This window comes from Raphanus sativus, chromosome 4 (assembly GCF_000801105.2).
Source record: "Raphanus sativus cultivar WK10039 chromosome 4, ASM80110v3, whole genome shotgun sequence".
Classification (NCBI taxonomy): Eukaryota; Viridiplantae; Streptophyta; class Magnoliopsida; order Brassicales; family Brassicaceae; genus Raphanus; species Raphanus sativus.
The window spans coordinates 12635778-12700821 of record NC_079514.1 but is presented as its reverse complement, the minus strand read 5'-3'; the positions used below and the strand labels follow the sequence as shown (position 1 = coordinate 12700821).

The 65044-nt window shown below is 37.1% G+C and overlaps 14 protein-coding genes, 1 long non-coding RNA gene, 3 other non-coding genes and 1 pseudogene across 24 annotated transcripts; 10 read left to right on the top strand and 9 right to left on the bottom strand.

Annotated features, from left to right (window-relative positions):
• Nucleotides 1-8484: 8484 nt before the first annotated feature.
• On the top strand, nt 8485-9912 carry LOC108850323 (AAA-ATPase At3g28510-like; annotated as a pseudogene).
• Nucleotides 9913-10877: 965 nt separating this feature from the next.
• On the top strand, nt 10878-12920 carry LOC108853555 (RNA pseudouridine synthase 1-like). 3 transcript variants are annotated; one of them, XM_018626966.2, is made up of 3 exons: nt 10878-11256; nt 11337-11924; nt 12608-12920. In XM_018626966.2, the coding sequence occupies exons 1-3, from the start codon at nt 10926-10928 to the stop codon at nt 12814-12816; spliced, it is 1128 nt and encodes a 375-aa protein (XP_018482468.2). In that variant the 5' UTR covers nt 10878-10925; the 3' UTR covers nt 12817-12920. The 3 variants fall into 3 exon arrangements, 2 of the variants coding, with proteins under 2 accessions (XP_018482468.2, XP_056866032.1); XR_008945531.1 differs by having other exon boundaries at nt 10881-11256; nt 11337-12027; XM_057010052.1 differs by lacking the exon at nt 12608-12920 and having other exon boundaries at nt 10881-11256; nt 11337-12345.
• LOC130512005 (uncharacterized) lies at nt 12878-14143 on the bottom strand. Of its 2 annotated transcripts, none has more exons than XR_008945532.1 (4): nt 14007-14143; nt 13537-13920; nt 13386-13451; nt 12878-13182 (listed from the first exon to the last, which is right to left on the bottom strand). It is a non-coding gene; the product is annotated as an uncharacterized LOC130512005 (long non-coding RNA). The 2 variants fall into 2 exon arrangements; XR_008945533.1 differs by having other exon boundaries at nt 13386-13433.
• Nucleotides 14144-16606: 2463 nt separating this feature from the next.
• Nucleotides 16607-18089, bottom strand: LOC108850318 (AAA-ATPase At3g28540-like). The gene is given in 2 exon segments (XM_018623874.2): nt 16607-17154; nt 17157-18089. Coding segments are annotated over 2 exon segments (1458 nt in total). The 5' UTR covers nt 18067-18089.
• A 1772-nt stretch (nt 18090-19861) lies between these two features.
• On the top strand, nt 19862-21526 carry LOC108855400 (AAA-ATPase At3g28570, mitochondrial). The gene has a single exon (XM_018629209.2). It carries the CDS (start codon nt 19968-19970, stop codon nt 21474-21476), a length of 1509 nt encoding a protein of 502 aa, XP_018484711.2. The 5' UTR covers nt 19862-19967; the 3' UTR covers nt 21477-21526.
• Nucleotides 21527-24377: 2851 nt separating this feature from the next.
• LOC130512102 (small nucleolar RNA R71) lies at nt 24378-24484 on the bottom strand. The gene has a single exon (XR_008945663.1). It is a non-coding gene; the product is annotated as a small nucleolar RNA R71 (small nucleolar RNA).
• A 5680-nt stretch (nt 24485-30164) lies between these two features.
• LOC108853547 (AAA-ATPase At3g28580-like) lies at nt 30165-31887 on the top strand. The gene has a single exon (XM_018626958.2). The coding sequence runs from the start codon at nt 30288-30290 to the stop codon at nt 31812-31814; it is 1527 nt and encodes a 508-aa protein (XP_018482460.1). The 5' UTR covers nt 30165-30287; the 3' UTR covers nt 31815-31887.
• Nucleotides 31888-32023: 136 nt separating this feature from the next.
• Nucleotides 32024-34803, bottom strand: LOC108853548 (putative pentatricopeptide repeat-containing protein At3g28640). Of its 3 annotated transcripts, none has more exons than XM_057008894.1 (3): nt 32861-34788; nt 32486-32779; nt 32024-32333 (listed from the first exon to the last, which is right to left on the bottom strand). In XM_057008894.1, the coding sequence occupies exon 1, from the start codon at nt 34786-34788 to the stop codon at nt 33268-33270; it is 1521 nt and encodes a 506-aa protein (XP_056864874.1). In that variant the 3' UTR covers nt 32024-32333; nt 32486-32779; nt 32861-33267. The 3 variants fall into 3 exon arrangements, with proteins under 3 accessions (XP_056864874.1, XP_056864875.1, XP_018482461.1); XM_057008895.1 differs by having other exon boundaries at nt 32486-32768; XM_018626959.2 differs by having other exon boundaries at nt 32486-34803.
• Nucleotides 32470-33143, bottom strand: LOC108850316 (uncharacterized). The gene is given in 5 exon segments (XM_018623871.2): nt 32470-32523; nt 32526-32575; nt 32578-32694; nt 32875-33026; nt 33127-33143. Coding segments are annotated over 5 exon segments (390 nt in total).
• A 517-nt stretch (nt 34804-35320) lies between the features above and the next one.
• LOC108853549 (uncharacterized) lies at nt 35321-37976 on the top strand. The gene is made up of 11 exons (XM_018626960.2): nt 35321-35424; nt 35514-35726; nt 35810-35905; nt 36034-36122; nt 36205-36333; nt 36443-36563; nt 36692-36776; nt 36884-36993; nt 37114-37259; nt 37346-37442; nt 37527-37976. Exons 1-11 carry the CDS (start codon nt 35344-35346, stop codon nt 37827-37829), a joined length of 1470 nt encoding a protein of 489 aa, XP_018482462.1. The 5' UTR covers nt 35321-35343; the 3' UTR covers nt 37830-37976.
• A 167-nt stretch (nt 37977-38143) lies between these two features.
• TRNAA-AGC (transfer RNA alanine (anticodon AGC)) lies at nt 38144-38216 on the top strand. Its single transcript has one exon. It is a non-coding gene; the product is annotated as a tRNA-Ala (tRNA).
• Nucleotides 38217-39612: 1396 nt separating this feature from the next.
• TRNAA-AGC (transfer RNA alanine (anticodon AGC)) lies at nt 39613-39685 on the bottom strand. The gene has a single exon. It is a non-coding gene; the product is annotated as a tRNA-Ala (tRNA).
• Nucleotides 39686-39751: 66 nt separating this feature from the next.
• Nucleotides 39752-42175, top strand: LOC108853550 (uncharacterized). The gene is made up of 10 exons (XM_018626961.2): nt 39752-40025; nt 40122-40183; nt 40286-40429; nt 40502-40612; nt 40701-40893; nt 40992-41050; nt 41168-41220; nt 41299-41521; nt 41599-41707; nt 41806-42175. The coding sequence occupies exons 1-10, from the start codon at nt 39806-39808 to the stop codon at nt 42066-42068; spliced, it is 1437 nt and encodes a 478-aa protein (XP_018482463.2). The 5' UTR covers nt 39752-39805; the 3' UTR covers nt 42069-42175.
• A 286-nt stretch (nt 42176-42461) lies between these two features.
• Nucleotides 42462-44816, top strand: LOC108853553 (V-type proton ATPase subunit d1). Its single transcript, XM_018626963.2, has 10 exons — nt 42462-42764; nt 42882-43002; nt 43098-43205; nt 43308-43410; nt 43534-43614; nt 43709-43794; nt 43873-43932; nt 44041-44089; nt 44171-44305; nt 44402-44816. Exons 1-10 carry the CDS (start codon nt 42584-42586, stop codon nt 44531-44533), a joined length of 1056 nt encoding a protein of 351 aa, XP_018482465.1. The 5' UTR covers nt 42462-42583; the 3' UTR covers nt 44534-44816.
• A 349-nt stretch (nt 44817-45165) lies between these two features.
• LOC108853546 (uncharacterized) lies at nt 45166-47472 on the top strand. Its single transcript, XM_018626957.2, is given in 2 exon segments — nt 45166-45693; nt 45696-47472. Coding segments are annotated over 2 exon segments (2043 nt in total). The 5' UTR covers nt 45166-45257; the 3' UTR covers nt 47303-47472.
• A 674-nt stretch (nt 47473-48146) lies between these two features.
• LOC108855535 (FACT complex subunit SSRP1) lies at nt 48147-51868 on the top strand. The gene is made up of 15 exons (XM_057009160.1): nt 48147-48297; nt 48594-48885; nt 48961-49097; nt 49187-49270; nt 49356-49450; nt 49536-49644; nt 49781-49867; nt 49963-50055; nt 50149-50346; nt 50435-50580; nt 50667-50808; nt 50900-51007; nt 51102-51278; nt 51445-51523; nt 51620-51868. Exons 1-15 carry the CDS (start codon nt 48244-48246, stop codon nt 51745-51747), a joined length of 1929 nt encoding a protein of 642 aa, XP_056865140.1. The 5' UTR covers nt 48147-48243; the 3' UTR covers nt 51748-51868.
• A 13-nt stretch (nt 51869-51881) lies between these two features.
• Nucleotides 51882-55567, bottom strand: LOC108855536 (cytochrome P450 81D11). Its single transcript, XM_018629383.2, has 3 exons — nt 55047-55567; nt 52696-53079; nt 51882-52604 (listed from the first exon to the last, which is right to left on the bottom strand). The coding sequence occupies exons 1-3, from the start codon at nt 55536-55538 to the stop codon at nt 51984-51986; spliced, it is 1497 nt and encodes a 498-aa protein (XP_018484885.1). The 5' UTR covers nt 55539-55567; the 3' UTR covers nt 51882-51983.
• Nucleotides 55568-59334: 3767 nt separating this feature from the next.
• On the bottom strand, nt 59335-61632 carry LOC108851502 (uncharacterized). Of its 2 annotated transcripts, none has more exons than XM_018624939.2 (10): nt 61472-61632; nt 61034-61300; nt 60786-60952; nt 60603-60701; nt 60451-60519; nt 60231-60383; nt 60047-60136; nt 59799-59966; nt 59633-59714; nt 59335-59556 (listed from the first exon to the last, which is right to left on the bottom strand). In XM_018624939.2, the coding sequence occupies exons 1-10, from the start codon at nt 61545-61547 to the stop codon at nt 59429-59431; spliced, it is 1299 nt and encodes a 432-aa protein (XP_018480441.1). In that variant the 5' UTR covers nt 61548-61632; the 3' UTR covers nt 59335-59428. The 2 variants fall into 2 exon arrangements, with proteins under 2 accessions (XP_018480441.1, XP_018480442.1); XM_018624940.2 differs by having other exon boundaries at nt 60243-60383.
• A 629-nt stretch (nt 61633-62261) lies between these two features.
• Nucleotides 62262-63140, bottom strand: LOC108850315 (uncharacterized). The gene has a single exon (XM_018623870.2). The coding sequence runs from the start codon at nt 63138-63140 to the stop codon at nt 62262-62264; it is 879 nt and encodes a 292-aa protein (XP_018479372.2).
• Between the last annotated feature and the right edge of the window lie 1904 nt (nt 63141-65044).

Genomic DNA, 65044 nt, shown 5'->3' with positions numbered 1-65044 from the left:
CTTTTTATATATTTTAGGATATACTTGTCACCATGACAATTTTATATCTCCGATTATGGCAAATCCGGACTCGCACATATAATAACAATTTTTAAACTATTAATGTCCATATATATATTGTAGCAGAAGCAAATCAGGTTGTAAAGAGTAAAAGACTATACGGCACCAATAATAATAAATATTTTTTAAAGTTAAAATTAACAAATCTTTTTTTTTATCTAAAGGCAAAGATTAACAACTCGAAACTAAAATATATACTTGTCACCATGACAATTTTAGCACATTATTAGATTTTGTCCATTTTTCTTCATAATAAAATTACACAATGTGCCATGGTTTGTTATATGCTCTGTAGCATCAAAGGATGATGCAAAATAAACGATAAATAAAAAATCCTTTTATCTAACTTAACATAATTTATTGAATTTAAGATTTTAGGTATGTTTACTATCATATCTCATTGTCGATGTTATCTGTAAAAATTATATACAACATAATATATATATATATATATATATATATATATAAGTTAATTATTTACATTTTTATTGTATGATAAAGTCCAAATTTATAAAGTAAGACTATATCATAATAAAGATAATAATTCCATTCAAATAATAAATAATTCAACTATTAAACTTAAAAAAACATTATTTTACTATTGAAAAATACCAAACAGAAAACTAAAAAATTTCTATGCTACAAATGTAATAAAATTAAATTCCAAAATAAAATAATAATAATACAATTCCATGCACAGAAGATTCATCTAAGGCTTCAAAATATCAAATAAATAAAATAATCAGACTAAGATTTCTCTTTTAGTGCATATATGAAACACAGTTAGTTATTGAGTATCTAATCTATTAAAACTGAAGTACACTTAGAAATTAGCCCTAAGTTTTTCTTAATATTTACATTCTTATGCCACTACCCTTAAAACACAGTAGTTTCATTTAAAACTCTTCCTTAAAATTAAAAACCTGCAACTTAACCCAAACAATACAAGCCCATTTAATTATAGAACAATACTTGGGTTCACCCCTAGGGTGAACTTATGAATTCACCTATTTTCTTATTGCAATCATATTACCATAAATATTAATATCACATAAATAAATAAATCATACAAAAGAAGTAAATTTTAAATCATAAATTCTAAATTCGAATCCTAAACCCAAATTTTAGATCTTAAATTTTAAACAAAACCCTAAACCTATACCCTAAACCCAAACTTATACCCTAAACCAAACTATATACCATAAATCCTAAACCCTAAACTCAAACCATAAATCCTAAACCTAAACTCTAAACCCTAAACCCAAACTCTAAACCTTAAATCCTAAACCTTAAACCCAAACTGTATATCATAAACCCATAATTTTCAAATACCTTTGGGTTAATGATCATCAAATATATTTTCAAATACATTTTAGGATATAGAGTTCGGGTTTATGGTTTACAGTTTGGGTTTAAGGTTTAGGATTTAGGGTTTATAGTTTGGGTTTAGGGTTTAGAGTTTGGGTTTTTTTTTTTTTGTCATCAACAAACACAGACTCATATAGACTCTGCGAACCAAACTGGGAACTCTGCATCCATGTGAACGACGAAAGACGATTGCTGTCTGGCACTGCGTGCCAAACGATCCGCCTTTGAATTCTCCGTTCTTGGTACATGGATAATCTGTGAGCTCGAGAAACTATCTTGCAAACTTCTTATTCCTCCAGATAACTTGCGAAGGCTGGCCACTCCTCTGGTTCCGAAACCATCTTCACCAACTGAGAAAAATCCGTTGCAAAAGTAACCTGGTATTGTCGTAAATTCTTCATACACTCCATTGCCCAAATTAAAGCCTCCACTTCTGAATGAAGTGGCGATAGACTGGCCCTAACATTTCGCGCTCCCATTAAACCCGTAAAGCCTTCTAGTGTACTGAACCATCCTTGTCCCGAAAAAAGGTCCTTATCTTTCCATGAGGCATCCGTAAAACACCATCTCCCCGGAATTGTGGGAAGTTGGTGTACTTGTGGGAGTAAAGTGCTCCGTGCATTCGTTTCTTGTGCCGCAGCCCACATATTAGATTCGGTCTCTGCCAGCGTTAGTGTATCTCTTGCATCAATATCCAAATTACTAAATACCTTAATGTTCCGTGCTTTCCAAATATACCATAAAATCCAAGCAAATCGATGATCCGTCATTTGTGGTAAAACTCTCCAGAATAAATGATCAATATTAGTAAACAATGATTCCGACGGGAAAATCGCTGGGTTAGTCGGAATCGTTGAGAGCGCCCAAACTTGCCTTGCTGGTGGACAGTCAAAGAAAACATGATTCAGTGATTCCTCAGCATGCCCACATCTATCACAACCAATATCCCCTTTCAAACCTCTTGCTTTTAGATTCTTTTTGACCGCAATACAACCTGATATAATCTGCCATAAAAAATGTTTTATCTTCGGTGGACATTTCACTTGCCAACAATAAGCTTTTAATGCATCTACTGTTGGTCCAAAAAATGCCGCTTCTTTTCCATTATCTGGGTATACCCGTTCTACCTCGTATCCTGATTTTACTGAATATTTTCCATTTTTAGTAAAATGCCAACCTTCCTGATCTGACATGATCGTGCGACTCAGGGGAATACTTTCAATTATTTTCGCATCCAAGGGATCTACCAAATTCCGAATTGCCTGCGAATTCCATGTCCTGGTACCTGGAATAATAAGCGAGTCAACCGTAAGGTCCGGAAACAAGTTGTGATGATTTTTGTTTGCTGGTCTCGGGCGAGTGGTTGGGAGCCAGGGATCATTCCATACTGAGATAGATGACCCTGTTCCCACCCTTTTAATTAGTCCTTTGCTAACCAGAGATCTAGCAGATACGATACTCCTCCAGCCATATGATGGGGAGTATGAGCGGATCGGTTCCAGGGGTGACGCGTTCCTGAAATACCGTCCTTTAAAAACTCTAGAAAATAGAGTTTGGGTTTATGGTTTAGGATTTAGGGTATATAGTTTGGGTTTAGGGTATAGGTTTGGGTTTAGGGTTTAGGGTTTAGATTAAAATTTAAGATCTAAGATTTGGATTTAGGGTTTGAATTTAAAGTTTATTATTTAAAGTTTACTTTTTGTAATTTATAATTTATTTATTTATGTGACATTAATATTTATGGTAATTTGATTGAAATAAGGAAAGAGGTGAATTCATAAGTTCACCCTAGGAGTGAGCCTAAGTATTGTTCTTAATTATAATATTTAACCTATTCAAATATCGTTGAGCAAAAATTATGAAACACATGCTTTTTGGTCAATTTACTAAGTAGTTTAATTTTTTTTCTTGACTGAGTAGTTTAAATATCTAAACATGATAAAAAAATTTGGAAGTAAATTTAGAAATCGTAGTATAAGACAAAAGAATAGATATCATAAAATGAGAAACTCTGGAAAAAAAAATCCTATAGTGAAAAACTCTAATGTGTCATCTCTATAATATTATTTGAGAAGTCGGTTTCCTATGTGTCGCGCTCACGTTAACTCTCACGATGGTTGATTACGCTGATACCCTTAATGAATTAAAAAATTTACATTTAAAAACTATTATTGAAATTTTTATTTAGTTTCCTTTTAAAATTTTCCAAATAACATATATAATAAAAAAAAACATCAATAAAGTTTTTTTAAAATACTAAAAACGAAAATATATGTTTATATAATATGATTTCATTAAAAAAAGGAAATTTCACAAAATAGAAATATTCCATTTAAGACTATTTTAAATAACATAAAATATACTTTTGAAGTAATAAAATATTTATTTATATCTATATTTTCTTAGATGAAAATATATATTTTATAATGTGATTTCTTAATCTATAAATTACATTTTACTTATATAATATGATTTCTAAAATACAATCACAAAAAAATAAAATGTTTATTTTAAATAGATATTAAAAATAAAGTCAAATTAACTTTTGATCAAATAATTAAAATATTTTAAATTAACATAACACTATATAATTTAACAAGGTAGATATATTATATATGACCATTATTAAAAATGTTTTTAATATTAAATTTTATGTTTGTCAAAGTTAATATAACCATAATCAAAATACCAACGCAAATCTGAATTCTCATTTTAGGATTATTTACATAAATTTCAGTTTACCATTTAATATATATAAGACATAAAATTATTTAGAATTTATAAATATTTTAGTTATTGTAAATATTGATATGTGTTCATGGGCTTCCAAAAAGTATTAGTTACTTATGTAAGTAACTTCTAATTGATTATCGTTTTACTTTCTAATATTTTATTTTAAAAATCAACATATAATTTAATTTTTGTAATTTGGAATCAAATATTTAGTTTATTTTTACTTCATTCTAAGCACAATATATCTTAAGTTATACATAATCTTCCTCAAATATATTTACATATCTAAGATAACAACCAAAGTAAAAGCAAATAATCATAATTTCATATATTTAAAATAAAAAATATTAGTTGAATTTAGAGAAATTGATTGATGCAATATATCCAAATGATAACTTATTTAAAATCATATGTCTGATTAAAATAATATAATATTATTAGTATAAATTATGCATACAAATTATAAATTAATTCAAAATTAAAATTAAATAACAATCAACTATTGTAACATATTTAATTTATAAATATTTGTATCCGTGCATGAGCACGGAAAAATCACCTAGTTGGTCAATAAACATAAAAATTTTGTTTTGAAGTTAACAAAAGGAAGACATGCCAGAAAAGATTTGATTGTAAAACTAATATTCGATATCTATAAAAAATAAAAATAAAATATCATCCGTACGGGTGTGCGGATCAAACACTAGTATGTATTTAATATTGAAGTAAGAGTCCACGTGAAAACTATATGTTCTGCCAATGGTATACGCAAAATATGCATCATATCGCATGTTAGATCACTCATCATGTTTTGTAAAAACAATGTATTGCCAACTTAAGTAAACCAAATGTGCTTTCATATTTTCCGATCCATTATAATGCATTCCTCTTGATGATATTGAAGTATTATAGTTCACCTTTACATATTCGATTATAATATGTTTGATAATTTGTGCTTGGTTTGGGCTCCATTAGAAGTTTTGTTTAACAAAACAAATCCACATTCTAATTTTGAAATGTTGACTGTAAAATAAATGAGATGAAGCTGTTGACTATTCATCAGTATCTTTAAAAAAAATATATAAAACATCTAAACTATTAAGACTGAAGTACACTTAATTATATCCCCTTAAAATTGCTCAAATATTACAAATGACTGCCACTGCATTTAAAACAAATAATTAATCTAAATTACTATTATTATCTAACCAGATTTGGCTGGATGATTTACTTACCAAACTTTTTTTTCTGACATCACTTACCAAAAACTTAAAATATACGTTTAATATCCTGTGCATTGTAGTTTTATATCTTATATATTATACACATGACATTAAAAAAACACCTGTCAAATGTTAGTGAGTCACCGCATTTGTATTTTTAATTTTAATAATAGCATTTACATTACAAAATATTTTATATATACAATGTAATACTTGCACAAATAGATTAACATTTGGGTTGATATATAGATACAAAATTGTCATCAATAACGATCCACTTAATCATTTATAAAACACAGTAATTACTAATGGTTTAGAAATTTATAATGATTTTATAAATTAAAAACAATGAAAACAATCAATAACCATTATTAAAAAATGTTTTCAATATATATAGGAAAAATTCAACAAAAAGATTAATTTCATATACTAACTTAAATTATAGTTTTTATATTTGACATTAAACTTGATGGACCAATACAATTAATTATATGATGACATATATAGGATACATAATAGTGACTAGGGCTGGGCGTTCAAATATCCATTTCGTTAGTGGTCAAAGATTTCAACCCCGTTCATATATTTCTAAATTTCAGTTCGAATTATCACTAGGGTTGGGCGTTCAGATATCCATTCGGGTTCGTTTCAGATCTGTGTTTTGGATTTCTGGAATCAAAAATTTCAGTCCCATTCATATATTTTTAAATTTCAGTTTGAATTACATTCGGATCTTTGCGGATTCAGTTCGGGTTCAGATAATCCATTTAAATTATTTTTTAAAATTCACTATATATTTTGAATTTCTTAAAATCTATAAATAAAACAATATATTGTATATAAATTTGAATAACATATGTCAGAATACCTAAACTTAACATATAAATTGGTTTAGTTTAAATTTTGGATCAAAAATCAAAAATTATTTTAAATATTTTTGCTGTTTTGAGTGTACTTCCACTATGTTAGATATTTATATTTGACTATTTTTATATATTTTCAAGTATGTAAACCAACCTAAAAATATCATATATATTTTGGATATTTTTATATACATTAAAACTAAAAATAATTAATATATATATATATATATAAGTATATAAATCTTTTTCGGATACAGAACAAATATCCAAAATACTTTGGTCCGAATTGGTTATGGTTTCGGTTGTCTAAATATTAAAATTTTGATAGTTTAGATATTAATCAATTTTGGTTAGGGTTTGGTATTATTTTTTTGGATCGTGATCGGTTCGATTTTTCAGATTTGAATTTTTTATCGAGTTTTGATATTGACATGAAAAATAAATAGCAATATATTTCTGAAATATACACCCGCACGGGTGTGCGGGTCAAAATCTAGTATCTAATTATTACAAAAAGTCTTTCAAATGTAACATATTTCATACAAAAAGTAAAAACAAAATACTCTTATGTAATTTAGCAAATTAACATGTATATATTTAGACTTCAATTTCTTTTGCAATCATCTTAAAATCAATTATGCTGACAGGAAAATCAAATTAATATACCTTCATATCTTTGATAAACTAGGTGTTTTCCTGCACCATGTGCAGTAAAAGAATTTTAAAATATTTTTTAAAAGATAAATATAAATTATATTTATTTTTTATTAATATTATAAATTTTCTTTTTCTTATCAATATTTTAATATAAATTTGATTTAACTGAACATTAAAATTAAGATAAAACCAATTTTGTTTATTTTGAATTATATTTAAGAATGTGCATGTATATATTTAAAATTATAATCTTAGGTAGATTTTTCTATCTATTTATTTAAATTAAGTATATTAAATAAATATGTAAAATTTCAGAATTGTCAAAAATTAAAATTAAACTATATTTATAAAATCTGTAAATGTATATAAGAAACTAATGATTTTAAGATTTAATTTGATTTTATGATTTAATTTTATAATTTTCTAAAAATATGTATATATTTTTGAAATATTTTTAATTTAAATGATATTTCAAAATTTGAAATACTATAATTGAATATATTTATTTTAATGATGATTTATGCGTTATTGCCGTATTTTTAAAAAGTCCAAAAATATAAATCGATAATAAATATAATATATGAGTTATTACCATATTTTAAAATTTTTATCAAAAAATATAAATTAACATTAAATATAATTGTTCATGTCATATTAATCTATAAGACATATCATCAATTTTAGTAGCTATGTCACAATTATTAATCTAGGTGTTTTCATGCACCATGTGTAGTGATGAATTTTTTAAAAGTTAAATTTTATATTTTAAAATGTGATTTATTAATATTATATATTTTATTATTTTGACTAATAATTAATATAAATATCATTAATTAAGCATAAAATTAAGAGAAAATATATTTTTTTATTTTAAATTATATTTAAGAATATATATGTATATATAAAGTTAAAATCTTAGATAAAAAAATTATTTATTTCATTTGGTTAAATTATTAAATCAACTTGTACAAAATTACTAAAAATCATATAAAATTGTATAGTTATCAAAATTTAAAACTAAATAATATTTATATAATTTGTAGATATCTAAAAGAAACTAATGATATTACGATTTATTTTTTTATTAATTTAGAAAATTTAGAAAATTTTAGATAATAAAATTTTATTATTATAAAAGTAAAATTATATAATATTTCGAAATTCAAAATATCATATTTGAATATATTTATTTTAGTGATGATTTATGAGTTATTACCATATTCTACAAAGTTTACCAAAAATATAAATCAATATTAAATGTAATATATGAGTTATTGCCATATTCTAAAAAGATTTCCAAAAATATATAATAGCATTAAATGTATTTGTCCATGTCATATTTAACCATATGACATGTCATCAATCTTAATAGCCACGTCACAATCATTTTGTGAAAACGATTGTAGAGAAGACATGTGGCAAATCACTTCTCAAATATAGACTAGGGGATAGTGTATTGTCTACGATATCATGAATAAAATTTTCTAAATTTATAAAACACATATAATGAATATCAAAATAAATATATAATATTAAAAAATCCGGCGCGTAGCGCCGGCAAACCCCTAATTTTTACATATGCATTAGTTTTCGGTAAAATTAATCAGATATTTCGTGGCATCTTCCTCGACAATATTATAAATAGAGTCAAATGGAGCAATGAAACCAAACCAGAGCAAACTTGCAAATTCAAGAGAGTTAATAAAAAAAAGAGTAGACTCACAAATCTCTCTCTCTCTTGCGATACAAGCAACTGGTATTAAGACGCAAGAAACCAAAAGAAAAACATGCTTGATACCACAGCAATATGGGGAATAACCGGCACGACAGTGACGAGCTTCATGTTCATATGGGCGATATACTCACAGTACGTCCCTCCCCATCTCCGGATCTACATAGAGAAATACGCATACAAGATAATCGGATGGGTCTCTCAGTACGTCCACATCAAGTTCGCCGAGTACACAGACGAAGGTCTTAAAAGAAGCGACAACTACGAAGCGATACGCAACTACCTTTACTCTCACTTTCCATAGAAGACACAGAGGGATGATCATCGAGAGTTATATAACTAAGGTTTTGAGAGAAGGGAGAGAGATTGGGTTGAGGAAAGAGAGAGGAAGCTTTTCACTAATAACTCCAGCTCTGAGTAGTACGCTTGGAGGCCAGGGAAGTGGAGTAACGTTCCTTTTCATCATCCCGCTACGTTCGAGACTTTAGCTATGGATCCAGAGAAGAAAGAGAGGATCAAGAAGGATCTGATAAAGTTTAGTAAAGGGAAAGATTATTACAAGAAGGTTGGGAAGCCGTGGAAGAGAGGCTTGTAGTGACGAGAAGATTATTATATTCAAGAAAATGGAAGGTGAGAAACAGAGTAAAGTTACTCTCTCAGGGCTACTAAACTCCATCGATGGGTTATGGTCGGCTTGTAGCGACGAGAAGATTATTATATTCACAACCAACTTTGTGGACAAGCTTGATCCTGCGTTGATAAGGAGAGGGAGGATGGATAACCACATTGAGATGTCTTACTGTAGGTTTGAAGCGTTTAAGATTTTGGCTAAGAACTACTTGGAGATTGAGACGCATGAGCTGTATGGAGAGATCGAGAGGCTGCTTGAGGAGACCGACGTGTCGCCTGCTGATGTTGCGGAGACTTTGATGCCCAAGTCTGATGAGGACGTTGCGGATGTTCGTATCAAGCGTTTGGTGAAGACTTTGGAGGAGGAGAAGGAGAAGGCAAAGAAGGTGGCTGAGGAAGAAGAGAAGAGTAAAGCGGAGAGGGAAGAGAGAAGGAGAAAGAAGAAAGAGGAAGCAGAGGAGAAGAAGAAGAAAGAGGAAGAAGAGAAGAAGAAGAAAGAGGAAGAAGAGAAGAAGAAGAAAACAGAGGAAGAAGAGAAGAAGGAGAAAGATAAGAGCTGAGAAGTAAACGGCGACCTTGATGAGAGTAATGGTACCAACTAAGAAGATAGGAGGAAAATAAGTGAGGGATAATGTATTTTTTTTTTTGATCAAATGTGTATTTTGTTTATTCGTGTATTTACAAGATTAATGTTCTATATTTAGTTAATGTGCTAGTATTCTACAACTAAAACATATATTTAAATGCATATTTGATTGAAAAACAACAAAAAACTTAAACTAATTATAGGTAAAATAAAAATTAATAGACAACAGTAAATATTTAATTTAAAATATGTATGAACAATTTTATTTTGATCAGATGTATAAACAATTTAAAACATCATTTTCAAGTATGGAAAGAGTACAATACTAGACACTTGATGACAAAAAAAAAAAAACTAGACCCTTGGTGTGCCCAAGCCTATGTAAGATCTACCTCTCTAAACATAACCACTTAAATACTAAAAACATCATGAATGACATAATACAGGAAACAAATACCCTTGTTGCAAAGTGTGAAGTATACAAGTAGTGAAAACAGATCATACTTTGATGACACTTGAATTTACCACCAAACGAAAGAAATAAAAAAAAAGAGAGTTAAGAATCAATGAAAACTGCATGTGAACAAAATATGTTGAATACGGACCCAAATTTCTACTCTCCCCCAATATTACAAGAAGTTTCATTATAGTATGTAGTGGCCTTTCGAACACAGTGTAAAATTTAATTTTTTCTAAAACTTGTAATCGTCTCTCTTGATGACTTGAATGGACAGCGCAATTGCTTCTGCAGCATGGCTCTTCCAATCACTCTCGTTTTCGATGTCTAAAATCGGCCATTGATTAGCGCAGCTATGATTCGTTCCACCGTAAGTCCGTCACAAGTTGTCGAAGCAACAAGCACAGCTTCTGTGCTCAATGGAAACGGTGCCGTTCCGCAACCAAAGTTCCCAAGCCGAACAGAATCATACTTGAACCGATATTTAACCAACTGAAGTTTACTACAATTTTGATATTTAGAAACCACACCGAACAAAACCGAGTTTTAACCAAAAATTGGAAACAGAATACACACAAAAAAAAAAACCTAAAGAAACCAACAAGATACACATTCGATGTCTACTGCTTCTCCTCCTCTTCTCGTTCGAAACCTCCTCTCAGCTAAACAAAACACCCTATTTCGCCAACTCCACATCAAAGCCATGGAAGCTCCCCACGATCTCCCCATAACGGATCTGGATTACCCTAAACCTATCTCCGCTCCGCCCCCTCCCATCTCCAAAGACATCGAACTCAAAAGAGCCATCGAAGCTTCCTCAAAATCCACTCTTTTCAATCTCACAACAGACCATGTGTTATACCAAGACGAATGGCTCATGGCCGTAAACAAGCCCAAAGGTGTCTACTGCGAATCTGTTCTTTCCTCTGCTCCTAACATCATCCTTGGTGAGTACATCTTGTGGAAAAATTATCTGAATCAATCTCTATTCCATAATTGATCTGTTTTTTTTTTTTAATTTTGTCAGATTCTTCATTGAATGAGTTTCATCTTGCGAATAGATTAGACCGTGACACTAGCGGCGTTATGCTCATTACTAAGTCCCATAAAGTAGCCGCTAAACTCGTTAAAGCCTTCACAGAACATAAGATTCGCAAATCCTACATTGCTCTCTCCATCGCACCATCCCCAAACTGGAGCAAGATCACGATTAAGTCTGGCCATGGACGCTCCAAACACGGAGCTTGGCGCGTTTACGCTGCCTTGGACGTTGGTAAGGTCTTACCTGGAGGATCATTTGTTAGAGATATGGAGACAACATTTGAAGTTGTATCGATAAACGGTGAAAACCCCCAACCTTCTGAATCAGAAAGTATAATTGTTGTCGAGGGGGGCGAACCAGAATTGAGTTGTGTCGGAGACGGAGACGATGTTGTTGTGGTGAGGGCGTTCCCACAAAGTGGTAGGACGCATCAGATTAGGTTACATTGTCAGTATCTTGGGATTCCGATTAGAGGAGATGTTAAGTATCATGGGATGTATAAGTGGAGAGGGAGAACATTCGAGGGTCATGAGCTTCATGCTGAGAGTTTGTCTTTGGATCATCCTATTACAGGTGATCCTCTTGTTATACATGCTCCTCTTCCGTGTTGGGCTGCTGGAATTTGAATGGTTACTGTCAAGATTTTGACAGTCATTTCTCTGGCAATGATTGCTCGGTGAGCAACAACTCATAATCCTCTTCCAAAATCCTGAATCTTTTTCAAGTAGATTTATGTTCCTATGCTTGATGATTTCAGTTCTTATCTTTTTGTCAACTTCATGAATTTATATTTAAAGGAACTAGATCTTGACCGCCCAACTATACACGTGTTATTTTTTTATTTTTACTTGCATATACATTTACTTCAAGAATGGTTATATTTTAATCACATACTAGATTCTGTACAACTGTACATGTGTTAATTTAATTTTTATGTTTGTATTCTTTTGTAATTGCATATGTAATTAATATTAATTTAATATAATTTTGGTAATTATATTAAATATGTCAAGTTGTATAATTATACATTAATATTCATGGCAATAAAACACCACATTCAGTGGAGAGACACTTCAAAAGGTTCTAGCTGATGAACATGTAAGTTTTAAATTAAGATATAGAAGATGTTACAGTTTTTTTTTTTTTCAGAAACTGATTTTAGAGGTGTTTTATCACTATTTTAAAAATTCTTATTTTTAATCTGTCACTTATAGACTTATATTTTTATCTAAACTTCATGTGTAATTGTTTTGCAGGAAATATTGATGCAGAAGGTGAATTGGAATTTGATTGTAGTTCTCTAGATACTAATGATTCAGATAACGAATCAGATGATGTTGATCTTAACACTTCTGAACATGATCGAAGTGTTAAAAAAACATCTAAAGCAGCTACAAAAGGACAAAACAAAGATGGTATTGTCTTTTTAAAAGACACTTTCAACTCAAGTACGCTTTTTTATTAGTATGTGTCTAATATTTGTTTTGACTTTGTAAATGCAGAGAATGGTCTGTTTTTAAAAAAAATAAGCAAACAGTTTCATTTGTTTTATTACTTCAAAGGTTTTTATTTTGATGTTTTAGTTGGCACAACACAATCATCCAAATAGACTACCATTATGAATCGTCATATCAACCTTTTGTGGAGAAAAAAGTAACTATAACAATTGACCGAAGCAAGAACAATATTAGTTGTTCTACATTAATCTCATGATCATTCTATTAGCTAATGTGTTAGCTCAACTTCAGCAGCAATTTACTAACCTTGTGGGGTTTGAAATGATCTGTTGGCAGCTTCAAAGTGCAGAATCGAAAACCTAGAGCTGTATTAACTGCACACCATATACAGAGTTTAAGTTAACAGAAAATGTTGAACACAATTAAAACCCAAGCCTCTTTCCGGAAAAGAAAAGTGTTATCAGATTTTACTTTTCCATACTACAAACAATTATGTAAATGGTTTTCACTTCAAAAATTCAATCAAGTAGTGGTAACAGAGCAATTCAAGTAGTGATAATAGAGAAATAAAACTCACAAGGAAAGGCAATAGTCGAACTTCCTAACACGCTCTTCCTTTTGATTACTAAAAACAGTTCCAGAACTGGTAAATTAAAATATTTACTAAATAGTGTAAGTCAAAATTAATATCAAACTCTCTTTATACTGAACTCTATCAGCCATCTTACCTCCTTTACAGTTTCATATCAAACATTTGAAAAATTTCATCCTCTGCTCCATTACAGTTACATGTCGGCTTCTTCTCCTTTGATCGTTATTGATCTGCTCTCATCTCTCTATCGATCACAGTTAAAACCAAAGCCTCTTTCCAGAAAGATCACCATAGTAGCATAAGACGTTTCTTCAGTTGATGTATTGAATGTCTACTTTTTATTCTTCTATGTCTCCATTTCTTACATATGCAATCAAACCATTAGGCTGCGTTTCAGCCCCATTGGTATCGAACTTTGTGTCTGTGGTTCTGACTTGCGGACAAAGCGGAGGAGAAGTACCAAAGGACCCACAGGCGGAAGAACAGAGGATAGATGTGTAGCATAAGACGTTTCATTAACCTGTCTAGCATAAGATGTTTTGTTAATTTCAAACAGAGGATAGATTGAGACAATTTTACAAGTTTCAGATACAAAGCAATTGGTACCTTGATTGTGTCGATTAATCCATTGACTACACCTTCTCGATCCAAAATAACATTGAAATCGTATGAACTCTCCATGGAACTTGCCGGATACATCCTTTCAAACCCTAGACTCTTTTCCGTTTGATTGTCGATGTATTTTTTTGTCATCGTGTAACTGTTTTTTCCTGCGTAAAGTAGTTAAACATCTAATTGGGCCATTGTTATTCTTATTTTAGTGTTTAAACCAATAAGTTAAAAGCCCATTCATTAATAATATGTAATGCTCTAACTATAAACAATCTGTTTAGATAAATAAAACATTACCATATTTAAAATAAAAAATTAAATCAAGTTTTCTCATATTCATATAATCTGTCCAACTATATTTGATCTATAACTAAATAATGTTAATAATTTAACATAAACTTTTAAATATACATAAAAATTGATCCATACAAATGAATGAATATAAATATATATAAAATATTTGTTCTTATTGATTACTCCCTCCATTTCTAAATAACTGTCACTTTGACATTTTTCACACATATTAAGAAAGTGATAGAAATATATGTAAATTGTTATTATGATCACCTTTTTGGCCAATAGTATTTGAGATAAATAAAATTATTTATAAAATTAATATAGTTTGCAATTAATTTTCAGCTGAAAATTAGTATAATTTGCATAGGAATTGTAAAAGAACACTTTTTGTGTAACAAAAAAAGTTAGAATGACACTTATTATAAAACATAAAGAATATATAATTTACAAACTACCACGGACAAACTATATAACTTAATAAACATCAGTTTCAACAATTTAGATATAAATAACTGATGTAATTCATGATTTAAACTTTTTATATCACCATTTAATATCTTTTTAATATCACAGTTACATAACTTTCAATAGAAATCATAAAATTGCAAACCGAAAATGAATACCCGCGCGGGCGCGCGGATCAAAGTCTAGTTTATTCTTAAAATTAACAACATGTTATATTTTTTTAGTAGTTATCTATCACAATTAGTCATGAATATTTGTACTCAAAAAACTCGACTCTGAATCGACCTGAAAATCAAAATCTCATATTCACTGTTTTGAAACCAGACCCAGGCCGTGGTTGAACCGATAAACCCAAAATAAATCCGGTTTGTGTTTTGAGAAAAACTAATATTTAAAAATCCAATAAAACCTGCAAAAAAATCATTAAAACCGAAAACCCAGTTACCGGTTGAAATACTGGTTAAACCAATAAATAACTTTTATTTTTCTTAAATTATAATTTTTTTTGTCATCAACTAAAAATTAGAAATTAAAATGTACTGTATTTGCATAAATATACAAATCATATCTAGTACTAGACACTGGTGTGCCCAAGCCCATGTAAAGACTAAAAACATCGTGAATGACATAATATAGAAAACAAATACCCTTGTTGCAAAGTGTGAAGTATACAAATAGTGAAAACAGATAATACTTTGATGACACTTGATTTTACCACCAAAAGAAAAAAAAGATTTATGAATCAATGCATAGACCTCAGCGTGAGGTAATGCTAACTAATACCTTGATGGTTGATATAGAAAAATCTTTTTGTATATAAGAAATTTTAGGAATGCTCAGCACAAAAGCTTTTTCTCTTTTTTTTTTTTGAATAACTCGTGTATCTTGGCATCCACCGAGGTGGATCTAGATTAACGGCGAGTGTCCGTGACAGTCTACGTTATCGGCTGGAGTACGTCTGGATCACCAGACACTGAAAGAACCCAGATTTAAAATTTTACTTTCGGAATTCGAACCCGGATCCATAAAAAGCTTTTTCTCAATAGCAACAAAATTATAATATGATATATTTATAATATTTTGAACAAAATATGTTGAATACGGACCCAAAATTGTTGAATACGGTTCACATGTGAACAAAATATGTTGAATACGGAACCAAATTTCTACTCTCCCCCAATATTACAAGAAGTTTCATTATAATATGCTAACATCTTCATTATCAAAATAACATTAAAAGTAATGGCCTTTCTGAGACCCTATAAGTTGTGAGAGGACTCATGAGTGTAATAAACAGAGAGTTAATGATTAAGAAATTGTATGAATGCTCAGCAGAAAAACTTGTTCTCAATAGCAACAAAACTTTTACATTACTACTTTATTGTGCTTAGTTCAGAATTGGTTAACACTCACTGCTCAAAAATCAGATTGGTCGACACACCTACTACCTTCAAGCTCATATCTTCATAATGTAACCAATGATACATGTGAACAAAATATGTTAACATTTTTATCATCAAAATAACATTAAACGCAGTGGGCTTTCTGAGATAGTAGAAGTTGTGACAGGAGTGTAATAAAAAAAAAGTTCATGCTTAAGAAGCAAAGAAATCAAAACAGAGCACAACTTAGACAGTCTCAAGAGAGAGTTTCCTGAAACGCAAGCAACACAAAGATTCATCAACCTTAAAATACTAAGATACTAGTGAAAGCATTAACACATGATTAGTCTTAAAAATACTCGTTAAACTGGATACTTAAAACATGATTAGTGATCTTACAAAAGCAAACGATCCTTCTTTCAAAGTTTTCTTGTTGTAGAAGTAAACTAACTAATTATCTTCTTGATCTGCCGTCTTCTTCTTCTCTTCTTGATCTGCCTTCTTCTTCCTCCTCGCTTCCCACTCTGCTTTCTTCTTCTCCTCTTCAACAGCTAGCTTCCTCGAGTTCTCCCTCTCTTCCTCCAAAGACTTGAGCAAACGCTTAAGACAAATCTCAGCATCTTCTTCATCAGACTTAGGCATCAGATTCTCAGCAACATCAGCAGGAGACATATCTATCTCCTCCACCAATCTCTCAATCTCTCCATACAAGTCATGAGACTCAATCTCCAAGTAGTTCTTAGCCAAAACCTTAAAAGCCTCAAACCTACAATAAGACATCTCAATATGGTTATCCATCCTTCCTCTCCTTATCAAAGCCGGATCAAGATTCTCCACAAAGTTTGTAGTAAACACCATAATCTTCTCATCACTAGAAGCTGACCATAACCCATCAATGGCGTTTAGTAGCCCTGACAAGGTAACCCTACTCCGTTCTCTTTCTTCATAAAGCGCCGTGACATATGATATATTCTTACCCTCTTCATCTTCTTCCTCTTCTGCCCCGCTACACCAAGGGAGCAGTCAATATCTTCAATCACAATGATAGACTTATCTTTTGTATCAAGCAAGAGCTTCTTCAAGTCAGAGTTGTCCTTCACGGTGGTTAGCTCAAGGTCATACACATCATACTCCAAAAAATTCGCCATAGCAGAGATCATTGTAGACTTCCCTGTCCCAGGAGGACCAAACAAGAGATAACCTCTCTTCCACGGCTTCCCAACCTTCTTGTAATAATCTTTCCCTTTGCCAAACTTCATCAGATCCTTCTTGATCCCTTCTTTCTTCTCCTGATCCATAGCCAAAGTCTCGAACGTAGCTGGGTGATGAAAAGGAACACCACACCATTTGTCTTCCCTCGCATAAAGACTCGTGTTGTTAGTGTAAAGCTTCCTCTCTCTCTTCTTGATCTCAATCTTTCTCCCTTCACTCAAAACGTACTCAAGATACCTCTCAATGATCATCTCTCTGTGCCTCGTATGGAAGCTAAGAGTGAAGTACCTTCTCTCCTCAGAACCGCCTGCGTTAGCTTGATCCTCACGCTTGCTGGTCACATTCGAAGACCATGTCACCTTAACGCCGTTAAACACATCTTCGACAGATTCGTGATCGTCCAAACTGAGCACCAGAGATTTCCCGCCTCTCTTTTCGTTAGCCTTGAGTCTATTCGCACGAGCCGTTGACTTGGAGGACAAGTAGTTGCGTATGGAGTTGTAAGCTTCGCCCTTGTCGACCCATCCCATCAACTTGATGTGAACAGATGTGGAAACCCATCCCATCAACTTGTATACGTATTTCATAATCAGGGCTAGGAGTTGGTAAGGGAAAAACTGGTTGTACATCGCCCAGAAGAACATAAGGCTTGTCATGCTCGAGCCTGTGAACCCCCATACTCCTCCGGCCTCACGCATCTTTGTGTTTCTCTTTGCTTTCTTTTTTTCTTTTTTTTTTGGTTTCTCTTGAGACTTTGTCACTAAACTCCTTTTAAAGCAACACTGACATGCTCTATAATGTGTAATACTCCTATTTTTCTTCATGTAGTTTTCATGGTCTTGACTCTTGAGTACGAATTTGACTGAGGCATTTGAATGGTGAAAGTACTAATGTGGTTTTCAAAGAATTTTTTTTTTCTTCAAAAAACAAATCGCAATAAAGCATCAATCACATGATTTTTATTTTTCTAAATGTTGTTTCTTTGGAAATAGTAAAACAAAAAAATACTTCGGAAAAATTACATAATAAAGACAATATCGCTTTTCAAAACTGTACCGTGGATATTAACCATCGGTCCAATGAAACCCGCACTGGTTAGTAATTTTTTTCGATTTATTAAAACAACATTTTTAACAAAAAAAATTCTTTGATAAAAAAATATTTTTTTTATATAAGTCTATTGGACTGGACCAGACTAGCCCGTCGAGACGTGTCTCGTTCCTCTGTTCGATTTAGGTTTGTGAACAATAGTCATATTTAAATTAAACTGGAAAAATCAGTCTAATATCTGGTCAAGTTCATCAAAATGGGTGATTTGATTCAATACTAAAAAGTGTTTCAAAAAAAAAAAATTCAATACTAAAAAAAATTTAAAAATAAAAACTATAAATTAGAAAAAGGTATATAATATTTAACACTTATCTAAAATACTTTTTAATTAAACATTATTTTCTACCATTTATTCTATCAAAATCTTATTTATCCAATATAACACATGAAAAACAGTGGGACCATATCGCATTTCTTTTTGGTTTATTTGCTTAAGTCATGAAAATGCTATTGGACTCTCGAAGCTAGGGTGTGGGAAGGGAACCAAACCAGTTTTGTCCTGGCTACTTCTAGAAGATTAATTAGCGATTACCTCAAAGTTGTATTCCATGCAATTATAATCATTCAATCCTTGGTGGTTAAAACCAAGAGTCTTCAAGAAGTTAATAGTAGTTCTAGTTTGTGTAATATCCACTAGTTAAACCTTTTTTGTTTATTTACTATGGAAACATATACTTGTTCAGGTAAACCGTCGTCCGTTTGATTATATGACAAAGAGATTCTCTACGGCCGAATCTGCAGAGATGAAAATATGCTAACTTGCTACCCAAGCAACCATCTTGTCAGTCCTGCCACAAAGAACTGTATATTTATCGTCTGAGCCTGACAACAAAGTACTCTTTTTGCTTTTTCTTTTAGTTTTTTTAGTTTTGGCATGTTCACAATTTCCTCTGTTGGCTATCTCCAAGAGAGACAAATATTTTTTTTCATAAGAAATAAACAGATCTTACAGATTTGGCTGTTTTTTTGTCAGTAATGTTAGTGTGATTTAATTTGATCCAGTAAAATTCCAGTAATCTGATTTCAAAAAAAAAATGATCTACCGAAAAAAAGCAAACGAATATATATATATTTGAATTCCTTGTACAATTTACAATGCCAACCAGCTTTAGCCAGAGATTGGTCAATATCAGATGGGTCCCGATATGCATGACGTTAAGTTTGATCTTAAAAAAAAACGTTCGAATTCATATCAAAAATATCCTTGAATTATTTCAGTCAAATTCGTACACATGACTCGAGGACATGAATACAACATGTGGAGAAAACTTGAAAAAACTTCTACAATAGAAAACGATTTTTTTTCCTTTTTTAAATAAGTAAGTATATATATTTTTACCATAAAAAGATAATTTATTAACTTCTTAATAAGAGAACTTTGAAATAAGATTATGAATACAACAATATCACAATTGATACGCTCACGAAGTGAAAAAAAAACATAAGGCAGAGAGGGAGCGAGCGAGAGAGAGACACACACAACGCAATCATGAGTCAAACCGGTGTGATAAAAGATCAGAAGCTTCTTCTTCTTCAGAAAAAGAAAAGCAAAAGAAACCTAATCGAAATCTTGATGGGATCCATCGTGAAGCCACTGTTGGGAGACAACCTAACCACAATAGGATCAAACATTGCAGGTCTACTCTTCATCATCGAAACCCTAAGAAGATACTTCCCTGGACAGCTCAAGGTCACGATCCAACAACTCCTCGTCAACGCAATCCACCGGTTACCCTTTTTCAAGAAGTGCGCCGACAAGACTCTTGCCTACTTCTCACCTTACGCTCAGATCAGGTTCAGAGAAATCGAGGAGTACAGATACAACTACGCTTACTCTGCCATCAAGACCTACCTTGGCGCGCAAGTTAACCCTCAAGTGAAGAATCTCAAGGGTAGCCAGATGAGGGGGAGAGAGTCTTTGGATTTCAAACGTGACGATGATAAAGTTGAGGATGAGTATGAAGGTGCGAAGATGTGGTGGGAGGATCTAAAATCCACGGACGGTGTTAAGATGTGTAGGCTTACTTTCCATAGAAGTAACTGGGAGGTAGTGACTGGTGCTTACTTGAGCTACGTTGTGGAAGAAGGCAAGTCCATTGAAGAAAAGAAGAAGACGGTCAGGATCTTTATGAACAACCCAAGTTCCAACTGGAAGCTGCAGATGAAACATCTGTGGAGTAGCATTGACTTCGAGCATCCAGCAACGTTTGACACAATGGCTATGGATCCTAAAAAGAAAGATGAGATTATGAGTGATCTTTTAGAGTTTAGAGAAGGTGAAGAGTATTATAAAAAGATTGGGAAAGCTTGGAAGAGGGGTTACTTGTTGCATGGACCTCCAGGGACAGGCAAGTCCACCATGATAGCAGCTATGGCGAATCTGATGAGTTATAGTATCTATGATCTTGAGCTAACTTCCATAGAAAACAACTGGGAGCTCAAGAAGCTGTTGCTAGCGACGAGTAGTAAGTCAATCATTGTGATTGAGGATATAGACTGTTCCTTGGACCTCACGGGAGAGAGGGGAGTAAAAGAAGATCATCAGAGCAATGCAGAGATCAAGAGAGAGAAGAAGAAAGAGAATTCAGTTACACTCTCTGGATTGTTGAACTTTATAGATGGGATTTGGTCGGCTTATGGACAAAAGAGGATACTTGTGTTCACAACGAACCATTTGGGAAAACTTGACCAAGCTTTGATCAGAAGAGGAAGGATGGATATGCATATAGAGTTGTCTTATTGCAGATTTGAAGCGTTCAAGATTCTTGCTAAGAACTATCTGAATCTTGATTCACATCCCTTGTTTGGTGAGATTGAGACTTTGCTGGAAGAAACGAATATGACACCGGCTGATGTTGCGGAGAACTTGATGGTGAAATATGGTGAATCTGGTGTTGATGGATCACTCAAGGGTTTGGTCCGAGCTTTGGAACAGATGAAGTTGAACCAACATTCAAATGAACAACAGAAGGAGATTGAGTATTTAACCAAACAATAAGATTCTAGTAGTTTTATTATGTATTATAGTCACCAGTTTCTAGCTTCTAAACCAAACTTATTGAATTAAATAGCGGCTAGGAAATTAGTGGTCTATTTGAAATTTGAGATTGCAAAAAGAAAAGAGAAAACAGAAAACACAATGTTCTGACGTGTGAAGAAAGTAATTCCACAACTGAAGTTCGGTGTGTTCCATATGTTTTTTTTTTGTCTGTTTTAATTCATTCTTGTGTATTTAGATGGATTATCTTTGAGCTTTAGTCTAAGAGTTGAGACAAAAGATTTAAGCAAATGTAATTAATGTCATAAGTATAAACACAGCCTGCACCCAGGTAGGGGGTTCGATCCACGCCGGAGGGAACTACCTTGCAACGCTCTTGTCACCCACACGGATATGGGCCATGCTTTCGGCCCATTTGAAAAACTGGGAGGGGCGTCTATCCGTGGGCATTCCTTCCCCTTGGGGATTAGTCTGGGCCTTCTGGGCCTGGGATACCCCCAGGTTAAACAAAAAAAAAAGTATAAACACAGCCTCCAAAATCTCATTCCCAAGAGGAGAACTCCTATTTCAAACTACCAAAGTCCATGTTTCAATATATTTTAGCAATAGGCCCAGCCAGTAATGAGAGTAATCAATCGATCAGCCCTGACGAGTTTGGTATTTTAAGCTTTTCAATAAGAAACTGGATCTAAAAGGAAACGTCCAAGCACAGACGGTCTCGTTCTAGGTTCAGTGGAATAAGTATCACCATTCCTAACTTTCCTACCTTAAAAAGATTCCTTCCTCTAAACTTACTGATGTCTTGCATATTTGCATTATTTTAACCATTCATTCATAAGCATTTGCATCATATAGATTAGGATTTAGACATGCTTAGGTTGCATTTTGCATACATAAGTCTTTATCAGGTGTTGGAGTACCATATGGAGCATTTGGGATGCATTGGGGACTCAAAAGAGGCAAAAGGACTGATTTAGAATCGGCCAAAGCCACAGCGGCCTCACCCCAGCGAGTCCCGTCGGTCGCTGCGACTTCATCACCTGGAGCGGCCTCACCCCAGCGACCCCCACCACCCGCTGCGTCTTCATCATCCTGGAGCGGCTCCACCTCAGCGAGTCGAGCCAGTCGCTCGTCTTCTTTGCAGCGACCATGCGGAGCGACTCCACCCGCTCGCTGCGCCTCATCCCTTGGAGCGACCTCGAGCCAGCGACCCCGACTGCTCGCTCGTCTTCTCCGCAGCGACCACCCGGAGCGACCCCGCCTGGTCGCTCCACACCCGTTCCATCTCGAAGTTAAACATTTTTCAGGGGCTTTTTAGTCATTTGTATGCACGTTTTTCTGTTCTAAAACCTAATGTTTAAGTATGTTGTAGCCACCTTTTGGCAGATTATCTTTTGATCTATTGAAGAACACAAACTCTCTCAAGAAATTAATCTCTTTTTGGCTTGGTTTGTTATTGTTCTTGTGATCTCTCATCTATTTCTCTACATGATTAATCTGAAATCCATCATGGGTTTAAGAGGAATCATGGAGATTAGTGAGTAATCACCTTTTGAATTCATGGGTTAGGAGACTAAGGGTGATTAGGTTAGTTCTATGATGTTTTAGTGTAGATCATGTCATCTCCTTGCTAGTAGAGTGATTTCAATACATCATTTGAGTAGGCCACTCAAAGGGTGATCTCTAGGCGTTTCTCACCCGACAGGTGTTCGATGAAATGCCTGAGTTAACTCTCCTAGGCTTTTAGTGTACTTTGCCAAAGACATTTGTTGTTAAAGATGCTAAGATAGCTAATAGACCTGTTGTGACTGATTGCTTGCATGTTATTCAACCAAGGACACTTGATGTTTGAGATGTGTTAGCAAATGAGCATTCATCTAGACATAGAGCTTGCTTAGAATTGTGTCTAGGCTTAAGGTTGTTTGTTTGATCGTTTATTGTTCATCCTTAGTTCGAATCCTGATCACCCGAAGTCAAGTTCCTATACCCATGAGTTCTCCTTTAGAAATAGTTTAAAAGTCATTTCATTTACTGTTTTGCATTAGCATTAATCATTAGTTTAGAAATCATCAAATCGCTGGCTGCACTTAGATTAGGCAAATACTTGCATTCTCACTGCTTTGAGTCCCTCAGAACTGGTTCGACATTCATCACTATCCTACAACATTTGTCTTAGGAGACTAAAAACTCCTAACATCAAATTGGCGCCGTTGCCAAATTCTGAGTTTGATTTGAACATTGAGATTTAGTCATTTGCTTGAGACTAAGTCATTTTTATTTTTGTAAGTTACTGATTCTCTTCTTCACCTCTTTGTGATTTTCAGGTGTATGAACTTGAGGAGCAAGGGTACATCAAACCTTGTTCCAAGAGCCGCAGACATCAGAGCTTTAGAGAGAGAGTGTGCTAGAAAAAGAAGAGAAGAAGAGCAACAGGCTCAACTGCAGACACTGGAAGCTGCAATGGAAGAACAACAAAATCCTCAGAACCCCAATGGAGTCCACAATCTTCCACCCCAAGGGGCACAACAGCGAGCAGCTCGCCCCATTGGCACTTATGACCGCCCCAACATCAACGGTCCTAGACTGGGAATCCGAGCACCGGCTGTGGCTGCTAACAACTTTGAGATCAAGTCAGGGCTGCTCAACTGCATAGAGAACAACAAGTATCATGGTCTGGCTGTGGAGGACCCATTTGATCACTTGGATAAGTTTGACAGCTATTGTGGTATGTCAAAGACTAATGGTGTGTCAGAGGATGCTTTAAAGCTCAAGCTATTCCCCTTCTCTTTGGGGGATAAGGCACGTCAGTGGGAGAAGTCTCTACCAAGTGACTCCATCACCACTTGGGAAGACTGCAAAAAGACATTCTTGGAGAAATTCTTCTCCACCTCAAGAACTGCTAAGTTGAGGAACGAGATCTCCAGCTTCCAACAGAAGAACTTGGAAGGATTCAGTGAAGCTTGGGAGAGATTCAATGGTTACCAAGCTCAGTGCCCACACCATGGTTTTTCCAAGGAGAGCTTGCTGAGCACATTCTACAGAGGTGCTCTTCCTAAGTATAGAGCCAGACTGGATACAGCTAGCAATGGGTTCTTTTTGGGGAGAACTGAGGAAGAAGCAGAGGCTCTGGTTGACAACATGGTTAAGAGTGATGCAGTCTACAGTGGAGACCATGACAGAAGCAGTAGAGGTGATGACAAGCACACAAGGAATGAGATCAAAGCTCTTCAGGAGAAGATTGACACACTCATTGCTGATAAGGCCACACAAGCGCAGGTGAACTTTGTTGGTAACCCACAACAGGAGATACCTCCTACTGTCAATGAGGTTGATGGTTTGGAAGGGCAAGAAGAATTGTGTTTCATCAACAGCAATGGTAGCTGGTACAAGAAGGAACCCAACTTTCAGTACAACAACTACCAACAGAAGCCCTATTCCAACAACCAGCAGAGTGGTTATCAGCCAAGAAACAACCAGCAGAGCAACTATCAGCCTCAGCAAAGCCCCTCTCCTAGCTCTTCTGCCCCTCAAGAGAGCAGCACTGATGCATTACTGAAACAGATCTTGGAGTCTCAGACTAGAAGTGAGAAGCATGTGGGCTATGAGCTGAAGAACCTTCACTCCAAGATTGATGGAAGCTACAATGAGCTCAACAACAAATTCTCCCACCTTGCTTCTTCTGTCAAGAATTTGGAGAATCAGTTTGCTTCCATGAGCACCCACCAGAATCGCCAGCCAGGATCTCTACCTGGAAAATCTGATCAAAACCCCAAGGAAGCAAAAGCTGTCACACTCAGGAGTGGTAAGCAGTTACCTCCTAGAACCCTCACCAAGGATGCTAAGAAACAAGGTGAGGAGGTAGCCATCAATCTAGATGATGAAGTGGTCATTGTTGATGAAAAGACAGATGATGAGATCTTGGAGAAGATTGAGAAAGATAAGGGTAAAGGAAAGGTTGGAGAAGAAAAGAAGCCAACAAAAGATGGTGAATCTGCTGCTCCAGTAGGTGAAAGCTCTTATGTCCCTCCTCCCTATGAACCCAAGCTTCCATTCCCTGGTAGATTCAAGAAGCAGCTGCTACAGAAGTACAAGGCTTTGTTTGAGAAACAAATGAGTGAAGCTCAGGTTACAATGCCCATCATTGATGCTTTCATGCTGATTCCTCAATACAGCAAGTTCCTGAAAGATGCTGTAGCTGCTAAGAAGAAGGAGATGGAGGGCATGATGGTTCTGAGTCATGAGTGCAATGCCATCATTCAGAGGCTTGATGCTCCAGAGAAGCTAGAGGATCCAGGATGCTTCACACTACCTTGTGCTCTTGGACCTATGGTATTTGAGAAATGTCTCTGCGATTTGGGAGCTAGTGTCAGCTTGATGCCTTTGTCTGTGGCAAAGAAGCTTGGCTTCACTCAATACAAGAAGTGTAGACTCTCTTTGGTGTTGGCTGATCGTTCAGTGAAATACCCTGTGGGCATCCTAGAGAACCTCCCTGTGAAGATTGGAGGGTATGAGATACCTACAGATTTTGTGGTGCTTGAAATGGGTGAGGAGGCTCAAGACCCATTGATTCTTGGAAGGCCATTCTTAGCTACGGCAGGAGCTATTGTGAATGTGAAAGAAGGCAAGATTGACCTCCATTTGGGTAAGGAGAACATCCTCCACTTTGACATCAAGAAGAAAATGAGGAACCCCACTGTGTTTGGACAAGCCTTCATCATTGAAGAAATGGGCCCTCCTGCTGATGATCACCTTGGTGAGCTACCACCTGAGGAAGATGGGGTGTTAACTCCACTTTCTGCACCTACTCCAGCCTGATCCAAAGAAGGCAAAGTCAAGCTAGAGACTTAAAACAAGCTCACTTGGGAGGAAGTCCCATGAGTATCCTTGTATATATTGCATTAGTTTTTTTATTTTCATCTTACTGCATAAAAAAATGGGAAAATGAAGTTGTGTGCAGGTCAAAATAGGCAAAAGGAGCGACACAAGGACGAGCAGAGCCCAACGACCAGCCACAGCGGCTCTGCCTGGTCGCTGTGACTCCATCAGCACAAAGCGGTCTTGGCGCAGCGGCTGATCCCCGTCGCTCGCTTCATTCTGGAGCGGTTAGCTGGAGCGGGTCTCCCTGGTCGCTGTGAAGCCATCACCCGCAGCGATCCTTCCACCTCGCTCCCGTCTCAGGTAACTGGAAACTTCCCTTATCCCAGTTTTTCTTTGCATTTTAGAATTTCATTGGGTACCTCACTCACACAGAGACTGTGTGATTTAAGTGTGGGGGAGGTGCCAAGCATTTGATCATGTTTGCTTTGATGATTCTGAGTCTCATGCATTACATTTTGCATTCTTATTTGCATAGAAAAACCAAAAAAAATTTAAAATTTTTGAAAACACACAAAAAGAATCATTTAGTTGCATCATTTGCATCTTTAGGATTGAGTCTAGAAGCATATTGGTTGCATTCATGCATTAGGGGGACATCAATCTTTTAAAGAGCTCATGCTAAGTACTGAATTTGATGACCTTTGTAATCATGGCAAGTAGCTTGAACATCCTTTGGAAAGCTTGTAAACTTCGCGCCTTGAACGCTCCTCTTGAAACTCATTTGACTGTTGATACTCTCTCTTTGAAGCAAGCTCCTGTTTTAATGTCTCTTGCATATGGTCCCTTGTGTACTAAGTCATGGATATACACACTTGAGTTGTCCCATCTTTTTTTTTTTACCAATCTTCTTGACAAACTCAAGTGGTACTCCACTCCCAAAACCCATACCTCCTTTTTAAACCATCATTATTTGTTGAGTGAGGCCTCTTTAGAAAGCTTTACATGTGCATAATGTTGAGAGTATTGGGAACGACAATGCTTAGTCTCCATTCTTGCTAGATTAGTCACTCTATTGTCTAGCTATAGGAAGGGGGTGAGTGTTGTGATTGTGATTTGGGAATATGAAAGGTTTGATTCTTTGGGCTTAATTGATTTAGTCATCATGGGATAAGTGTAGAAATATCTAGCTCTTGTTAGGAAAGTCTTGGCCCCAAATAAAAAAAAAAAAAAAAAAAAAAGAAAAGAAAAGAAAAATCGAAAAAGAGAATAAAAAGGGGTTAGCAAAGTTGTTAGGAGCTGGGATTTGTTTAAAAAAAAAAAATGTGAAAATCCCTTATTGATTTCAAAAAGAAAGAGCCTGAAGTGAAAAATGTTCTTGGAATCTTTTGGTGAGAGATGTGAGTTGGGTTTGACATTGAGGAATAATTGAATATCTTGTATGTTTGGAAAAGGGTAGAACAATGGAGATTGAGCATTGTATGCATGAGTTGATCCCTTTCTTAGATATATTATGTGTAATGTCAAAGCTACTTTGTTTTGAGAGTAAACCACCTTAAAAGATCATTTTGAACCAAACCAAATGACTTGGACCAGTTGACCATGTGTGAGATGTCTATTGAGTTGCTTCATGAATGTTAGAGAGAACTGGATTGTGGTTTGTGAAGGCATGATTTATGAGTATAGAGATCAAAGGAGCTGTGATAGGTCTAGAGAAGTTAGAGATGGAAGAAATCTTTGTTCTTGCTATTTGGTATGATTATGCAAGGTTGTTAGGTTGAGAATTAAGAAGAGCTTCTGTTGATTATGAGTCCCCTCTTTCAAACCTCTTCTCCTGTGTCCTTGAAAGTTTACTTGCGGACAAGTAAAGGACTAGTGTGGGGGAGTTGATGTCTTGCATATTTGCATTGTTTTAACCATTTATTCATAAGCATTTGCATCATATAGATTAGGATTTAGACATGCTTAGGTTGCATTTTGCATACATAAGTCTTTATCAGGTGTTGGAGTACCATATGGAGCATTTGGGATGCATTGGGGACTCAAAAGAGGCAAAAGGACTGATTTAGAATCGGCCAAAGCCACAGCGGCCTCACCCCAGCGAGTCCCGTCGGTCGCTGCGACTTCATCACCTGGAGCGGCCTCACCCCAGCGACCCCCACCACCCGCTGCGTCTTCATCATCCTGGAGCGGCTCCACCTCAGCGAGTCGAGCCAGTCGCTCGTCTTCTTTGCAGCGACCATGCGGAGCGACTCCACCCGCTCGCTGCGCCTCATCCCTTGGAGCGACCTCGAGCCAGCGACCCCGACTGCTCGCTCGTCTTCTCCGCAGCGACCACCCGGAGCGACCCCGCCTGGTCGCTCCACACCCGTTCCATCTCGAAGTTAAACATTTTTCAGGGGCTTTTTAGTCATTTGTATGCACGTTTTTCTGTTCTAAAACCTAATGTTTAAGTATGTTGTAGCCACCTTTTGGCAGATTATCTTTTGATCTATTGAAGAACACAAACTCTCTCAAGAAATTAATCTTTTTTTGGCTTGGTTTGTTATTGTTCTTGTGATCTCTCATCTATTTCTCTACATGATTAATCTGAAATCCATCATGGGTTTAAGAGGAATCATGGAGATTAGTGAGTAATCACCTTTTGAATTCATGGGTTAGGAGACTAAGGGTGATTAGGTTAGTTCTATGATGTTTTAGTGTAGATCATGTCATCTCCTTGCTAGTAGAGTGATTTCAATACATCATTTGAGTAGGCCACTCAAAGGGTGATCTCTAGGCGTTTCTCACCCGACAGGTGTTCGATGAAATGCCTGAGTTAACTCTCCTAGGCTTTTAGTGTACTTTGCCAAAGACATTTGTTGTTAAAGATGCTAAGATAGCTAATAGACCTGTTGTGACTGATTGCTTGCATGTTATTCAACCAAGGACACTTGATGTTTGAGATGTGTTAGCAAATGAGCATTCATCTAGACATAGAGCTTGCTTAGAATTGTGTCTAGGCTTAAGGTTGTTTGTTTGATCGTTTATTGTTCATCCTTAGTTCGAATCCTGATCACCCGAAGTCAAGTTCCTATACCCATGAGTTCTCCTTTAGAAATAGTTTAAAAGTCATTTCATTTACTGTTTTGCATTAGCATTAATCATTAGTTTAGAAATCATCAAATCGCTGGCTGCACTTAGATTAGGCAAATACTTGCATTCTCACTGCTTTGAGTCCCTCAGAACTGGTTCGACATTCATCACTATCCTATAACATTTGTCTTAGGAGACTAAAAACTCCTAACATCACTTACACACACACACAAAAAAAAAAATGACATCAATCACGAGCAATCAGCAAATTCGTAATTTTTAGGTTTTTTTTTGTTTTGTTTCTCTTGCCAAAGTTCATTAGATAGCGATTCTACAATAATATTAGCATATTCCGAGTACTGGTCGGATACGTGACTAGGCGCTATCGAATTACATTCAGACTACTGGTTAAATAAATAGTATAACTTTGCTGTTCAATTTGAAAACCTTTTCTTTTAAGATAGTTGGATAACAATGTATATACACTTCAGACTCTTTTTAGCATCTACTGGTACACTAGTTGTGCTGTCTATTTCTTTATGGACCCTACACTCTGCATAAAGTACAATCCATGAGACTGATGGTAGAAGCGTGCAACTTCCTTCTCTTTTCAGTTTTTGTTTGGTTATGATCTTTTTCCACAAATGTTTTTTTTTTAAAATAAGAAATAGTTAGTCGTTAGGTAGTTTCCAAGTGATCTCATATTCTCATGTGCATACGCAGACAAAATATAATAATTGATAGAGAAGACTATTTTATTATAAATGTCATAAGCTCTGGTGTACGAGAACCACTATCATCTTCCCCCAATATTATCAACCTTCCTTCCTGATCAAAATCTTAGGTTAAACTCATCTCAGAAACCTTTCTTCTAACTCAAGAAACCTAAACAAAAAACCTATTCCAAAATCCCTAAAAGAAATGGCGACGATGGGTCAGCTATGGGCTAACACAGGCTCTACTTTAGCGACCTTGATGTTTACATACACAATCTTCAGGCGATGGTTTCCTCACGTGGGAGACTACTTGGAACCATTCTTTCAAAGACTCTTCAGTCGTTTCTACCCTTACATCCAAATCAAATTCCACGAATACAGCGGAGAGCGTTTCAAGAGAAGTGAAATCTACTCAGGAATCCAAAGCTACCTCAGCAGAGACTCCTCTCTTCGAGCCAAGAAGCTCAAAGCCAACACAACCAAAGGAAGCAAGTCTCTTGTTCTCAGCATGGACGATAGGGAAGAGATAACCGACGAGTTCGAGAGCGTTACGGTTTGGTGGGAGTCCAAGAAAGTGAGGACCACTAGACAATCCTTCTCTTTCTACCCTGCAGCCGATGAGAAGAGATATTACATGTTGAAGTTCCATAGACGTGACAGAGAAGTAATCATAGAGAGGTATCTTGAGCATGTTATGAAGGAAGGGAAGATGATAGAGATGAAGAACAGAGAGAGGAAGCTTTACTCGAATACTCCGGGGCAGAACCATAGGAACCAGACAAAGTGGAGTCATGTAACGTTTGAGCATCCTGCGAGTTTTGATACTCTAGCTATGGAAGAGAAGAAGAAGGAAGAGATCAAGAACGATCTTGTTAAGTTCAGTAAGAGCAAAGATTATTACAAGAAGATTGGGAAGGCATGGAAGAGAGGGTATCTTTTGTTTGGTCCACCAGGGACAGGGAAGTCTACCATGATAGCTGCCATGGCGAACTTCTTGGAGTATGATGTTTATGATCTTGAGTTGACAACGGTTATGGATAACACACAGCTGAGAAGTTTACTGATTGAGACTTCAACGAAGTCTATAATTGTGATTGAAGATATAGATTGTTCTCTTAACCTAACGGGGCAGAGAAAGAAAAAGGAGGAGGAAGATGGAGACGAGAAGAAGGCAGTGGAGAAGAAGATGAAAGATGAAGGTGAGAAGAAAGAGAGCAAGGTTACATTGTCAGGGCTATTGAACTTCATTGATGGGTTATGGTCAGCTTGTGGTGGTGAGAGGATCATTGTGTTTACTACAAACTTTGTGGACAAGCTAGATCCTGCTTTGATTAGGAAAGGAAGGATGGATAAGCACATAGAGATGTCTTATTGCGGTTTTGAAGCGTTTAAGTTGTTGGCCAAAAACTATTTGGATGTGGAGAAGAGTGAGCTCTTTGATGAGGTTAAGAGATTGCTTGAGGTTGAAGAAATCAAGATGACACCGGCGGATGTTGGGGAGAATCTGTTGCCGAAATGTGAAGGGGAAGAAGCTGAGACATGTTTGAAACGTTTGGTGGAAGCGTTGAAAGAGGAGAAAGAGGAAGCAAAGAGGAGGGTTGAGGAAGAGTCCAAGCAGAAGAATGAAGAAGAGGAAAAGAAGAAGAGAAGGAAGGGAAAGGAAGAAGAGATGAAGGCAAATAAGGAGGAGAATAAGAAAAAGATTGAAGAAAATGGTGAAGAGGAGCATTGATGAATAATCTTTATATGTTGCTTTTATATATAAGAGAATCTACTGGATTGTATAAAGCAATTTAAGTCTTCCATCTTAAGCTAATCAGAAGGTTCAGAACTTTGTTCAGCCATGTCTACCTAAGACAAAGCTGACATCTACAGAAAAAAACTAGCACTAAGAAAACAATAGTTTGTAAACAAAGATGCAAATAGAAAAACACTGGAAGATAGTCTTATCTATGATTTATTAGATAACATTCACACAATTTATATAACATAACTAAAAATCAAACCGTACTCTCAATTTCAGTTCAGTTTGGATCGGTTTTATGAAACATCCCTAAGTACTACCACAAATAAAAAGAGAAACAAGACAAACTTCTTTTTTTTCTATAATCCAAATCAGAGAAAACTAAAAACGAAGTTACAAAGCACCTGAACATCTTGCGCATGAATGATCTTCAATCCAAATCTTGAAGCTCTGGCCATCTAGATGACCCTGTTTTCAGGTAGCCAAAGCTCACATCGCTTTCATTTTCTGCAAAAAAGATTATAAGCATTCAGATTTCTGTATGCAAATTTTGTTTTTATGATCTCTTTTGAATGATTGTGTATTTTGATAACAGAACAATAATGGAGATTTTCAAAAAGGCTGAAACCGTGCGTTTACGTAGCTACCATGATAAGTACCTTCTAGCAGATGAAGATTCCGTTAACCAAGACAGAGAAAAGGGAGGTCTATGAACGCTAGATGGACGGTGGAGATTGAGAAGAAACAAACGTTATCCGTCTAAAGAGCTGTTTTGGCAAGAACCTAACCGCCTCAAACACGCCAATGTTCCTTGGCATGACTCGCAAGAGGGTAACTCAAAAGCTGCCACGCCGACTAGACTCGTCAACTGAGTGGGAACCCATTAGAGAAGGTGTTCAAGTTAGGATCAAGACCAGGTACACCAACCTCTTAGTCTCTTTTCTGCATTGTCTCTTTAAAAATGAATGGTGTGAGAGATTTGAATTGCCTGGTTAATAGGTAAGGACAGTATTTTCGCGCTAATGGCGGCTTACCACCATGGAGGAACTCAGTCACACATGATTTTCCTCATATGTCAACCACACAGGACTGGGTTTTATGGGACATTAATATTTTGGAAAGCACAAAGAAGAGACCACCACCAGTGACTCTACCAGAAGCTTTTACGCCTCTCCACCTCCTCCACTATCACCAGAGCTTCTGATGGTAAGAAAAAATGATCATGAGGAGCTCAATTCACCCAAAGGATCCCCTCTCAAGTCCCCAGTATTTTCCAAAACAGAGGTTTGATCAGTTCTACACTCCTATGTTCATCATGACATAAACAATGCATTCAAAAGGAAGTGTGCGTTGCGGGTTTGATATGCTTAAAAAGGCAGTTTGTAGAAACAAGAGAACCCAAGAGCATCCTCTGATAAGACTTGCAGTTTATGAGTGAGTGCTACAGAATCTGCAAGGCATCAACAGATAGGAGATGAATCATTGCGTGTATTTGCAGCAGAAATGGGTGTGACACATCTCCCGAGACAAATTTTGTAACATTTCCATCCACCTCTAATACACTGCAGCCCGGTGCTTTTCTTATTCCCTTCTGACCAATCATCTGGCGAATCTTAGATGCCTCGCCGTTTCTCTGAGCAGTCATGTAAATACTAGAGAGTTGAACAAGAGCTGCTTCCTCTTCATCAGTATTACCTTTCTCTAACTCAAGAAGATTCTTAACAGCTAGTTCTCCTAGCTCAACATTCTTGTGCGTTCGACAACCATTCAGCAACGCACCCCATACAGATGCAAGCGGTTTCATCGGCATTTCTTCAATAACACCAACTGCCTCATCTAATCTCCCAGCTCTACACATCAAATCCACAATACAACTATAATGCTCATGCTTTGGAGTGATCCCGTATCGAGCTTCCATATCATCAAAAACCCCTCTACCTTCTTGAAGAAACCCTCCGTGAGCACAAGCGGCTAACACCGCAAGAAGTACTACACTGTCAGGCTTCACACCGTCTTCTCGCTCCATCTTCTCCAAACACGCAATAGCTTCCTTACCATAACCATAAGCCGCGTATCCACCAATCAATGACGCCCATGAGAAGACATTCCTCTTACTCAACTTCTCAAACACTTCCACAGCCGTCTCCAAGCAACCACACTTGACATACATGTCAACAAGCGCCGTTCCTACAAACACATCAGACTCAATCCATCCCTTCCTCCTCTTCAAAAGCTCATGAATCCACTTCCCCTGAGCTAGAACCCCACCTTGCGCACAAGCAGTTAACGCCGTCGTAATTAAGAATTTATCAGGCTCTATCCCTCTGCCCAACATCTCCCTGAACACCATTAACCCGTCGGATCCTAACCCGCATTTAACATACCCGTTAATCAAAACATCCCACTTCACAACATCCGGGTGAGGAATTTCATCGAACACTTTCCGTGCATCTAACAAAACTCCAACTTCCACATAAAGCCTCAAGATTCCAGTCTGTACATGACCGTCCGACGCAAAGACGCCGTTTTTAACCACCCAGGAATGTACTTGCTTACACACAGAGAACAGAGAAGCGTTCAAACAAGCGACAAGCAAGAAATGAAACGTGAGGTAGCTCGGAGCTACCCCCTCGTCTTCCGTGAGCATTAGTTTGAAATAGCGAACACCCAAGTGAGGCTGAGAGGTTCGAGAGGAGAGTCTTATCATCGTGTCGTAAACAAAGGCATTGGGAGATTGGATTGAATTGAAGATGAGGGAAGCGTAGGGGAAGTGATTGTTGAGATTGGGGAGAGGGAGGAGAGAGGTGAGGAGTTTGCTGATGGCGTAGGTGTTGCGGTGGAGGGAGTGGATGATGAACGATGCGTGCGTTGATTTGATGTGGTGCAGTGTTTTGCAGCGCTGGCTCGCGAGGATTAGAGTCTTCCATGAGTGATGATGGAAGGCAGAGAGCAGAACACTCATCGTAAACGTCCTCGTCATCAAAATGAAAGGTTTTTGATTTAACGGAGAGTCTCGGGAATGGAAAACGGCACGATGTTTGTTACACGAAAACAACAAGATGTGCGTCTACCAGTCTCGGGAATAGAAAACTGCACGGTGTTTGACATAAAAGAAACAGCAAGATGTGTGTATACGTGTAAACATAGTTACTCAGGTTTCTTCTGAGTGTGGTGTCTGATGGTGAGGAAGACAGTCAACGTTTTTAACATCTTTTCATCATTGTATCAATCTCTCCGAGCGATCACTGAAATCAAAAGAGGGAGGAGGTAAGATCTAACGAAACCCTTCTGTCTCGTCCCTTTCTTCGCGATAACGCTTTCTCTCCGTCGTTAGTGATTCAATTCCGTTTCTGGGTTTTTGCAATTTTCCGTTTTCGTTTGAAATTTTTGTGTTGATGGGTTTATGGAATTCGACATGGGATTTTGTGATTTAGCGGAAAGTTTCGATCTTTGTGATTGGTTGATTCTGGGTTTTCGTCTACTTGTTGTTGCAGAGATATATCTTCATTGGTAAACAATGGTGAAAGCAGTAGTTGGGGAAGAGACTAGGCTCACCTCTGCTGAAGATCGTCTCTCTCGCTCAGCTATTCCTGCTGAGGTACTCACTGATTAAAAAAAAAATGCATCTTTTTGATATTGTTGCGGTTCTAAGTGTGGTTTTTGATTTGATGATTTTGGTGCCCACAGGTGGGTCTTGTGATAGGAAAGCTTAGCTCTGGTTTAGATCGTGGATTTGTGTTTGATTTGATCCCAACGCCTAGCAACGATGCTGGAGAGCCGGCATGCTCGGTTCTGGAGACCAGAGATGACAAAAAGAAGCCATCTAAGTCGAAATCTCAGTCATCTGAGTCGTCTTCTCTATCGATTGATTGTGATTGGGTAGCAGAACATGCCAGACAGGTTCTGATACTATTGTTTATGCATTTTGGTGACTATGCTGTATCATTCTCATTTTGGCATTGTAATGGATTTTTCTTCTTTAGGTGTCGAGAATGCTTTTGGGTGGAGTGAAGGTGGTTGGTGTCTATGTATGGGCTAGTGACAGTGCTTTTAAGAATTCAACTATGATCCTTTGCCAGGTTAGTTTGTGTGAGACTAATTTTCCAATAGACAATGCTTGATTGTACTTTGGTTAATGATGAATCTTTTGGATGATGTTACAACGCTAATGCATGTTGATGAATCATAATTATGGAACCTTAATCAGGCTATTAAGGGAGTGTCAGATGCAATACGGCATTTGGATCCTAGCTTGGATGAAGCTCTTCTTATCCACATATGCTACAGTCCAAGGAGGTAAACCCTTTTTAGGTCCAGTTACTAAGAATATGAGAACTATCTGGTAAGTTAAACTAAGAGTGGAATGTTTTGTTTGTAGATGGAATTGTCGAACATGTTTGTTGAACTCAAGTATTACATCAAGTAGCCTTCGACCTTGTGACTTTAAGCTGGGAAGGGTATTAAGTTCTTTGCAAAGGTTTAAGTGCAACTACAGCTTTAATTTCAGGTATGTCAATGCATCTAGATTTTGGATCTCTTCTTCGCTAGTGAATATAATGTTGGTTACGTTATTCTTTTTGCATTTTTGATATTTTTTGTACACTTTCTTTGCGTAGATTACCTATTTACTCCAAGGGTGAATCAACTAGGCAAACGTTTACTGAGATTCTCCGTCAAGAACTTGAAGTTCATGCAAAAGAGCTGAAGAGTGCAAATGCAATGATTGATGGGGACTTGGTAAGGAGAAAGTAAACCCTAAGCTTTTTTATTATTTTTTTGCTGTGTTGATTGTTGGATAGTAGTGGATGTTGCATTCTTGAATCATTTTGGAGCTTAATACCTTCTTGACTTTTGTTGGAATGAAGGTGCACAACGATGAGCCTTGCAACACGGAGGGCGAGCATGAAATTGAACTGTTATTCCCATTCATGAAAGATAGCAGAGCTGAGGGTATGTTTTTTTTATTTTGTCACCCAAACATAAACACTGACTAGGGTTCGTTCAGTTGACATGTCTTTTGGTGATCTAATCTAAAATCACGGTCTAATGTTGTGAAGCATTAACTGCAAAGAATGTTACTGGAATTCTACAATTTGGTGGTTCTATATACTCTTATGCCTACTTGAACGCGAAAGAACCAGTTTCACAAGCTGTTACTGATGTAAAGGTACTACAACCACTTCTCTTCCCGGTTCTTATGTGTTCTTTGTTTACTTGAATATGTGCTTGTGCCAGTAATATTGAAGTTCTACAGTATTCTTGATGGCGGTGTATTACTTATTTTCAGGCTGACATTACTAGGAGTCTGCAAAGTAGATTGGACATTATCTGTGACGAGGCTGAGCAGGAGCTCGATCCAACTGATGTTGGAGACGATGAAGAAGTCGAGATGTCGAAAGTCCCTGTTTCCAAATCCATATTAAACTCATCTACGTGAGTCAATTTCTAAACATAACTAACTGCTCGATTGTCTGATGAACACGCAAAAAGCTTAAGGTCTCAAATGTTTTGTGGAACAGAGAATCATGCCATCTTCGTCTTCCTAGGAGAGTTTTGGTCCCGTGGTTGGCGGGTACATACATATGTGATTATCTACAGCCATTTGAATCACTGGAGGTAGAATGTCTCAGTTTTTACTAAACTGTGTGTACACTCTTCTTCTTCCAGATGTTTATATATGTTTTTTTTTCCCAATGTTAGGTGGTAAAAGAACGTTGCATGGAGTTAATGTCTATGGAACATTCTTCTCTTGACCCATCAAGTATGTCAGAAGTGGAAACCGAGACGTCTTTATTGGTTGCGGAGTCTATGTGGGACGTGATAACCCCCCCTGCGTCTTCTGCTTCCAGCTGCCGTTTGGAAGGGAATGTTGAATGCACAAGCCGTGATGACAGTGGCCAGAGAACGGCCGGTAATGCATCATCCAATGTCCCGATCCTGGTAGCGATTTTTGTGCTTTTACTCTCGGTTGTATTAGGACTCTTGCTTTACCAGAGGGATTAGCAAAAGGTTCACAGGTCATTCGTTTCTCATCAAACCACAAAATGAGTTGTGTTTTGTTTCCTTGGGTTGAGTTATTAGATAATGAACTTGCAGTGCGCGACCTTTTCCTTCTTGTTGGAAACTACTATAACATAAGCTTTTCATTCACTCTATTTTCGAGATTACCTTGGAATATGAGTATTTACATAAAATGGTTTGTTATACAGAATTTTTTGTTTGGTACATTTACATTTAAGGGCCATCAAAAAACTGTTTCTTCAAAGTTCAGGTTTAGCAAAACGCTTAGAATAGTTTCTAATGCAGAAAATATCAAAGGGGATGTAGCTCAGATGGTAGAGCGCTCGCTTAGCATGCGAGAGGTATGGGGATCGATACCCCACTTCTCCACTTTATTTTTTCTTTTACATAAAGGGTTTAGTTAATTGTATATAACTATCAAACTTTCTGATGAACTTTGTCTGCAAAACGTTTATGTTTTACTAATACTCTGTATTCTGTAATATATGTTCTACGATGCATCTCTAACTGATAAACCATTCAAGAAGTGAAGCGTTTCGATCCATTGTTGCAACTTGCAAGGACTAGCCACAGTATGTACTCTCAGCAAAATCGTCTCCATGACCGGCTCTGGAACACTACCTGCTTTAAGTTTCTTCATTATGTAACTTTCTGACAGTTTTTGTCTTGTTGTTGCAACGAGTCCTTGTAAAATTTTCTTTAAATCATTTGTTTCCTCGAGCTATTTCCTTATTTGTTTCTACGTGTTAGGGCCCGGAAATCCAGGGGTTTTATGAAAAGTTTGAGGGTATTTTGAAGTTGTAAAAGATATAAGATGATGTGTCACAAAAAAAAAGATATAAGATGTGTTCTTATAAACAAGTTTAGTGGCGGATCTAGGATGAATTTCTATCCGGGAAAAACGACAAAACATTAGTAACATATTTATAAATTTAAATTTTTATCTAGGGTTTAGTTAAAAATTCCAAGCAAAATAACACCAAAAAAAATTCATGGGGGCAGCTGCCCCATCCACTCTCTACCTAGTTCCGCCCCTGTAAACAACCGAAAAAGTAGGTAAAAGACTAGTTGACAATAGGGCTGGAATGAATACTTGCTATTTTGCGTGTATTTGCGATTTGATATACTTTGTACAAGTAATAAAATTTTCGACTTGTACTTGACTTGTTAAAAATGAGTACTTACTATTTTGAATTCTTGATCAAAAATAAATTATTTGCAAGTTACTTACCTTGCTCTATTATTTACTGTTTATGAATACTTGTAAATTATTTTTGAATATTTGTAAACTATTTACGAATACTTATAAATTATTTACAAATTTTTGAAATATTTAAAAACTACTTACTAAATAATACTCTATTATACTGTATATATGAAAGTTTGTTTTGCTTATTCTATTTAAAATAACATGTGAATTACTCTAAACAAAATATTTGTTAATATTATAAAAAGACAAATAATTTTTTTTAAACAAATAATAACAAGTCATATAACTAAATTTTTAATATTTTTTATTATGTAATATTTGATTAGACGATGACGAGTATTTTAAACTTAAGATGGATACAGAATAAGTAACAAGTGTAAAAGAAGAGTAATGAATATTTATGTCTAATACTAAATGCAAAAAAAAAATTAGAACAAGTAATTAATAGATCATATAACAAATAACAAGCAACATGATGTAGAAAGTCAAGTACCGAAAATAATAATAGTTTGCAAGTAATGAAAATTGTGGACAAGAAAAAGGTTAAAAATAAAATGGAGAAGTGGGGTATCGATCCCCATACCTCTCGCATGCTAAGCGAGCGCTCTACCATCTGAGCTACATCCCCTATGATGGTTAAGTTTGTGTATACTTTTATTTATAAACAAATGCATTTCTCTTCTTTACCCCTCCCGAGTCCTAAGTCGTCACGAACTTGTGTCCGCCGGAGATTTTTGAAACTGCGAAAATGTTGAGAAGATTACTGACGCAAACATCCTCTCCCCGCCGTCTTCTCTCTTCCAAGGCTCCCTTCTTCTCAAAACCCTCTCTTTCACCGTTTTCCTCATTACCCTCTTCCCCGGATCCACCTTCCTCCGGGAGCAGCACCACCGTCAAACACGTCGAAGAGTCAGGTACTGCCGGAACAACCATCTCCGTCGACCGTTCCGCTCTCTTCATTCCTCCCGGTAAATGATTCCACCTCCACACTCTATAATGAGATTCAATTTGACAGCTTTTGGAGAGAGAGTATGATTTGTTGTTGTTTGTAAAAAACTTATTAGACCACTCTCATGAACCCACACCGGACTCGGAGCTCGTCAAGCACCTCAAGAGCGTCATCAAGGTTTACCCTTAGAACAGATTCTTTCTTAGAAAGATTGTAACTTTTTGTTTGTATGAAGTTTTTTTGATCAAAAAATGAATGTTTCCTTCCACACACACACAGTTTCGTGGTGGGCCAATCTCAGTGGCGGAGTACATGGAGGAGGTGTTGACTAATCCTAGAGCAGGTTATTACATGAACCGTGATGTCTTTGGAGCTCACGGTGATTTCATTACTTCTCCTGAAGTTAGCCAGATGTTTGGCGAGGTAACTTCATTACTTCTCCCGAATTTATGTGTTGAGATTGGTTGTTCTTACTAGGTGTGTTTGTGATGTTAGATGATTGGTGTTTGGACTGTTTGTCTTTGGGAACAAATGGGAAAGCCAGAGAGGGTTAATCTCATTGAGCTTGGTCCAGGTCGTGGAACACTCATGGTCGATCTCCTTCGTGTATGTATATTTTTTTTGTTATGCTCTTGTGTTATGTCTCCAGAACCGCGAAAAAGTGATCTCAACTGATGTCTCTGTCCACGTTTAGGGTACATCAAAGTTTAGAAATTTCACGGAGTCGTTGCATATACACTTGGTGGAATGCAGTCCCGCGTTGCAGAAGCTTCAGCACCAGAATCTGAGATGCGCAGATGAAGGTAGTTCGGAGAAGAAAGCTATTAGTTCAATAGCTGGGACACCTGTGCATTGGCACGCTACTCTCGAAGATGTACCATCAGGAGGTATGCATGTTGTGTTGCATTTTACTTGGAGTTTGAGACTTTCTTACGATGATCTGGATCGTTTTCTCATTCTTGTTCTCTTTTGCTTTCCTTGGCAGTACCAACAATAATCATAGCTCATGAGTTCTATGATGCTCTTCCAGTTCATCAGTTTCAGGTTAGTGTGGCTGTAACTTGCAGAAATCTTATGTGGACTCTCCTTTGGCTGTAAAGGAGATTGTCTTCTCCTTTTTATGTCTAGTACTGTATCTTATGTGGGCTCAAATCTCTGCAGAAATCTCCACGAGGTTGGTGTGAGAAAATGGTTGATGTGGGAGAAGATTCACAGTAAGTAAATTTCACTAGTGGTAATTTGCAAAGAAAACTTGAGAGCTGATGATAGATGCGTTGTTGGGTTTTTGTAAGGTTTCGGTTTGTTCTATCCCCGCAGCCTACACCTGCAGCCTTATATCTGGTGAAACGTTGCACATGGGCTACACCTGAGGAAAGGGAGAAGCTCGAGCATGTCGAGATCAGCCCCAAATCAATGGATCTGACTCAAGAAATAGCCAAGAGAATAGGTTCTGATGGAGGTGGTGCACTTATCATCGATTACGGGATGGATGGAATCATTTCAGACAGTCTTCAGGTTTGTGTCCTGAAACAATACTGTGATTAATGCTTAAAAAATTTAAAGTCTTTTGTGTCTGAATCCTATGTATTAAGGCTATTAGAGAACACAAGTTCGTCAACATACTGGATGATCCAGGATCTGCGGATTTAAGTGCTTATGTTGATTTTCCTTCAATAAAACACTCTGCTGAGGAAGCTTCAGGTTGGTTCATATACTCACTACTCGTCATTGTAATAATTAGAGAGTTATAAACTTACTTGAACCAAACGCAAACGTGTGTGTGTGTGTGTGTTGTGCAGAAAATGTGACAGTCCATGGACCTATGACGCAGTCTCAGTTCTTGGGTTCGCTTGGAATAAACTTCAGAGTTGATGCGCTGCTGCAGAACTGTGATGATGAGCAAGCTGAGTCCTTGAGGTCTGGATACTGGAGGCTTGTTGGGGATGGCGAGGCACCTTTCTGGGAAGGACCTGATGAACAGACACCGATTGGGATGGGCACGAGGTATCTTGCAATGGCTATTGTCAACCGAAACCAAGGGACTCCGGCTCCATTTCAGTAACAAAGATTTGAACTTTCAGAGGACACACTGTTTTCTTTTTCTTCTTTTACTTGGCTTTGTCATAAATCTCAGGCTCAAATTAATAAAAAGCTCTTGATTCAAAGATTTTTCCATATGTTATAAATCAAAAGTTCTATAACATTAACACATGTAGCACTCTTGAAGGTTGACATTTTTTGGTTGAGAGTATAAAATGTGCACCCCCTAGAAAAATAAAATAGCAATGAACCGAATCAAAACTAATGTCCAAATTTCACGGTACGTTATTCGGTTTAGTAATTGCGCGCGCGTGATTTAGCAGACTGCAGACCGGTATAAGGGTAAGTTCGTAATTTCAAACGTGCAAACAAACAAAAATCAATCAAAAACTTGAAAGGTGTCCGTATCTCTCTATCTATCTTCTTCGCGTCGATCTCTCTCTCTCTCTCTGCTTGGATATTTTCTCTCCAGATCTCTCTCCCCGTGTCAAATCTTTGAGATCTGAATATCTCCTCCTGAATCCTGAAGGGGGAAGGATGTACGGATTCGAGGCGCTTACCTTCAACATCCATGGCGGATACCTGGAGGCGATCGTGAGGGGCCACCGTGCTGGTCTCCTCACCACCGCGGATTACAACAATCTGTGCCAATGTGAAAACCTGGACGACATCAAAATGCACCTCTCCGCCACCAAATACGGCTCTTACCTCCAGAACGGTGCGTGCGTATGAATTTTGATTGGTTTGACTTTTGGATTCATCTGCACACAATTGTTTGATTTCTTATAGTATCTGAATCTCTCTGATCAATATTATCTATTATTATTGGATGCAGAACCGTCACCTCTGCATACGACGACAATCGTGGAGAAGTGTACGCTCAAGCTTGTGGATGATTACAAGCATATGCTTTGCCAAGCTACTGAGCCTATGTCCACCTTCTTAGAGTACATCAGGTAACTTCTTATACATATCTCGCTCCTCTTCATAGTGTGTGTAAGGTTTGGTACTTTCATGAATATGCTAAATTACACGAGCATTTGATTTGCAGATACGGCCACATGATTGACAATGTGGTGCTGATTGTTACTGGAACTTTGCACGAGAGAGATGTTCAAGAGTTGATTGAGAAATGTCACCCTTTAGGCATGTTTGACAGGTACCTACCCCCCACATCATTGACCTTTTTTTTGGATCTTCTATACCGCGCTTCCTTGTTATGTTTTTTTGCTCATGATTTTTTTTTTTTTGTCTTTTCCAGCATTGCCACACTGGCTGTTGCTCAGAACATGAGGGAGCTCTATAGGTTGGTGCTTGTTGATACTCCTCTCGCTCCATATTTTTCTGAGTGCTTGACATCTGAGGTACCTAGACATTTACTCTTGTTTTTTTCTCTCTTTTGAACCTTGTGCCGCCATTGTTTTATAGTTAGCGGGATACATTTGGTAAATTATGAATTTAGATGCACGAGTTCATATCATTTTCAGGATTTGGATGACATGAACATAGAGATTATGAGGAACACCCTCTACAAAGCATACCTTGAGGATTTTTACAAGTTCTGTCAGGTGCTACTCCACTCCTAAATCCTTTTTTTTTACAAAATTTCAGAATCTACCTATCATTAGCTAACCCCTTTTTTGTGCTGTGTATCCGGAATAGAAACTTGGAGGGGCAACAGCAGAGATAATGTCTGACCTTCTGGCCTTCGAAGCTGATAGAAGAGCTGTGAACATCACCATCAATAGGTAATTAATTACTGATGGTACCCTCGTTGTGTTGCTTTGTTTACTAAGTCACTGAAACTGATTTTCATCTTTATGCAGCATTGGCACTGAGCTAACAAGAGAAGACAGGAAGAAACTGTACTCCAACTTTGGTCTCCTGTAAGCATTCTAGAGCCAAACGATATAATTCAATTCAGTGGTTCATCGAAAACTCCAGCTTGTTTTTCTCACCATGTTTTCATTTTTTTTTTCTTTTGCTTCCCCCAGCTATCCATATGGTCACGAGGAGCTTGCTATCTGCGAAGACATAGATCAGGTAAATACGGAAGCTAATATATATTATAAATACATTAAGTTTACAAATATTGGCTCAGCGAAAACAATGATCCGCTGTTAGGTTCGTGGTGTCATGGAGAAGTACCCTCCTTACCAAGCAATATTCTCAAAGATGTCTTATGGAGAGAGCCAGATGCTTGACAAAGCATTTTATGAAGAAGAAGTCAGAAGGCTTTGCTTAGCCTTTGAGCAGCAGGTTTGTTTCCATTTGAAAAGGGTCCAATAGAATAGAGACCGTAGTAGAGCCTCTGATTGCATAACGCTTCCTGTTTCATTGACCTGAGTTTTGCAGTTCCATTACGGGGTGTTCTTTGCGTACATGAGATTGAGGGAGCAGGAGATCAGGAACCTGATGTGGATATCCGAGTGTGTTGCACAGAACCAGAAGTCGAGGATCCACGACAGTGTGGTCTACATGTTCTGAGTCCGGTAAGAAGTGAGAGAAAGCACATTAAAATGTGTAAATTTGTTTTAACATTGGAGAACAAGAAGAAAGAACCTATTTGATTGCTGTTGGTTTTCTTCGTTGCTCCGATTTGCCAGAGAAATCTGCGGTACAATCTGCGGTTTTTACATTTTACTGTCTACCCAAATCAGAATCTCTCCAATTTGTTTGTTTTGGCCATATTTTGTTTGGTTATATATTTACCAATAAAACTCTTGTAATAATATGAAACTACTTATTTATCATGGGTTTTTCTTGCCTACTACATTACTGATTGATTACCAAGTTGGAAATTCACTAGAGTGGTCAAGCTTTAAATTCGTGTTACTAATTGAGGATTCGGAATTTTGAACGAGGCTTATAAGTTTTGTTCAAGATTTTTCTAATATTCTGGTTGGATTTAGTTTGTATTGAGTTATAATATCTGATCTCCTAGATCAATCCAAGAAAGTTTACCAAAAAAGAAACAGCTAAAATATTTGACATCATTCAAAAACAGCAAAACAAATGAGCCACAGTATTTATTACGTAAAGTTGTTCGAAATAATCAGAACTGTAAATTTATCAACACTAGTTTGTGAAAAAGCATATACTATACGGGCCACTTTGGCAGTGAAACCCCTAAATACACGCCCAAATCCAATTTGACAATCAGCTCTTGAAGAGAAGAACAGATCTCTCTCTCTTCTACCTCCGTTTCCGCATGACGCGCCACCGGATCAATGGCGGATCCGCCGCAATCTTCACCCTCCTCTTCCTCATACACACAACCGCCACCTCCACCACACTTCCGATCCCAGGACTAGACACCTTCCTAACCAACCAATTCCGCCTCGACCCCAAAGCCACCAACGACTCCTTCGGATCCCTCTCCTCCTCTCTCAAACGCTCCCTCTCCTCCTCCTCATCCTCTCTCCACTTCTCCTCTCTCTCCCAACCCCTCCTCTCCCTCTCCGTCCCCGTCTCCCTCCACGTCCGCTTCGTCGGCGACTCCTTCCCTCCCTCCTCCCCCTCCACTCTCTCCTCCTTCATCACATCCGCCGTCACCACCGACGCCTTCCACGTCATCTCCCCTCCCGACTCCTCCTCCGCTGACCACAACCTCGCCGTCTCCCACTCTCTCAACCTCGACGCCTCCCTCTCCCGACCTCCCTCTCCTCCCGCCTCGACGCCGCCTTGAAATCCCTAATCTCCTCAACAACCTCCTCCCTCCGATCCAACCTCCTCTCCCTCCCTCACTCCCCAATCGACGAGATCGTGAGACAAGAGTACGAGAAGGAGAAGCACGGAGACGGAGGAGTCTACATCTACCTCCTATCCCTCGGTCCTCAGTCCAAGCCCTACGCCTACACCTACTCCCACGGAGACTCCTCCGCGGGGTTCACCAAGTGCCTCGGAAGCATCTGGACCGGGAAAGAGCGTTACCTCTGGATCGATCTCTCCGCGGGACCCGTCGATTACGGTCCCGCGTTATCCGGAGACGGCGTGCTTCCACGTGGCGAGTTTCACCCTCTCGCGGCTTTCCACGGCCGTCCCAAGTCCGAGAAGGCTCTCCTCGCGGATTTGGCTTCTCTTGTGTACAACGCCTATCAGGTACTGCTCGTTCCTTCTCTGAGGATCCCTGTCTACTTCGAGGAGTCTTTGGTTGTTCAGTTGATTCATGTTTACGGGTTGGAGCATAAGGACCCGGTTGGGTTGGATTGGGAAGTTGTGAAAGGAACTTTCTTGGAGGAAGCTGGGTTGTTGTTGGGAGAACAGAAGCTGAGTTTCAAGAGTTTTAGCGTGAGTTACAGAGAGTGTCCGATTTGTTCGTTCGCTGTCTCTCGAGGGATGAACTCGTACACGTCTAGGTTTCTGTTTGATAACTACACGTTGATTGTGAGTGAGTATTTGGATTCGAAGCATATGCATCGGACGTTGACTGAGTCGGGAGATGAGCTTAGAAGAGTCGCTGGGATACATGAGGAGGAGGAGTTCGCTAGGGTGTTACCTGTTTACGTGTTTGATTTGGATGTGAACACGCCGTTGTTGTTGGATAGGTATCATCAGTCCGTTGCGTTTAAAGACATGGTGATTGCTGTTAGAACCAGGGGGACACAGTCGGTGAGTGATTATACTTGCAATGGGCGTCATGTGTTTGTTCATACGCGGGATCTTGAAAGACCTCTCGTTGGTTCGATTCTTCAGAGCATGTGGGGTGTGTCCTCGACTCATCTGACGTGGAGCCCGAGGCATAACTCGACGTTAGTTGACTACACATGGAGCGTGGGGCAGACGCCGTTCGGACCGTTCTCTGATATCTCGTCTCTTTCGTTTGTTCAGAAAGACGCTGCTAAGAGAAACGTTATTCTGACGTCGTTGAACACGACTATCTCGAGCGCGATCGATGTTATTGATTCAACGGTTGCTTACGGAGGAGAGTCGGTCCTTGTGAAACAGAACCGGCACTCTGAGTTCATGCAGAGGTGGAATCTTTTGAAGTACAAGATGGAGAAATCTGTTTCTGCTCTGTCGCATAATGACTTTGAGATGGCGTTGTTCTACCTGAGATCGGCTTCTCACGACTTGTACTCGATGCATTCAGTGGTGTACTTGGCGTCACAGGAGGTGGAAGCGAGTCTCAACTGTTTTAAAGATCCTCCGTTCCCGTGGGGAGCTGTTTCAGTGTCTGGAGTAGGGTTAGTGGCTTTGAGTTACGTGTACGCTAAAAGAGATAGGCTCTTCAAGAGCAAAAGAAAACAGTTCTGAAGAATCCAAGTCCTTACATTGGATGAAAGACTTAGCTTGGTTTTTGGGGTTGGATACAACATGTACTATTATGAGCTTGTTTCGATTTGGTGATGTTGAACTAAAGAAAAACAAATGTTGGATCTTTTTTTCTACTTATTTTTGAATAGTTAAGACAGAAAATTGAAATTGGTTTTCTTGTTAACTAAATCACTTGAGGGAGAGCTAAGAGGATGTTATTAATCTATGTTTTTAGTTGGTTTGAATATCTACATATAATATTAGTAAGTACTGGACGGTTATATTTTTGTTTTACATTTTTTAAAAATTTAATTTTTATATTAATTTTTAATCATGTTTGTGTTTTTATAATTATATTTGTGTAAAATAATTTTCTTAAATGATTAGTAGAAAATTTTAATAATTGTATTAAAATAATTGGATTAAACATATATCAATAGATCATATTTTTGATTTAATAGAATAGATTTTTGCAAGTAGATTTTTATTTATTTTCTTGCCATTTTACTTTAATTAATATTTTTAAATTAATTTAGTTAGTATTTTACAAATTTATGTAACTAATAACAACAAATCCATTATTTTTTTGGTTTTATATCTTTGTAAAAATAATTTTGCTTCAAATCATTAAAACTATTTGTAAAATTTAATTAACAGGTTAATTAAAAAATATTTTTAAAAGATACATATTATATTTTAAGTGTAGTTTTATTGTTTTTAAAAAATATATATTGTGATTATTAAATTTTGATTGATAAAATTATGGAAAATAGTTAATATTTTTGAATCAGCAATTAACCCCTCATGAACAGTTTTTTTTAAAGTATTATTACAAGAAGCCTGAAAGACGCACTCCACCGCCCAAGTATCCTATAAAAGACAGTCTCTCCTCCTCCTCTCGCTCCTCTCTCTCTCTAGTCTCTCATCTCAGCGAAGAAGCCATGGCGGACGGACATTCCTTCAATAATATCTCTCTCAGTGGTCGCGGCGGAACGGTACGTCCCTCTCTCTCTCTCTCTGCATCACTCAAATTACGTCGTCGGTTTTTATTTTCTGAGGATTTCCACTCCCTTTCGCACATTTCCGCTTGCTCCGAAACCCTAATTTCTTATTCTTGTAGCCGCCGCTCGCTCGATTATGAAACGAATGTGTGGTTTTCAATTCAGCAACGTATCTTTCTTTTTTTCACTAGTTATGGATCCTCTAAGTGCGAAAATGGTTATTAGACTCTTGATTAGGGTTTAATGTTGTTTTAATTGGGTTTTTTTTTTTTGAAATTTTGGAACTGAAGAACCCAGGCCTCCTGAAAATAAACACGGGAGGGATTCAATGGAAGAAGCAAGGCGGCGGAAAAGCGGTGGAAGTCGATGAGTCTGACATCGTAGGCCTCAGCTGGATGAAGGTTCCAAGGACCAACCAGCTTGCTGTCAAAACCAAAGACGGCTTATACTATAAGTTCATTGGCTTTCGTGATCAGGATGTTGCGAGCCTGACCAGCTTTTTCCAAAGCGCTTTTGGGAAAACGCCTGAAGAGAAACAGCTCTCTGTCAGTGGTCGCAATTGGGGAGAGGTGGATTTGAATGGTGAGTGAGAAAAATTCTCTTTTGGTTCGAGTGTTTGTTTTTAAAGTGAAATAATCTTAAGCTTTGTTTGTGCAGGGAACAATCTAACATTTTTGGTTGGTGGGAAGCAAGCTTTTGAAGTGTCCCTGGCTGATGTTTCACAGACTCAGCTTCAAGGCAAAAATGATGTCTTGTTGGAGTTTCATGTTGATGATACTGCTGGTGCCAATGAGGTTTACTACTCACCACTTTTGGTTTCTCTCGGCTAACATATGCTTAGCTGTGTTTCTGATTCTGTTACATATGGTATTTTATTTAACAGAAAGACTCGTTGACGGAGATAAGTTTTCATATTCCTAATTCCAACACTCAGTTTGTTGGTGATGAAACTCGTCCCCCTGCTCAAGTATGTTCATGTTGCCAAGGCTTTTATTTATTTATATAGGTGCGTAGTAGTATTCTTTTTGCTGATTACCAAGAGCATGTCTCAGGTTCTCCTCGACAGAATCATGGCTGTGGCTGATGTTGGTGCTGGAGTCGAAGAGGCAGTCGTCACATTTGAGGGTATCGCAATCCTCACACCCAGGTGAAAGATTTTTCCTCTACGATTAGAGTATCAGTATGGCTGCATCATCTCATGACTTACTTGATTTTTTTCTATCTTTCAACAGGGGTCGGTACAGTGTGGAGCTTCACCATTCCTTCTTACGGTTGCAAGGACAAGCTAATGACTTCAAAATCCAATACAGTAGTGTTGTCCGCTTGTTTTTGCTTCCAAAGGTTTCTTTTTCTTTTCTCTCTAATCGTATCTTATTTATATTAATAGTCATCTGATCAGAGGGATGATCATATTATGCTCACTGGATCTTATAACTTACTAATGAAAACTCTTGTTATCTGTTTTCTGTATGAGCAGTCAAACCAGCCGCATACATTTGTTGTTATCTCTCTAGACCCACCAATCCGGAAAGGTCAGACAATGTACCCCCATATTGTGATGCAGGTAAGCATTACTTTTATTTTCCTTTCATATTATGTAAGTGTGTTTCTTTATCTTTTTCCTCTTATTTTACATCTGTTTTTCCCTACCTTCTCTAGTTTGAGACTGACTCCGTCGTCGAAAGCGAACTGTCAATTAGTGATGATCTTTTGAATACAAAGTTCAAGGACAAATTGGAGCCATCATATAAGGTCTCTTTCTTGACTGCGCTTATGTTATCATTTCATTAGTAGAAATAATTTCTACATACACTGATTGCTAAGGATATGGCTATCAATCTTCAGGGTCTCATTCATGAAGTGTTCACCACGGTGTTGAGAGGGCTGTCTGGTGCAAAGATTACTAAACCAGGGAAGTTCCGCAGTTCCCAAGATGGGTTTGCAGTGAAATCATCTCTTAAGGCAGAAGATGGTGTCCTTTATCCACTTGAGAAGGGGTTTTTCTTTTTACCTAAACCTCCAACGCTTATACTTCATGATGAGGTATTTTGTGATTATTTAATGATTGGTAATTCTCGTTAGGCTGTGAGATAGAGTTGGTTTGTTCAAACCGTTTGCTTTTCATTTTTAGATCGACAATGTGGAGTTCCAAAGGCATGTTGCTGGTGGTGCTAATATGCATTACTTCGATCTTTCCATAAGACTGAAAACTGATCATGAACATTTGTTCCGGAATATTCAGAGGAATGAGTATAATAATCTCTACTCCTTCATAAGGTTAGACTTCATTATCAACTCTTTTGAAGCTGGCTATGAGTGGATTGAATTGTTGTGAATAAAACATTATCTTTTCCTTATTGCAGCTCTAAGGGTTTGAAAATTACGAACCTTGGAGATGCGGGTACCACAGATGGTGTTGCTGCTGTTCTTCAGGATGATGATGATGCTGTTGACCCTCATCTTGAGCGTATCAGAAACCAAGCTGCTGATGAGAGTGACGAGGAGGCAAGTGGTTTATGTCTTGACCGAATTACTTAAGTGTTCCGAAGATCCTGTTTTTTTTTTTTCTGACAATTAGTACTATTTTTTTATGAAGGACGAAGACTTTGTTGGGGGTGAAGATGACGACGGTGGTTCACCAACTGATGATTCTGGCGAGGACGACTCTGATGCTAGTGACGACGGTGGCGAAGGAGAGATAGAGGTAGATCTATTTCATATAAATCAAACTCTTTCACCAGCGAAACCATATGCTTGACATATCTTATCTTATTGGTAACATTTTGATTCGTTTTCAGAAATCTAACAAGAAGGAACCAAAGAAAGAGACGAAAAGTTTGCCCCCAAAAAAGAAAGCAGTAGCAGCAACTGAAGAAGGGAGTAGCAAAAAGAGGAAGGTGAAAAGGAAGAAGGATCCTAATGCACCAAAGAAAGCAATGTCTGGTTTCATGTACTTCTCCCAAATGGAAAGAGATGTGAGTTCCTCTCTCTCCTTTTGTTCTACATGTAACTCTTAATACATTTTACTATTCTTGTTTAACCCACAGACTTAGCATTCCTATCAAACATTTTGTGGCGACCAAACTCTAATATATATATATATATATATATATATCATTTTAATATTGGTGAACTGAACAGAACATAAAGAAGACTAACCCAGGGATAGGATTTGGAGAGGTGGCAAAGGCGCTTGGAGATAAGTGGCGTCAAATGTCTGGTAAAATTTAAAATATATCCATCCTTTAAAACTACAGTTATTGGTCTTAGCTTAGCCTGCGATCTTTATTGTATGTGTGTTTTCGTGTGATCATAGCCGAGGAAAAAGAGCCGTATGAAGCTAAGGCACAAGTCGACAAGAAGCGATACGAGGATCAGATTAGTGATTACAAGAACCCTCAGCCAATGCTTGTAGACTCGGAAAACGACTCCGACAGTAACTAAACTCGAACATCTGAGACTTTTTTAGTTCGTGTGTTTTTCTCAATGTAGTGAATCCTACAAGCTCTTTAGTATCGTACTTTAGCTGGCTGAAGTTCACAAAGATCCATGAATTTTTTGCTCTTTAGGACAATTACTTACTTGCAAATTACACAATTTATTCTCACTAAAATCAAACTTTATCTCATAACATCATCGATTATAATTCTTTTCTTATTACAATCACATTCTGATGAAACTTATGGATAAGAAGCATCTAAAATCATTTTGAAAATGGGACGAGCTCTACACTTAGCTTCTAACGACGTAGCCCTGCGCATCGTGATTCCTTCTTCAGATTCGCTCATGTCCACAAATTCTTCTCCTGCTCTCTCCCACTCAAAACATTGGACTAACGATCCCAGAGCTAACGTCACTAGCCGCAAAGCTAGCCCCAATCCAGGACAAGCTCGTCGTCCCGTCCCAAATGGCATCAACTTTTTATCCTCCCCTTCCTTCTCAAACCTCTCTGGCTTGAACTTTTCTGGCTCTTCCCACATCTTTGGGTCTCTATGTATGGCCCATACGTTCACCAGTAAGGTTGTTCCACGCGGGACATCATAGCCAGCCACCATGCAATCTTCTGATGCCATGTGAGGAAGAAGCATTGGTACAACAGGATAAAGCCGTAAAGTCTCTGACACAATGCTCTGGAGATAAGGAAGTTTTACAATGTCTTGTTCCTGTATTAACCGGTCTGAACCGATTTGCTCGTCGATTTCGTTTTTCGCCTTATTTAGTACTTCTGGATGGTTCAACAAATTCGCCATCGCCCAATCTAACGTTGCTGCTGATGTGTCTGTCCCGGCAAGTATCATAACCTATCCGAAATATTTTGAAATCACTTGGATATAAAAAAAAAAAAAAAACTAAGCAAATGTTTATAATTTGGTGTTATATGTCTTTACTTACGACTATGATCCCTTTGATGATGACATCAGTGTAGTAATCAGGCTGAGTTTCTTGTAGAGCAAGCAAGCGATCGATCACTGTGTTACCCTTTTCTTTCTTTGCACGCTTTTCATCAACCAGACTTTGCAGAAACTCGTCGACCCGACCGGCTAACTTCTTCACCCGTTTCTCATAATCAGTTATCCAACAAAGGATCGGGAAGTAGTCAGCAGCATTCCCTGCATCGCCGGCATAAGCAGCATCGGCGATCAGCTGTCTAACGTGTCTTGCCTCATCGTCATCCTCCGTTCCATCGCCGTAAAATCTCTTTCCAGCCAACATCCTAATGATGTTGTTTAGAGTCAAGCTCATAAACAACGATCCCATCTCCACCTTAGCAGATTCCTGAAATTTCAGTTGTTAACCAACGAACCGATCACGATCCGAAAGAGTAATACCAATCCAAACCAAAATTGAGTAAATATTTTCAAGTATTCCAAATTTTGATATTTAGATAACCGAAACCATAACCAATTCGAACCGAAGTATTTTGGATACCAAAATGTATCTGAAAAAGATTTATAACTATTTTACTTATTTTTAGTTTTAGTGTATATAAAAACATCCAGAATATATATGATACTTTTAAGTTGGTTTAAATACTTGAAAATATATAAAAATAGTCAAATATAAATATCTAACATAGTGGAAGTACACTCAAAACACCAAAAATATTTAAAATAGTTATTGATTTTTGATCAAAATTTTAAAACAAACTAATTTATATGTTAACTTTAGGTATTCTGACATACGTTATTCAAATTTATATACAATATATTATTTTATTTATAGATTTTATGAAATTCAAAATATATAATGAATTTAAAAAAAATGGGTTATCTGAATCCGAACTGAACCCGCAAAGATCCGAATATAATTCGAACCGAAATTTAGAAATATTTGAATGGGGCTGAAATCTTTGATCCCATAAACCCAAAACTCAAACAGATCCAAAACGAATCCGAATGGATACCTGAACGTCCAACCCTAGTCATAATCCGAACTGAAATTTATAAATATATAAATGAGGCTGAAATCTTTGACTCCGAAAACCGGAAACCCAAACAGATCCGAAACGAACCGGAATGGATACCTGAACGTCCAGCCCTAGTCACTATTATGTATCATATATATGTCATCATATAATTAATTGTATTGGTCCATCATATAAATAATCATATAATTAATAGTATTTTATATGTACAATCTTATAAATTATCACATATATTATATTACTAAAGTTTAATTTGAAATACAAAAACCATAATTTAAGTTGGTATATGAAATTAATATTTTTGTATTTTTCTTATATACATTAAAAACATTTTTTAGTAATGGTTATTGGAAAATCTTTTAGTAAAAATAAAATTTTAAATATATGCATATTTTAAATCAATTAAATATACTTTAAATTATTATTTTGATTTGAAATATGTATATAAAATTTAAATTTTATTTTATGATTATTAGACAAAACAATGTTTTAGGTAATTAGATTAGTCCATTTTGTATATTTTAAAACTGATATACTTTTATCCATGTTTCAAAATTTTAATTTTTTGCATTAGTTTTCTATAAATTATTATTAATTTTATGATTGTTTTTTTGAAAATTGAACTCTTGAAATTTTTATATTTGACTAAACTATATAAGATAATAATATTTTTTTTAAATTGTTTTATATAATATACTATTTATATTCCAGTTTGTGTTTTTATTTTCACCATAAAGAATTGTAAATAAAAAAATTGTAAATAGTGATAGAATTGTTAATAAAAGAAATATAGAAAAAAATGTTGTTTAACTACAATGGCTAAATGTTTAAACAAAAAGAAGTATTGAATATGTTATTGATGTTTCTAAACAATTTTTATTTGTTATTAATTTATTGAAAATACAATGGCTAAATATGTAAATAAAAGAAAGTACACATCTCTACTATTCATGTTTCTAAACATATCTCATTTATTTTAATATACATGTTTCCAAACATATCTCACTTATCATACTATCTTTGTTTCCAAACAATCTAATTGTGTACTTCAACTTTAATAATATAGATTTGTCTGTTTCCTAAAGAAGCAATTTTGTATTTTCATTAGAATTTTTGAAAAATTCACTTTTTTAAATACAGAAAATCGTAGACTGTATAAATAATATGTATAATAAAATTATTAAGAGACGTTTTGTGATTTTCTTCTTTTATTTTTTTTTTTTGCAAAATGTGATCTGGAAGAGAAAAAACAAAACGTTTTACTGAAAAGTGAAGCAATCACGACCGTAACAACATATGCTAGTAAAACCACACTTACGTGCTGAGAGTTTTTCGATAAACAGAAGATCAGCCGTCGGATCTCGTCTTTACGGATGGACAAGAAGCTATCGAGCCTAAGAGACGAGAAGATCTCAATGGCGCCAATACGACGTAGGTTGCGCCAGTTGTCACCATAAGGCGCGCTGACCATGGTGGTGAAGTTGTACCCCATGTGTTTCGAGAAAATAAAATCCGGACGGTTGGCGAAAACGACGTCGTTCTTGGTGAAGCATTCCTCGGCGACCGAGTGAGAAGAAACCACCAAAACGAGACGAGAGCCGAGGCGGAGCGAGAATATCGAGGCGCCGCCTAGTGATTTGGAGAGGGATAGAAAGCTCCGTTGGAGCGGCATCTTTAGGAGGTGGAGGTGACCGATAACCGGGAAAGGCCAAGCTGGACTCGGCGGTAGGTTTAATTTGCGCCGACGTGTTCGGAACAATAATGTTAGAGAGAGGAAGAGAGAGAGGATCAGGTAGAAAGTAGTTTCCATTATTGAGTTTCTGTTTTTTTTTTTCTTACTGTGTTGCTAAACTAATCAAAAGGGTAAGGCTAACTTTATAACGACACGCACAGTGACTCAATCGTTGAGTGAATCAGATACGTGCGTGAGTGGTAGAGAATACAAGCGGGTAACAGTTTTGCTGACGTCACTGCTTACTATAAATAGATAGTCAACATGCATGCATAACACGTGCTAAACCACAACGATGTGTGCTTGTTGTATTGTTTGTTTGAATTGAGTTCTTTAGTAAGGATTTGTTGTATGTAAATAATAATAATAACAAGGAGCGTATTAATAAAGAAAACATGCGGTATTATATTAATTGAATAGTAACAGATATCGATATTTTGTTAATGGGTTACAAATAGAGATAAATATCGCATGGCGTTTCCCTCCTTCATATTTTATTTAAATAAAACCAATATTATTTTGAGATGAACTCATGGCTCCCTCCTTTCATCTGTTGTTTGTTGTTAGCTTGCGTCTCACTCAGTCCAAGTGTTTGCTGCTAGTGTGGCTCATTGGCCTGAGCGTGCGTCCTCCGCCCACAGGTATCTTACCCGCGAAATCGTACACATCATCAAATCTTCCTCGAATGGGTTCCCCGGTGGTGTATCTTCCGGCTTTAACTCTGGCAGGCCTGATCTTGGTTCCTCCGCCCACACGTTCCTTACCCCCAAATCTTCCTCCGAACTCAAATCTTGCTCGAATGGGGTCCCCGATGGTGATTCTGGATCCTAATGTGGACCTACGACCAGAGCCAATGGTGAATCCTCCGGCATTACCTCTGACGTTAACTTCGGTTTGAGCTCCGACCTTGGCTCCGGTTTTAGATCCACACCCGGCTTTGGCTTCACCTCCAACCTTGGCTCCGGCTTTAGCTCCTAATTCAACTCCGGCATTACCTCCGATTTTAACTTCGCCTTGAGCTCCGACCTTGCCTTTACCTTTGCCTTTGCCTTTGCCTCCAACCTTGGCTACGGCACCTACTTGGCCTCCGATGTTAACTTCGCCTTGAGCTCCGGCGTTGCCTCCGACAAGTCCTTCGAAGCTGCCTCCGACAAGTCCTCCGACAAATCCTCCGACAAGTCCTCCGACCTTGCCTCTGCCACGACCTCCGACCTTGCCTCCAACAAGGCCTCCGACTCCGGCTCCGGCATTGCCTCCGATTCCGACTCCGGCTCCGACATTGCCACCGGCATGACCTTCAACCTTGCTTCCGGCACTACCTACGACTCCGGCACCGGCATTACCTCCGATGGATCCTCCGGCATGACCTCCGAAGCCTCCGATGAAGTTACCGCCAAATTGAACACCCTTCTTGATGAAACCATCGAGATAGCCACCGGGTTTAACGGGGTTACCCATCTGCTTCCCGGCGAACTTGGCACTGCACTTAGTGATCACCTTCACGAAAACATTAATGTAACCCTTCAACTTAATCAAACACTTGTCAACCTTCAACCTGTCAGCCTTGCTTATCTCAGCATTAGCATTGAACTTATACTTGGCCGAGATCTCAGCAATCATCCCCTCGAGCTCAACGAACCCATCAGCCATCGCTCTGTAGCTCTTCCTCACCCCAGCCGCAAGCTCACCTTCAACACCAACAGCTGCTTGAGCCGAAAACATCGCCTCGGTCATCACAGCGTATTTGGCATGGAGGGAACCGAACACGCTCTTGGAGGCTGCACCCTTGGCAACAGCGAGGTACTCGCTGAAGACTTTGCAGGTGGCGAACAAAGTGTTGAACTGAGGTGTGTTGGGTGCGGATTTGATCTTCTTCTGGATGAGTTTAGAGATTTCGATGGAGGGGAAAGTTTGGAGTTTGGACAGTGTTGGTGGGCATAAGTTCTTTTTTGTTTTCTTTGGTGGGTGAGCTGAGACGGAGCCAATGGCTAGAACCACGGCTATAAATATCAACAGAGAGATCCTTGCCATGGTTGTTTTATATGGCAAAGTAAAAAGAAAAATAAAAATAAAAATAAAAAATAAAAAATAAAACTAAATAAGAATATGAAGGGAGTGCGAGTTTTGATTGAGGATTTTGAGAGGTATATATACATTTTTCACAAAGCCTAAAAATAGGTTAAGGAAGGTTACAAGAACAGAAAAAAAAACAACACAACATACAAACGAGAGATTCATGGTCGTTCACTTGAATTTTTCTTTGTCTAAACGAATTTGATGGATCAAAAAAGAAAGTTTAATAACAAAAATAGTTGTGAGAAGAAGTCATTACAGGTTAATTTAAACAACCACTGGTCTAGCTACTGTAAATAGAATATACACATGTTTAGTTTCCATCATACCAATTTTGTTTGCATTTAGCAAAAGTTATTTTGTTTTGTTATATGTAAACAAATATACAAAAGCAAATGCGATAGCTAGTCTGAAACAATTGACATATATCAAACTATGTGTTATTTACTTATGGGTATTTACTGATAAAACCCCTGACTATTTTTGAATCACAAAAAACCTTCAATTACTTTTTAATGACTCATATTTTAACTTCTCAATTTACAAACCGTAAACATCTGACATATAACAGTTAAACATTAAAATATTAGTTAATAAGTTTTTTACGATTCAAAAGTAGTTGAAAATTTAATCACTAAAGTACATTTTTAAGCAAATTGATTAAAGAAAAAGAAATAATTTTTTCTAATTATTAAATATTGTTTGTTAACTAAAAACACCTTAATTTAGACAATATGACTATAAACTAATAGTGGCACAGTAGTATTCTAAGTACATAAATACCAGGACTGTAAATCAAATTAAAAAAATGATTATCAGATAATACAGATTCAAAGTAAAAAATTTTGATTCACAACTGTTGCGAAATTATATAAAAAGAAAATCGGTATGCGGGAATTAATAAAATATATTTTTGTACATAATGAATTAGACCATTGAACATGTCAAAACATCTTTACATACAATTTCTCAAAACTTTTCACCAAGCTGAACATGACGGTTTTTATATTTGGCTTAATCAAATATCACGATCAAATAGCCTAATTCATACTTTTCTTAACTGGTTTCCACAGAACTGACATTTTTCATATAATCTCATAACGATTGTTAATAAAATATTGTTTTATTGGAAATCCACATATCTGATAAACAAATTATTTTTAATTGGCTTTGCAACTATGTTTTTCATCACTTGAGGCCACTATAGTCATTTTTGTCTAAGATAAAATATTCTTAGTTAACAGAAAATATTTGATAATTAGAGAAAAATAATTTTTTTTCTTAAACATACTTTCTTAAAAATGTGTTTTAGTGATTAAACTCTTCAGTTATTTTTGAATCGTAAAGTAAACCTTCAACTGATATTTTAATGATTTAACTCTTTAACTTACAAAATGTTAACGACTGTCTTTTTCCGTTACATAATTATAGACGGAAAGTAACATATGTTAATAGTTTGCAAGTGGAGAGGCTAAAACATTAAGAAAAATAGTTAAAAGGTTTATTTTATGATTCAAAAGTAGTCGAAGGGGTTTACTATTTGTACTGATTACTTGGATGTTGCTATGATCTTGTTTTGTCCGAAACAGTTTAGTTGGGTGATAACTGATAAGAGAACGAGACTGAACTTTCAGGTTTGAGCTACCTGCATTCACACTGTTGAGAACGAGACTCATGATTTTAGTCTATTTGCACCTCCATTTCTAGATTAGCTTTCGTAGATCCGGGATTATTAATGTGCATCTAGAATTGTAAATTAATTATTCACATCATTTATGAAAAAACTCTAAAACATGTGTTGCTTCATAAAATTTCTCTCTAGTTTTTTTTCAATTTAATTTGCTGCATTTTACAAGACTATGAATAGTTGAATAAAAATACACATTTTATTTGAATCAGTTCTCGACAATGAATTCTTGAATCTCTATACCGGTGTGGCGTGCACCGCCCTGTAACCTAATCAAAACTTGATCCCCAAGCTTCAGCGAGGTCACAGGAACAGCCGTTTTCCGAGATGAGTTTACTGCAAGGAAGTAAAACACATTTGATGTAAAACAAGTAGCAACCTGCAATGAAAGATCTCAAGACAAAGAAGAAACCTTGATGAGGAGTGACTAATGCAACTGTCTCCGCGTTCTGTAGGATGATGCTAAACCCCGTTTCATCCTCCTCTCCACTAAGCTGCAAGAGAGATAGAAACAGCTCACAAGTTCAAACCACAGAGAAACTATTATAAGAATGTAATACTACTAATATACAAACAACCTTAGCCCCCACGAGGATAAGCGGTCGCTTCTCTATTTTAACTCTCCCGACAACTGCTGTCCGCTGTTTTCCTTTCTGATCAACAACGATTACTTCTCTTCCTGTTCTTAACTCGGAGAGGTAACAAGTCTTTCCTCCTGGAACTGCGACATAAGCATGAACTGGCCCCTGTAAATTCAAGTCTTTTTTTTTGAGTGAATAGCAATCTTTCAAGACTTATTAGATGTAGGAGGGAGACAAAAACTCACAGCGTTGACTCTAAATGGCCTGCTTGCAATGTAATTAGACTCCAAGCATTCTGAGTGAACCAGGAAGAGTCCTCTTGCAAAGGATCCAACCTTGTCACAAAAGAAAGAAGAAGAAGGATTCATAGATAAATTGTTTTAAAGGTTTTTAGTAACGTTGATGTTGGAGAAAAGAGTATATATATACAGGTAAACATACAAGAAGACCTTCACCGGGTCTCATGAGGCTGCAAAGATCAACACAGACTCTGTCTCCCATACCAACCATTTGAACCCTAGTTATAGTAGCTTCTGTCAAGCTTAACGTATCACTTTCTTCGTTCCTTTTGTCAAAGTATTCCTAATAGAAGCAGAAACTATAAGAAGCAATAATACAAAGAAGGTGGGAGGCTATGGTTAATGGTAACCTTCAGGTCAAGAACAGCTTTGACATCTTCTGTTTTAAGAATGATTCCGCCAAGACCATGCTCTAAAGCCTAAATCCAAACATAACAAGAGGATAAAACTAACAGAAAACGTAATGTAAGTGTCAAACATCAGAAACTAGAAGCTACCTTACCTCAAGGTATAGTTTTGCTTCAGAGGGAGTAGTTGAAACGGCAAACACCGTCTTCTCACTTCCTTGGAGAGCCGCCACTAGATTCTCAGCTGGGATTGACTGCATAACGAAAGAAACACTCTCTGTTATCCATCCAAAAAGGTAGAACCTTGTGTGTTTGTGTGTGTGTGAGAAAGTTTAAACCTTCCAGTCTAAAAGACCAAGAACAATATTCTCAGTCTCCTCATCTTCAATCTTAAGCTTCTTCAGCTCCTCAGGTGTTGAAACCTCAAAGACAGCAGCCACAGCTTTCCCAGTTCCATCAGTAACTTGCTTCTCACCAATAAACAATGAATCCACCAATGCAACCGCTGCAAGATAAACATTGAATCAAAACCTCAAAAGGAAGGTTTTTTTTATTGGATTGGTTGTGGTTGTGAAATGTAACATACATGACCAGTCATCAGAAAGTTGTAGATTATGTGATGAGAAGACAAACGTGTTCCACCCTCGTTCCACTGCAGTCGTCATCACTTCCTTGCACTCAGTCCATATCCAAACCTTCTTTGGTCGGTGAAGAAGATACGTAGGCAATGTGGATGCAGACATTCTCACAGCGGGAGAGTTTCTTTTGCTAAGTCTAATCGAACTATTATGATGATTCTTCTTCTCCTCCTGATGAGAGCTCCACAATAGTAATCTATAAAGTCCCAATCTTTCTGCATACCTCACAAGTAGTCACAATTAACAATGTTGAAAGCTTTTCACAAAAAAGAATTAATCTTTCTGCATTATTATTTACATAAACCCAGATGAAATTACAAGAATTAGCATCCATAAGCTTTGGTTTAATTTTTTGATCCACTGAAGTAGGAGAAAAAAAGACAAACCTTTTCTGGGAGAGAAACAATGGAGTTGGGTTGGAGATTGGATGTAAGAAACAGAGGAGACCAAAGGCAAAGCCATTTTACCTCTTTTGTCTGTTCCTATTGTTTTTACTTCGCTTTCTCTTGAGAGACACTCAGAGTTTGGGTTGGATCGTTTTGGGTTTGGCCCAAGTCCAACCGGGTTTCTCAAAATTTAAGTCTTGTTTCACCCGAAACCGTCTAAACCGATATCCGGTTCGGTTCAGTACATAATCGTTATCATGATCGAAAATGAGTCCATCAAGTTCTCTAGGTCATTGAATCCATAACAGAGGCGAGACCGTCTCAACAAATAGCTTCCAATCTCAAATATTGCCCTACCGGAAATTCACTCGGCAGTAAAAATTTTGTGGCATCCGTATATGTCATAGTGGACGCTGATGATATGCCAATTATCCCTGAACCAAAGGAGATGCAAGAGAAAGTTAGATTCCATTTACGGCACCAAGGTTATCATGGGAGGGTGTCAACCACGGCTTTCTATACTGATAAGAATCAATTCTCTGATGAACGACGACTTCAAGAATATTGCAACTATGGAATTATCCCCATTTTACTTAGAGGTGGTGAATTCATTCATAACATCCTTTTCTCTCCTTTTATTTATTTTTATTGTTTTTTTTTGCTAAATTGTAAATATCATAGATGATTAGAAGTTTTTACAAAAGCAAGAACCTACAAGCTGAGCCATCTTGGCAAAAAAGAATAAAAAACAAGATGATTCACATTTTAGACCTTGAAATCTTAAAGAGATTTATCTCAACCACATGACCATGAGAGAAGCGTATCCTTTCCTATGGCGCCTTGCTGAAATTATATTTCTTAACTCCCTGTCAACGTTTCGGAAGACAGTAGCAGGCGGTAGTGAAATCTGATTGTGTATCAAGTTGTTCCTCTGCTTCCACAAATGGTACACCACTGATTGCGACGCTAGCTTTCTTAGAAGCCGCATCTTAGAAGAAGTTGCAGCTCTGATCCAAGATAACAGTTCTGCCCAATTAGTGAAGGGCGCGACAGGATGGTTACATCTGCTGAAGACCTCTCGCCATATAGCGTGGCTGTAAGTACAGGAGAGGAGGAGGTGGTCCCTTGTTTCGACGTAGGTGGAGCAGAGCGGACAGTCAGCGGAGATAGGTAATCCCCACGCCAGCAGTCTTGAACGTGTCGGCAATCGATCGTAGTTGGCTACCCACATGTTGAAACTGAGCTTCGGAATAGCTCCTTTGAACCAAACAACATCCACCCAGCTCTTGACTTCTTCCCTTGGCCTAAGCCTCTCCCACGTTGTGGACGACCTGAAAGAGAGAGAAGAGGAATCACCAGCAACCCATATATAATCATCCTCAACATCAATAGGTAATGGTAAAATGAGAGTAGTGAGATGAGCATGTAAATCAACTTCCTTTTGTGATCTAGGGTGTGGCAGTGTCCATGAAACACCAGAGATTGCATCCGCTACCACCGCGTTGTCTCTGATGCGCAAATTTCTTGGGCCAGCAGGACCGATATGTGTGATTAACTGTCCAAGCGGGGTCCATACATCGTGCCAGAAGCTCGTATTCTGGCCGTTACCTAGCTGTGACTGACAGAACTGAAGTGCTAGGGGTCGCAGGTCTAAGAGCTTCCGCCACATCCACGAGTCGTTTGCATTTGGCGTTATCGTCCAGAAGGAATGGCCTGCTAAGTGGGTGCTGTAGTGCCAATCAACCCACAAAGAGGGAGCTTTAGATAGTAGTAGCCAGATGAACTTCAAGCAGAGGACCTGGTTCCAAATCAAGAAGCTCCAGAAGCTTCAAGCAGATGAACTTCAACCCACAATAATTTATTTTTATTGTTACTTAATTAATATGTACATCTCTATTGATATACTATTGCCAGGGGATAGAGGTTCCAGAATCGCATGATGCTAGTAGGCATGGTTTTCTGGGTTAGACACCCGTAGTAATGAACCAGTCTATGTCCTGGTAATCTCTAAAGACGAAAATTTAGAAAAAGACGCCAAGTTCTCCACTGTTCGTCAACTTTAATTTGATGGAACACAGAGATTTCCATCTTACCGTTGCACAGCCTGATACCATCCTAGGCTTTTGAATCCTGTCGTAGCTGTTCAGAGGTCTCTCAACGTCGGTGTTTTGCTTTTATGAGCCCTCTGTAATATTTCAGACAACACTGTTCATTCTAAGATCGATGCTTTCCCAGTGTTTAAACATAATCCATAACTATGTTTTATTAGCGAACAAAAAAAATGAACTTTTTTACCAAAAAAAAAAAAAAAAACTTATTTATTGTCACGTATTCGTGGTATTACCAGGTGTTTTTCTGTACCATATGCAGAAATAAAAAATTTAAAATTTAAATTATATTTAAAATATTTTAATTTTAATTATATATAAAAATAAATCAATTTTATTTAAATTTATATTTATGTATAATATTTAAAATTATAATTTTGGAAATATTTTTATTTTGGTTAAAATATATTAAATCAAATTCTATAAAACTTAAGAAATTTTTTTGTTAGATATATAACTTTCAAAACATAAAAATAAATAATATTTCTAAAAAGTTTGTAACATTAAAAGGAAATATATTTATAATTTTTAATACTAAAAATAAATATATGAATTATTAATTTCATAATTTGGCTAAAAATAAATATTTATATAGAAAGTTAATATAAAAATGATGATATATGAATTAATAGTCATTGCCATAATCAAAAAAAAATCTTACTAAAAACTATAAAATTTTATTAGAAAATTGCACATGTCATAATTAACTAATGTCATATGTCATATTTCTTTTAAAACATGTCATATTTTCTTATTGAAATTATATGTGGTGATGACATGTGTCAAATCACTTCACAAATGATGTATAAAATGATGTATAAAGAAAAACACATCCAACGGTTCAAAAACTGAAAAATATATTTACTTTTGATTGTTAGATAATATCATCATAAGCAGGGCCGGTCCTGAAATTTTGGGGGTTAAAGGTGAGTAAAGAAGAAATTTAAAATTCTTGGGGTCTAAATTTTTTTTTACAAATTTAGAGGTTTATATCTATATAAAATTTTCCAAAAATTTTAGGTATTTGAGGCGAATGTTTCGTTAGGCTTGCACAGAACCGACCTGATCATAAGTGAAAATAGTTTATTTGTTGTTCTTATGTTGCATTACTATTTTTTTTCCCGTCAAAGTGGTTTTAAATATAAGATAGGCCAAACCCAATACAAAAGCCGAAGCCCGATTACAACAAGAACCGGTCTACAAGCCCACAGACCTACAAACTCAAAGGTAAACTGAACCAGGCCCGCGGCCCAACTCGAAACCCGAACAGCCCAACACAGAAAGCCCGTCGAGGAGGTGGCTCACCACGTGGTGAGGTCTGGACCAAACGCGACACGCGTCTTCATCTCCTCCACTCGATCGCTTCCGTCTCGCCGCCGCCGGAGCAAACACCTTCACACTACCCATTCATCGGAGCTCGGAACTCACCGATGCCTCCACCCGAAATCAACACCTTCACACTCGA

Excerpts from the sequence above, each read along its gene's own strand:
- LOC108853547 (XM_018626958.2), top strand. The coding sequence starts at position 30,288 with ATGGCGACGATGGGTCAGCTATGGGCTAACACAGGCTCTACTTTAGCG.
- LOC108853550 (XM_018626961.2), top strand. The coding sequence starts at position 39,806 with ATGTTGAGAAGATTACTGACGCAAACATCCTCTCCCCGCCGTCTTCTC. Across the intron at positions 40,613-40,700 it reads TCATGGTCGATCTCCTTCGT|GGTACATCAAAGTTTAGAAA; the intron begins GTATGTATATTT and ends GTCCACGTTTAG. Across the intron at positions 41,051-41,167 it reads TTCCAGTTCATCAGTTTCAG|AAATCTCCACGAGGTTGGTG; the intron begins GTTAGTGTGGCT and ends AAATCTCTGCAG.
- LOC108855535 (XM_057009160.1), top strand. The coding sequence starts at position 48,244 with ATGGCGGACGGACATTCCTTCAATAATATCTCTCTCAGTGGTCGCGGC. Across the intron at positions 49,098-49,186 it reads ATACTGCTGGTGCCAATGAG|AAAGACTCGTTGACGGAGAT; the intron begins GTTTACTACTCA and ends TTTATTTAACAG. Across the intron at positions 50,581-50,666 it reads AATCTCTACTCCTTCATAAG|CTCTAAGGGTTTGAAAATTA; the intron begins GTTAGACTTCAT and ends TCCTTATTGCAG.
- LOC108853549 (XM_018626960.2), top strand. The coding sequence starts at position 35,344 with ATGGTGAAAGCAGTAGTTGGGGAAGAGACTAGGCTCACCTCTGCTGAA. Across the intron at positions 35,425-35,513 it reads GCTCAGCTATTCCTGCTGAG|GTGGGTCTTGTGATAGGAAA; the intron begins GTACTCACTGAT and ends TGGTGCCCACAG. Across the intron at positions 36,334-36,442 it reads AACTACAGCTTTAATTTCAG|ATTACCTATTTACTCCAAGG; the intron begins GTATGTCAATGC and ends TTCTTTGCGTAG.
- LOC108855536 (XM_018629383.2), bottom strand. The coding sequence starts at position 55,538 with ATGGAAACTACTTTCTACCTGATCCTCTCTCTCTTCCTCTCTCTAACA. Across the intron at positions 53,080-55,046 it reads TATCGAAAAACTCTCAGCAC|GAATCTGCTAAGGTGGAGAT; the intron begins GTAAGTGTGGTT and ends CTGAAATTTCAG. Across the intron at positions 52,605-52,695 it reads TCATCAAAGGGATCATAGTC|GTTATGATACTTGCCGGGAC; the intron begins GTAAGTAAAGAC and ends TATTTCGGATAG.
- LOC108855400 (XM_018629209.2), top strand. The coding sequence starts at position 19,968 with ATGAGTCAAACCGGTGTGATAAAAGATCAGAAGCTTCTTCTTCTTCAG.
- LOC108850315 (XM_018623870.2), bottom strand. The coding sequence starts at position 63,140 with ATGTGGCGGAAGCTCTTAGACCTGCGACCCCTAGCACTTCAGTTCTGT.
- LOC108851502 (XM_018624939.2), bottom strand. The coding sequence starts at position 61,547 with ATGGCTTTGCCTTTGGTCTCCTCTGTTTCTTACATCCAATCTCCAACC. Across the intron at positions 59,715-59,798 it reads TTATCCTCGTGGGGGCTAAG|CTTAGTGGAGAGGAGGATGA; the intron begins GTTGTTTGTATA and ends TCTCTCTTGCAG. Across the intron at positions 59,557-59,632 it reads ATTAGTCACTCCTCATCAAG|TAAACTCATCTCGGAAAACG; the intron begins GTTTCTTCTTTG and ends ACTTCCTTGCAG.
- LOC108853553 (XM_018626963.2), top strand. The coding sequence starts at position 42,584 with ATGTACGGATTCGAGGCGCTTACCTTCAACATCCATGGCGGATACCTG. Across the intron at positions 43,933-44,040 it reads TACTCCAACTTTGGTCTCCT|CTATCCATATGGTCACGAGG; the intron begins GTAAGCATTCTA and ends TGCTTCCCCCAG. Across the intron at positions 44,306-44,401 it reads GCTTAGCCTTTGAGCAGCAG|TTCCATTACGGGGTGTTCTT; the intron begins GTTTGTTTCCAT and ends TGAGTTTTGCAG.
- LOC108853548 (XM_018626959.2), bottom strand. The coding sequence starts at position 34,788 with ATGAGTGTTCTGCTCTCTGCCTTCCATCATCACTCATGGAAGACTCTA.
- LOC108853555 (XM_018626966.2), top strand. The coding sequence starts at position 10,926 with ATGTCTACTGCTTCTCCTCCTCTTCTCGTTCGAAACCTCCTCTCAGCT. Across the intron at positions 11,257-11,336 it reads TGCTCCTAACATCATCCTTG|ATTCTTCATTGAATGAGTTT; the intron begins GTGAGTACATCT and ends TAATTTTGTCAG. Across the intron at positions 11,925-12,607 it reads TTTGGATCATCCTATTACAG|GAAATATTGATGCAGAAGGT; the intron begins GTGATCCTCTTG and ends ATTGTTTTGCAG.